This window comes from Falco punctatus (assembly GCF_963210335.1).
Source record: "Falco punctatus genome assembly, chromosome: 2".
NCBI lineage: Eukaryota > Metazoa > Chordata > Aves > Falconiformes > Falconidae > Falco > Falco punctatus.
The window spans coordinates 50,914,868-50,986,956 of NC_137581.1; the positions used below are offsets into that span (position 1 = coordinate 50,914,868).

Sequence of the window (72,089 nt, forward strand, 5' to 3'; positions counted from 1 at the left end):
CTGTAAAGTCCTTTTACTTTTCATGGGGAAAAGAGAGCAGGGGAGGGGGAATGAGATGATTAAGCTTAAAACTGAAAATATCTACAGGTTTAATGTCAACAGCAAGCAAGAAAAAAAGAGCACCGTATTTGACAATTTCACTATAGCTGCCTGACTCTTTGTAGGGAACAAGGGAGTTTGCTTTTAATAAACTGAGGAATTAAAGAACTCTGAATTTACAAAGCTGAACAGTGATTTTTGAAAGGTAAATTTTGAATTTAAACCTAAACTGTCTGACTCATATCTCTGTTTTTCTGGATCTAGGCTATACTACAAAAATATTTTTGAGTACCTGAGGCTTTATTCTTTTGAGAAAATGTAAGAATTAATACAACAAATGCAGTTCAGGATTTTGTTTCTTTGTGATGCTAAAATGTCTTATTGTGCTGGACTTACAGCTGTTCTGATGTTGGAGAAGTTCTTTCCATCAGCTAAGAAAAAACAAAAAAGAAAAAAAAAGAAAAAGAAAAAAAAAACAAGAAAAAAACCATCCTCCTAAAAGTTGTTTTTTTTTTAAGTGAAATTAATGTTTGAAAAATCAGTACCTTCAGTTTATGCTCCGTTGTGCAGCTTATTGTCTGCTTTAATTCTACAGACTTCAATGGACTTCCACCAGACTTACACATTTATAAGCAGAATTTGATTCATGTATGATGTACAGATCTGTTACCAAGACAGATATGTTAATTTTCTTTACTTCAAATACAGCGAACTTTGCTATGTGTATAAATCTGACTTTTAATACTTACTGGGGGGGGGGGGGGGGGGGGGGGGATCAGCTGAACCCAGCTATTGCTGTTTTCTCACTGAAATAAGGCTTTGTAGAGAAGTGTATCCACTAGGGGCCGCACAGAGACTGCTTACATTTTATCTGTTAAACTGGAATGAAACTTGCATGAGTGAAAACACAATCAAAAAATGATTTATTCCATGGTGAGAGAGAACAATTTAGAGTCCAAAGGAGGAGTAACTGCTGTTTTTTCTTGTTTGCTTGCTTTCTTTTTTATTATGACTGTAACTAACATTCTCATTTTTTTTTTAGTTATGAAACATTGACCCACTTTGGAAAAAAATGAGGTCTTGCACTTATCGCATTATTATAAATCATACTGCATATAAGATCTTTCTTCCTTTCACATATTCAGGTAAACTATACTAACAAGGGGGACAATGCTGCTTCAAGTAAAGCTAAAGAAAAGACATTTTCCTCATAAGTTCTGAGGAAGCAGAAAGTTTCAAGTCTTGGCACAGGCCCAAAAGAGAAGCTGTTTTTTTAGTGTTCCCTGTAATGATGTTGCAATTTCTTCTGAAGGAATGACACTTTTCTTCTGAAGAAAGGACACTAGTGATGAAACCATCCTCATTTTTTATTGTTAGCATAAATACTGAAGCTATTTCTCTTAATTCCCTCCTACAAACTGTATACATTTATTTGTAGTCTATGAACTGAATAGCTTGATTTGGTATAAGAAATTTAGTGCAGGTAAGGTTGCAGTAATGTTCAGAAAAGCGTTATGTGCATATGTATATAATTATGTATATCACAAAGGAAACAACTACTTTGAATTTTTACAGGCTTCATGAAGTACAAAATTAATTCCGAAATTCAGAGATTGACTTTAAATACAATGTTTAGTCAGAGGAGGATGAAGAACACTGTTAATTCAAAAGTGGCAGAGAAAAAATTCAAAGGAGATTTCCAGATTTAGGCTTTTAAAATGCATGCTGAAATACTCCAGAGAAGACAATGATAGTTAGAAGAGCTAAGAATATTACTTTAGTGAATAAAAAAATTGCTCTGGAAATCTTTAAATGGAATAAATTTTGTTTAAGACTGGTTGAGGTGGTCTAATCAATGTGCACTGATAAATCACAGTAACTTGGTGACTGGCTTTGTAAATACTGGCCTTTCTCTTGGTACGAAGTCATAAGTTATAAAACAAACAAACAAAGCAACCCTCTGATTTTCAGTGAGCATTGTCCCTATTTTTGTAAATAATATATAATTATGTGCATAATTGTTTTCAAAAATTACAAACTTTTACTGTATTCACCATTATAGTCCTCCTAAGTTAGTTAAATGAGTAAAAGAGATTTACAATTTCTTTAAATATAATTTATGCTTGGCTTTACTACAACATGCATTACTTTTTAATAAAAGAATGAAACAACACAACACAAGCACTTTCATGGAACATAGAACATAAATTATTTTCTTTAAAAGATTATTCCAGTATGCATATTGGTTCAATAGATAGTCTATGTGTACACTCTCTATATGTTCACATACAGCAACTTCCCAAACAAAACTTTTTCCTTAACACTTATATTTTTCATATATCTATGCAGAGACAAAAATACTTTCTTACAGACCGCATTTTGTGTGTGTCTGCACATAAATGTACACGTTTGTGTACATACACACAAGCAGGAATATTTAGAGTTAGGTATAATTGTACTTCTTGTATTCATGACAGACTCTACAGTGTTTTGTACAAAAGTGACTACAAGATATACTTGGGAACTGTTCACAATGACTTTTCCCATAAATCTTGGAAGCTTCACTGCTAGAAGATATTACTGCCATAAATTATGATTGTCAGTATGAACAGCCTAGATAAAGCCTGTGCCCCTTGTCATTATAGCAGCACTTCCTATTAACACAGTCACACATGGTTTCCCATAATATGCTACGATTACACCTGTGATGATTTGATTGGCAGCAACATTTATAATAGCCTAGTATTATTGTCTGTGGCAGTTGCTGATAAGTTTAAGAAGCAGTTTATACTTGATGAACGCCATACTAGAAATATGCACCTAATATTTGAAAAATGTACCTTCTGTCAGTATGTAGAGTTTGGGAATACTTGCTCCACAGAGAGGTGGAAACTGCTTGCCAGACTGTAATTATTAATCCTTTAGACATTAATGAACTTTCTTTCAGCTAAATTACTGTGTTTATTAATAATTCATAAAATTGGCCAACCATTTAACACAGGACATGCAGCTGTCTGATAAAGAGATACTGCCTTTTCATTTGGTCTTATAGTGTTTAATAATTTAAAAGATGAACACGATAGGATTTGCAGTACACTAATAATGTGTCACTAATAACTGAAGAATCCTAAAAACACGTGCTCCTTTTGCCTTTTGCAGTTTGTGATAAACTCTGTAACAAATAAAATTAGGTCCTTTTGAGATAAAAAATATCAAAGGGAATAAGTAGAAAAAATATGATTCTATACTTCCTCAAACTAATGACACAGTAGATTTGCAAGAATTAATGGCCACCTCTCCTATGTGATATGTGCACAGAGAACTACAGTGCTTTATGCAGTGTGTCCAAAATCTTAATTGATATGTGTTTTACAGGAAAACCCAGAAGAGGGAGGTGTTTACCCTCAAATAGAGAAGGCGAGAAGGCTGTGGTTTTTGTTTTTTTTTTTTTTTTTTTACCTTCTACAATTCATTTACATTACCAAGAAGAATAAAGGAAAACTGGCCTTTTCCCTCTTTAAAATAGACTTTGGGTAATTAAGACAGTTATTTTTGTTTTTAAATACAGTGCTATAGGTTAGCTGCTGTTTCCTCTTCCATTTACCTCTTCGTCCATTGGATCTGTGGAAAAATCCAGCTGTCCAAAGTGTTTACTTATTCTAACTAAATCTCTTCTCTTTTTTAAGGAATGTGCCACCTGTTGAACTGCTAACAGCAATAATCAAGTATGGGTAGAAGTGTTCTGTTATTTCTACCTGTGTTTGGAGAAAAACCTTTGAAAATATGTTTATTATGAAGTCAACATATGCTCTAGCCTCACATCAGTCAGAAAGATAGAAAATACTGACTACTAAAACTAGACTTTTGAAAATTATCAGATATGAATAGGTTTCAGCTACAGTTTAAAAATAATTTGCCGAGGACCACGTTATTTCTGTATAGAAGGCAAGTGAGATGACCGGGACAATTACAGGTCTTTCATCCTGATACTGATCCCAAGCATGATAATGCAGCTGATGATGTTTGATGTAAAGTTTTTATTAATGCTAAATAACACAAGTTTACCCAATGAAGTTCAAGAAAGGTAAGTGTAAGGTCCTACATTTAGGGAGGAACAACCTCATGCACCAGTACAGGCTAGAAGTGGACCTGCTGAAGGGCAGCTCTGAAGAGAAGGACCTAGGAGTCCTGATGGACAGCAAGTTGCCCATGAGCCAGCAGTGTGACCTGGTGGCCCAGAAGGCCAGTAAGATTCTGGAGTGAAGGTCCAGCAGAGGGCTATGAAGATGATGAGGGGACTGAAGCATCTCTGTTATGTGGAAAGGCTGAGAGAGCTGGGCCTGTTTAGCCTGAAGAAGACTGAGAGGGGATCTTATCCATGTCTACAAATATCTTAAGGGCGAGCATCAAGAGGATGCGACCTAGCTCTTTTCAGTGCCACCAGGTGACAGGACAAGGGGCAACAGGCACAAACTGAAACACAGGAAGTTCTATCTGAAAACAGTGAAGAACTTCTTTATTTTGAGGGTGACAGAGCGCTGGAATGGGCTGCGCAGAGAGGTTGTGGAGTCTCCTTCTCTGGAGATATTCTAAACCCACCTGTAAGTGATTCTGTGCAACCTGCTGTAGGAGAACCTGATTTCACAATGGGGTTGGAACTAGATGTTCTGCAGAGGTCTCTTCCAACCCTGACCATTCTGTGATTCTGTGATTCTATAGTGAGCTAAGTGCTACCCAAAATAAATTTGAAACTTCAAAGCATAACCCATGTCCTTCCCTTTCCAGGAAAGAATGACTTGGGGGGTGGGGGGTGGAGAGCAGAGGAAGGAAGAAAATAAACCCTTCTTTATAGACCTTATTTTTTTTCTAAACAGGATAGCTTATTATTGGAAGGGAGGGGGGAGTGCAAGCTACCTCCCCCATGTTTTAGTCACAGCACCAACACACTAGAAAATGGACGCCTTAAACTGTTTATCAAAGTGAATGGAAAGTTCTTAAAAAAATGGAAAATGGTTTAAATCACTGAAGACAGAGAGGAAATTGATAATTTGTTGTCAATATACTTGGTTATTGCTTTAAGCCCTAAGTTATTTCTTAAAACAGAGGTTGACAGTCACCATATTATTTTAAAAGAAAAAGTCAGCTAATGCTACATTACACGTGGAGTGTGATTCTGTCAGCCTGTTAACATTCCTTGATAACATCTTGTTGCTTGATCCCCACTGGAGGCTTTCCTCCTCTACAGAAGCAGACAGGTGCATTGTGGTTAGCCTACACCTAGTGATGAGGGTGAAAAGAGGTTGAATGGTTCATTTCTGGATTCTGATCAAATGCAGGGGTAAACTAATCCAGACTTTGATTTACAGTGAAGGAGGTGCTCTCTCTGTGTTCCCACTAGCTTTTACCAGCTGTTCTGTAGGTGCATACAGGCACATGAAATGGTAAGATCTGTACTGTGCAGCCTTCCTTCATTATTTCCAGCACTAGGCCAATCCACCAGTTCCCATGCGTTTCTGTGAAAATGTAATATTGTGGCTAGACACTAAAAAAGCACAGAAACTAAATTCCTCATGGTATTCAAGAATTTCCATGATTTAGAAGTTATGACTGATATTTTCAGTATCATAGCCTTCCATATAGTGCTTAAATTCTGCCCATTTGATATCTTAATAGCTTATGGAGTTAGACCCTAAGAGTCTAAATCAGTCTTAGGGCATCTGTGTCTCCCTCATGTGAGACAGTGATGCTGAAGGAGATATGATGAGATTTATGGGCTGAAGTTTTGGGTGTTCTCTAATTCTATGGAATTCCTTGCAAAACACTTCATTCAAGAAAGTTCTTTGGGCTGCATTATGTAGAGAATCAAATATTAATCATAGTGACCCTGTCTGGCTTTAGAACATCTCAATTTCTTTTAACATCCGTTTTTTTGAAAACATGCCTAACACCTTTTAGAAAGAAAATTCTGCTTTTTGTGAATCATCCAAGAAATATCTTTTTTTGTAATGCTGTTATTTTTCATATTACTATTGTTTTTATGAGATTTTTCACTATTTTCAGAAAAAAATCTTAAATGTGTTCAATTAAATTAAAAATACATCATTGAAGAATGACATTATGAAATTTAGTGACATGTCATTGGGGAAGTAAAAAGAAATACAATTAAATTCTTCTCCATACCTCTTTTCAAGAATCAAAATTTGACCCAAGCAGTATGTACTTGTTTTCTGACCCCTTTATAGATACATATCTGAAGCCAGATGCAGTTTTTTTCCCCAGTCCTAATATTTATGTCTGAAATGATGCTAGTGAATATCTTCTGATCTTGCAGTATGCAGGGTAAAGATCTTTTGTTACATTATGCTGTACTATACTATTAGAGGTTTATGAAAACTTGTGAACAAAATAGTCATGTTCATGTTATGTACTGCTTGCTACTCAGGAAACTGCATTGTTTCAAAATAAGATACAGCATTCTGGGATGCAGCTCTCACAAAATGTTCTGTCTCAGAGACCACCTACTGGTTTATCTGCTTGGCACTATAAAAATAGGTTTCATTTCTCATATGCATAGCGATACATGTAATGGGAGAATACCTCACAATAACACACATCAGGCTGGTACCAGTCATGCAGTGATGATTAATATCTTAGATAATGCAGTGTGGGAACTAGAGTGGTTTCTGTCAAAGTAACTATCAGATGGAAATGCAGCTTCTACAAGATCAGCTTCACTTCTGTGTTAGAAAATCATACACAGATTTTTGTTTGTTGAAACAAAGAAAAAAAATGTTTTGGTCTGAGTCCCTGCTAAACTACAACTTCTGGTGAGGCCTTGTAGACATTTAGTACAAATGTTTCAATCTGCCACTAATGCAGAGGCCTTTGATCTTCCAAACCTGGGATTAAAATTTCAGTTTCCCAGTCTTTTTCCAATCTGCTTCAGAGACATGAAACCAGATAACAAACAGTCTTCGGTAAATAATATATTTGTGTGGGAAAAACCCAAAACAACCCAACAAATTTGTGTATTGCAAAATTTTCTAGCACATTTAAATTCATTTTTGAATACTTAGTGAAAGACCTATACAGCTTTGAACAGACAGACATTCCTCTTAAGGGACCATTCTGGTTTGCTTGCTAGAGGAGTAAGAAAATTCTTCTGAAATGCTGTAATAGGTGTATCCAGGATCAGTAAAAAACCACATGACACTTTTGGGTTCACATTATCCTGACTACTCCCAACCTGAAATTAATGACTGATACACTTCCTGTAAATGCTTCTTCTGACCAGAAACATTTAACTTTATTTCTTATTCAGCTTTAATCGGCATTTGTTTTTTTTCTGTAAACACACACACATATGATTCTGTTCTGGATGCAAATGACAAGGAAAACAGTGGCAGAATTCTCACCTGTGCTAATTCATGATACCCCGAAAAGGTTGACCACAGATGTTTAAATAGAAATTGTAATGGGACTGAAAATTGTGGGATGTGTCAAAATTCTTAGAGTTGGGGAGCAGCTGTGATTATTAGTATCCTTTGGATCTGTAAGAAATTAACAAGCAGTATGTCCTGATTTTTTCTGGGATGGAGTTAATTTTCTTCTTAGTAGCTGATACAGTGCTGTGTTTTGGATTTGGTGCGAGAACAATGTTGATAGCACAATGATGGTTTTAGTTGTTGCTGGGTGACGTTTATACTCAAAGACTTTCCAGTTTCTCAGGCCCTGCCAGTGAGAGGGCTGGAGGGGCACGGGACATTGGGAGGGGACACAGCCAGGGCAGGTGACCTGAACCAGCCAAAGGGATATTCCATACCATGGGGTGTCATGCTTGGTATACAAACTTTGGGGGTTGGCTGGGGCCTGTGGATTGGATTATTGCTCAGGGACAGGCTGGACATCAGTCAGCAGGCAGTGAGGAGCTGCCTTGTGCATCACTTGTTTCCTTTCTACCTTTCCCTTTGGATTTTATCCTTTCCCCCACCTTTCCATTATAATCATCATCACCATCATCATCATTGCTATTCCTATTGTTGTTGTTATTGTTGTTACTGTTATTATTGTTATTGTTCTTTCATTTTCATTCTGTTTAAATTATTCTTATCTAAACCCTCGAGTTTTACATTCCTTTCCAATTCTCCTCCCCATCCCTCTGGGTGAAGGGGGAGTGAGTGAGTGGCTGAGTGGTGCTTGGTTGCCAGCCGGGAAACCCGACATAGTAACAGCTGGAAACTGAGTGTTAAGTGTAAAACACTTTTTCAAGGAGTTAAAGCTTAGTTAATGAATCAGCTAAATTCCAGACAATGAAGTAATTACTCTTATGTTCCTTGACACTGAGGGATTGCTATTAAAAAATGATTCTATGACAATAACTTCAGCAGTTAATAACTTTTTAATAACTTCTAAATATGGAAAGGACAGCTGGTGGAATTCAGACTATTTAATTCTGTATTTTCAACAGTGGCACCAGAAAAAAGGCAAACCAGTTAGTGTTATTTTTGTAGTAGTTTATTATGGATTTATAATTTTGGTTTTTTCCTTCAAAATTTTAAGTTAAGTCAGGACAAGAGTCAGTGCTAATATTTGAGTGTTATGGAACTGAAATGTTTGTGATTGATTCATATTTTTCAAACAAGGATACAGAAATGAACCATAAAGGAAATTGTCCCAGACATAATACTGAAGAATCAGTCTCATTGAGTCTGGGAGTTTAAATGGCAGATCAGATTATAATGGAACAAAACCCTCAAAGTCATATGACAGACTCAGAATTACCCCCTTAAAATTGAATTTGCCAAGCAAAGAAGTCATGAAGTCTGGACTAAAACATATGTAGGGTCTGTGATATTCAAGTCCTGTAGTAATAATGATAATTCAAAACTATTAAAGGAAAACAGAATCAGAAAGGTGTTTTCTGAGTTCAGAGTTGCAGTCACATAGAAAAATACCAAGACAAAGCAAAAAAAATACGCAGTGTATTACAAAACAAGACATCTAGTGTTTTGGAAAAGACATGAGAATTAGAATAGGTTTGTAAGCATTTGCAAGAGTGAGAAGAATTTGCACAGCACAGACAACATTTTTTTAACTCAAATGTAGTATTTATAGCAGCATTAAGTAGTGACTGAGCAAAAAGAACTGAATTATAAAGCTTGAAAGTAGAGGAGACCTTTGTTAATTTTAAGTAGAACAAGCCTATGGGCTAGGAGGGTGCACTGAAGAAAAACAAACATACAAGAAGAAATAACGTGATGAAATTCAAGGCTGACAGAGATAATTTTCCCACTAAAAACTTATGAATGGAATGACATTTTTAATTAATTAAAAATCAGAGTTTATGAAATTATGTGGTTTCAAAAGAGTTAAAAAATATGTTAGGGCACTGATCTCACTAAATATATTAATTGCTGTAAGAATTTAAGAATTCGTGGGCATTCTTGAATAACTTAAAAAAAACCACAACTGATTAAAAGTCCATAATATATGCATTTCCAAATTTGGGGAATAAAAAGATAATCTTAATGCTCAGGAAAACATGTAGCAATGGTAAGAATTATGATAATGCATCATTACATAATAAAAATATATAGAGCACACACATACACAAAGAAATTGCTTCACTTTTATAGGCTCTGAAAAACTGAAAAGTCTTGTACAATAATAGATTTCCCACTGTACACAAAGGGAGATATTTTGAAAGACGGTGTGCAAATATTTTTCTACAATTTATAAGTAAGCAAGCAAACTTCCATACTTCCCTGAGAAATGCATATCATATAAGGTGATTGTCACTTGATTAGCATTTGGTAAGCAAGATATTTCAAGGGCAGCATCAATATTTTCCATCACAAGGGATGTATTAATATTTCGAGGAAAGTGTTTTTATGTCAGTAGAAAAAGTGAGAAAAGTATTCAAAATGCTTTTTGGAAAGGGTCGTTCTCATTAGTTAAGGTAAAATACACACAAATAGTAATTTCCTAGGATAGAAATTCTTTTTATTCCAGGTGAAAGAAGATTCTCCTTCATTAGAATGAGAACTGGTAGAACAACAGTGTCTCATGCTGTCTTTCAGCAATAGTTTTCAAAATGACTGGAAGTAGATGCCTGGAAAAATCTTATCAAAGAAGTCGTATGAGTTCATGTCACCAAACATCCAGCGTGGGTTTTGAACTGTGAGAAGTGCCCATCTAATTGATAAATAGCAACTGACTTATTTCAGAAGTGTTTGCAGAATTGAAGGCAGTTTTATCTAAAAGACTATTTGTTGCTATATTTCTTTAGCATATCTATCTTAGAGGTAACTACCTATGTATTTCTGAATTAATAAAAACATCTGTTATGATTTGCATAAGTGCCCTGGTGACAGAAAACTTTGATTTATACATTGTATCACTCCTTTTAGAAAATGTTCTTGAAAGTATTAGGAACACTTTGTAGGATATTAACCAAGTCTTCTAATCAGTCTATATTATATACATTTAGTAGGCTGTTTATTTTTAAATAAGCCTACATTTCCTTATTGGGAAAGGAAAGTGTCTCTGTCAAAATATTGCCCATCTAAAAGTTTTCCAGCAGGTATGAGCATTTCTAATAAATGACTCGCCAAATGAATGCTACTTCAGTAAGTCCTAATTATACCTTTTATGAAGATGTAATTACATATTGTCCTGAATCCACAAATTTCAATTAAAATACCGTTCTTCCAACAGACTCTCAGACTCTGTTGACATGCATTGCTAGATTTGTTTGACAGGCAAGCACAGTTTATGACGTTCTTCTTTATTTTCAACTGTTCCCTTCTAGACAGAGGTTGCTACATTTAAATCTGTGGTGATAACAGCCAGTAGTCTAACATATAAAATCATGTTATCGACCACTGGTAAAAGCAAAATTTTGCCAGGAACATTTCATTGTGACCTCTCTTTTGGTGGAGGACATAATGAAATGAACATACACCATCCAATTCTGAAAAGAGAAAAAAAAATCTATATAGTCATCTTTTGAATTTGCAAGCGGGATACAAGCTCCCATATCTGACATTAAAATATTTTCTAGACCAAAGAGAGAATTTCAGTGTGTAAAGAAAGGTATAAAAATTTCTCTCAAAATATGTCTGTTTTATTTCTTTTAAAGAACATTTGGTTCTATAGAGTTTCCACTACTGTAGTCATTAACTTTGATTGTGTTCTATCTCATCAGTAAACAACTGACATACCATGTTTACCTCTGCAATTTGGTAGTCTTCTGACAATGCTGTCCGGACAATAAAATGTTAATTGTTTTCTAGGTTGTTTGCTTTGATATCTATAATCATGGTTGCTCTTTATAATTGCTCTCATAACAGAACCTTTCACATGCTAATTAAACTGTCTTTTTATAACAGTCTTATTAAAAATTATTATTCCCTCAGTAGGTTGAGACCACATGGAGGTGACATATGTGTTATTTAGGGGAAGGAAGGGAGCAACTGAATGCATGACATGTCTTTGATTCAGGAAAATAAATGCATCTTTGTGACTAAAGTGAAATTAAGTGAATCTTATTTTGGTCTCATTTTGAAGAGGTGTCTTGGAATGCATTCATGAATACAACAGAAAGATACAGTATTAAGCCTTAAGTGATGGCAGCTACGTTTCTTACTCATCTTCTTCGCACTGTATTAAACTCTAGAATGACAGGATTATAATTTTTACCCATAAAAATATCGAGGTTTAACAACATGAAAAGTTTTATTTTTCTTTTCACGCATTCATATTGCTCTCATCAGTAGCAATGGGAATTAAAAAAGCGAGCTTAGAGATGTAAGTAGTCTCCTAAATCCTTCCTTCAATTATTTAAGGCAAACCACTTACAAAATACAAGGCAAATACTTTATTTCGTTATGAAAATCTGGGTATGCTAAGGCGGGACATGACCTTTTCCATTATATATATACATATATATATCCATTACATATCTGTAAAAACCAAAATAAAGCACATGCAAAGCATGATGTTTGCAAATAATGATATCCAATAAATACATGAAAGTAAGAAACTTGCCATTTTTATTGATATTTAATCTCCAAATTAATGAGAATCTTGTATCTGTTCAAAAGTTAGTCCTCACAGTGCATCTGTAATGCCAAAGATGATTTGATGGTAAGACTGCTTGTACAGGAAGACCAGATTTTTACTGATTTAACAGATACATTTCTGCACTGTCTTTCCAGTGTTTCCATGACTGTCATCATTCTTTACTGAGCCTGCCAGTGGCAAGGAAGTGCCACTCTTCCTATGAGTACATCTCATTCTCATTCAAGATTTAAGTCAATTCTCTCAGGCTTTGATATTTTTGAGCAAAGAGGTTTGATTCCTTGCTTTCTTGAGCCTTTCATCCTTTTAACTCTTTCTGAATTCCCTTGCCCCCAACAAAATAAGAGGGGGTGTGGGGAGGGGAAGGACGGAGAAAAAGTCGCTAAACCCCAAACACACAAAACACATTAATTGTAGGCAAATTAAGACTTTTGAGTTTGGGTGATTTTGTCAAAGATGCATGATATCTTGCTTTTGGCTTTGTGGTACCTGTGATCAACTGAAACATACCTTCACATTCAACATATTATCCCAAAAATATTACAGCTACAAAGAAATAGGAATGGTCATGCTGCTGTTCTGTAACAGTGTGAATATCAAGCCAACAGTATATGGGAAACAAAACTGTTCCTGCCTACCTTCCATAAGAGGGCTGCACAAGGGGTAGTAAAGTTTTTTGATGCCACTTTCTACCCTAGCACAGATGACAGGTGATAAGAAAAAGACAATAAACTATAGTACATTTGACATTAAAAGTCAAAAGCAATTCATCGATGTGGAGAAATTTAGAGCAAAAGACTTTGAGAGTGTTAATATGTTATAACAAAACAGAAAATATGTCAGGGAGTGAGATGGAGAGTGGTAGAATGTACATCTGTGGTCTAGGCTGTAGCCCAGGTGAATAGCTTGGAGTGTCTGGCATCAACAGAAAATTAACTACTGAATGTGGCCCTGGAAATATATCTTGTTAAAACTGCATGTGTCTACTGTTTTCCTGCAATCAAAACAAAAGTTTTGGAAGTCCTAAGGAAACAGGCTTTTGTCACCTACTGAGGCTGTGCTTTTGAATTTTGAGCTTTCAAATACTTTTTTTTTTTTTTTCTCCTTTTTTTTCTTTTTTTGTGGAAGTTCATTCTATGTCTGACAGCCACATTTATGTCTCCTGGAGTTCAGCTGCGTATGTCTTGTACACCCATAGTTCTGAATGTTTTGAGTACAAAAACAGATGTAAGAAGAAAACCACTGAAGCACTGAGTCATCACTGCATCACCTTCCTGAGGAGGCTGTTTCTGTGCAGTAGTAGCGTGGTAACATGATTGTCTGTACTGTATCCATCCATCGTATAGACAACACAGATAAGGACTGTGAGGTTTGACAAGGACTGTGAATTACACTTGTCCCTCACACTGGTAATAACCAGTGAAAAACTTCAGTAATTTCCTCTGTGTGAAAATAAATCTGAGTTCAATGAGCAAAATTTAGCATATGTGAGGGAGAAGAAACATATTGTTCTCTAGTCTTTCAATTGTAATAGTCTTTCAATTGTAATCCTTTAAAATTTGTGTGTGAATTGATGGTTGATTTCAGTGCTGTTAAACTGGGCAAGTAAAATGAACCTAGGTTTTGGTCTTTTAGTGATTGGTTCTCCTAGTACTTATCTCAGCTGAATCTTACCTCACAGACCTATCTTCTTCCTGAGATGGAAGTGATTTTGTATGTGGGTGTGAATCCAGTGTTTCTTTCACACACACACACACACAAAAAAAAAAAAAAAAAAAAAAAAAGAGTGACATTGTGACATTTCCTTCTTAGGGTATTTATAAGGAAAAATACTGTCATTGTCACTTATGTGGAAGCGTGTGGAAGTATAGAGTGCCAAAGACAAAAAACTGTTTCTCTGCAGTTAAAAATGAGAGTACTTGGGCAATGCCAGGACACAGAGAAGGTTTAAAAATTTATTAAGCTAAGGTAAAAGGTAGCATCTTGTGAAACAGGTGTCTAACAGCAGACTGTATTTGTGAATTCACCATTTATACTAGTTTTAATTGAAACAGTTAAGTGCTTCTGGGTGCCATAGCCAAAGGGAACTACTTAAGATCCTTGAATTTATTTAATTTCCACATATCATGTACCTTTAAAATACATCCTTCAAAATATAAACATTCCCAGGGTCAAGTTACAGAATAAAATTATATGAATGCAGTGTCATAAAATGTTAATAGTACTATGTGACTGAACATTCACAGAAAACATTACAAGTATCCAACTGCTGAATGCACCCCTTTACCAATGCTGAGCTCCAGTGATGGATGGGGGAGTAGGTCTGTACAGACATACTGCAAAACTCTTAAGCCCATTTTTACATTTTAAAGCATTCTAAATTTGCATCCATACCATATAGACTATTGCACATTAAGTCTATCTTATTAGCAGATTATTCTCTATTGTTAACAATCATTTTATTCCTAGTTGACATGCACAGCACTACAGTAAGCCTAGCCAATCAAAATTCAACTGTCAAGAGGCAGGAGAAATGTCTCCATGCATATTAAACTCCATCAGCTTTTTTAATCACTTCAAGCAAGTATGTCTGAAGACTTTTTAGTTTAATTTGCAAAAAATGCATCTTTGCTTATGTGTGCTGTTATGTGAAATAGATTTTTATCTTTAAATGCTTTGTCTGATACCAAGGACTGTGAAAGATAACAGAAAGGTTATTATTGGCCCAGCAGGACTTTGTGTCAAGGCTGTTTGTGAGAACAGCAAGCCCTAGATTCCTCAGTGATCTGCAGTGGATTTACACAACAGTGTAGCAGGACTAAGGAACATACTTCTGCTTGTAATCAGAGACTTGAAACAGAGAAAGGACTTTGCATGTGGATAACCCTGCATTTTTAGATTCTATTGTGAACAGACAGGCAACGAAAAAGCAGCGAAAAACTAGGGATAGGCAGATGAAAGACAATTAGAAGGCAATAAAAAGCCTCTGGAAGTAATATTGAGTCATTTCTGAGGTTGAGCCAGGCAGCTTGACAGAAGGACTGAATGTGAAAGTTTATTAACTGAGTTTTAGAAACTCTCAGAGACCAATTAAAATGTGTATCCAGCATGAATAAGAGACATTTCCTTTCAAGGCAGCCGCCCTACCTTTGTTTAAGGTTCATCCAGCGTGTTTTGCTATGACTGGGGGCTTCAGCAAGAGCACATATATTCCCAGAGATCCAAAGCATAAGCTTGGATAGATAATTTTAAGTCACTTGGAATCTTGTACAGGATGCAAGGCAAGTTAAGGAACATTTCTGAAATTTTAAAGCAAGTGATGGATATCCATTACTATATAAACACCATATAACCATCTGTTATACAATTAGATGGATTTGAATGTTGGCACTGCCATTATTTAAAAGAGGTAGAATATGGTGTGAGTTAAAGAAGAGGAAAATATAAATAAGCTTTTAAGAATAACAACTGAATAATTTTTATTTAGAGGCATTGTTTTCTCTCTCTCTCTCTCTTTTTTTTTTTTTTTTTTTGCTAAGGTAGTAGCCTGTACTGAATTGTACACAAAAACCCCTGGATTTGCTCTTGTTTCTGTGGTCTAGTTGACACAGCAGGGACTGGTGAAGTTTTCCTAGTTTTATATTCTTGTGTGTTCAGAGCTCATTTTTACCCATGCATCATGCACTGAGAGCTCAGAACTGCGTTAGGGTTAGTGGTCTGTGCCAGCACTGATAATCAGGGCACAGGAGCTCAGTGTTTATTTTCAAATTTTCGCATGTTCATTTCTCTCCCTCAGCATACTCTCCACACTGACACGGGTTCACTTATTTCTGTGAGTTGAGTAAGAACACACGAATTTTGAGCATGCCAATTCATATATTGGGCTTGCTGCTTTGTGCTTCCTCACCAGTTCTTTGAAGCAACAGGAAGCGAGAATTAACTGTACAGAGTTCATTACTACAGTAAATGTATATCTGTGTATTAAATTACACCTTCTTAGTTACACCTAAAGAGTTTAGTTCTGAATTACCACAATCTTTTACAGGGTTATTAATGGCTATCAGAATATAAAAACTATTATAGATGAAACTCATTGCAGTTAATTGAATGATGATAAAAATTAGGTTTTTCCTGAGATTTGTTATGGCCTCTTGGTGATAATACTGCCTTTGCATTTCATTATTTGCATAGTATCATTTACTTTACAGGAGGTATATTCATATGCTTTGTTAATTTTCACCCGTTTTGTAGGTGTCAAATGCATTTCTGCATCAAATGCACTCTACTTCCTGGCTTCCACACCTTTGCTTAAAAAGGTGAATTAACTTTATCAGAGGAGAGTTATTCTTCACCTTTCAAGTAAATGATTACCTTAGAACTTATCTATTTTTTTTTTTAAATGGATACATACATGCATGTCTTCCTTCCCTCCTTCCCTCCTTCCTTCCTTCCCTCCTTCCCTCCTTTCTTCCCTCCTTCCTTCCCTCCTTCCTTCCCTCCTTCCCTCCTTCCTTCCTTCATTCCTTCCTTCCTTCCTTCCTCCCTCCCTCCCTCCTTCCTTCCTTTCTTCCTTCCTTCCTTCCCTCCCTCCTTCCTTCCTTCCTTCCTTCCTTCTTCTCTCCCTTTCTCTCTTCTCAATTCTTCTCTCTTTCTTGTTTCTCCCAGATGTCAAACTGCTTTTTTTCCCCTGAGCATATTTCGAAGGATTTGAGACATAAGTAGAGAGCTGTAAACAGGAGGAACCAATGGTGGAGGAAATTCTGACTACCTAAAAGCGTAGCTTTTTCCACTTCTTTCTGATTTCTTATTATTTACATTTAAGTCTTGCACTGCTTAGCAACTTTAAGCCATATATAGCAAGTCCTTTTCCTTTTCTACTTTGTAAGTCTTCAAGCTGTCTTTAATTCAAGCACTGAGACACCTGAATTGATGAACAATTGTTCTATAGTCAAGTGAATGCATCCTAACTAAGCTACAGCCACAGCAGGCACAAAGGCTGAATTGAGTAATGTAGCTACCTTCTTTATTACAGAAAGATAAGTCAAGCTATCAGAGTGAAAAGAATTAAATATGCTTGCAACAAGAAAAGTTCTTTACAAAAGCAGCAGACAGTAACATTTAAAAAGTTAACAAAAAAGAAATCCTTTTAAACAAAAGATTCTGTTACACTGTATTTTTAACAATGTAATACTCTCTTTGTATATAGCTAGAAAGAAAGGCTAAATAAGCAAAATAAGCCTCTGGGGAAAGAAAGAATTATAGCTCAGATAGTATAATAAGTACCATAGCATACTGGACTGTGTTTGGCATGATTACAGAAAAAAAAATAGATGATTGCTTTAGTTGCTTTCTGGTCTTTTCATTCTGCTGAAAGCACAAAAAATATGGTCACATCATGGATAAGAGCAATTATCAGGAACTTGCACTGTTAACTAGATGAAAGGAAAGCTCATGATAGCCATACCACTGAAGCTACATGTATTGATAAATAGAACAGCATTCCCCACTGTTATAGCCAGGCCTTTGTAGAGCAGATTGCTGCATCCCCACTGCATACCACTTGATTCTGGAAGTTCTCTAGACTCAGTACAGGAGCCGTATGATTTTAAGGCAGAATTATTTTCCCAGGACTTTTTTTTTTTTTTTTTTTTTTTTTTTTCTCTCTTTCATTTCCCCAGGTCAAAACACTTTCACAACTGGAAAGGCTCAGCTTACTGTTTCCTTCCTAGTGTGAAACTGAGTCCCAACATTTCATGTTTTGTTTTGTAGCATCAGGGAATGTAGTAGTTATGCAGGGTACAAAGCTCTTTGTGTTAAAGTTGAAGAAAGATGTGGAGTGAAGGGATCCAGTCCTTGAACACTTTTGTGCCTATTGTTTATGGGAGTCAACCCTGGACTTAACTACCCCAAGGCTTTATTAAAGATTGTAAATTAAAGGTTGTCCACAAGAGGTCCAGAGAATCACTTGACAATAAGAGTCTGGATAATCAGGCATCATCTTGTTGCATGAAATTATTTTATATAGTGTAGTAGACATGTTATTGCTAAGTAGATAAGCAGTGGTTAGTGACCAAAAATACATTGCTTCCACTTTACATAAAAGATGTTCTCAGTCAGTTGCTCTGCATACACTTGTTAGTGTTTGCAGTAGTAGTATATGCAGCAAGGTTCTGCAGTAACACAAGTGTATAACATGACTGCTGAATTACAATATTTTGATATGTCATACCAAAACCATTGTAAAACCAGCCAAAGAGAAACAGCTCACTCTAATATAATGTTTTTTCCATTTAAAAAAAAAAAAAAAGTACTTGAAAGTGTTCCTGTAAGCTCCACAGTGAGCTTTCAGATCATTTGTGAAGCTGCTTGTAACAAGAAAAAAAGTGTTGAGATTCTTCTCCTGACTTGCTCTTCTAACATAATAAATCATATACTTCTGTTTAGGGAAGCATGATTGCCACTGTAAACTCAAATTATTACACAGGCAGACCACAGGAGATCTTGTTCTGAATTTCAGCTACTATCATTCATACTCATTTCAGCTACTACATACTCATTCCATATGATCTATGTGGTTCACTGAAAACATATTGTAATTGTGGCATTTTGTTTTTTATCTTATGCAAAATGAGGTGTGTCCTGCTTTCAGCTGGGGTAGAGTTAATTTTCTTCTTAGTAGCTGGTACAGTGTGGTCTTTTGGATTTAATATGAGAATAATATTGATAACACACTGATGTTTTAGTTGTTACTAAGCAGTATTTACACTAATTCAAGGACTTTTCAGCTTCTCATACCACCCAGCCAGTGAGTAAATTGGAGGGCACAAGAAATCAGGAGGAGACACCACCAGGACAGCTGTCCCCAACTAGCCAAAGGGATATTCCATACTGTATGACATCATGCTCAGTACATAATCTAGGTGGAAAGCCAGCTGAGGGCTGCTGCTTGGGAACTGGCTGGGCATTGGTCAGTGGGTGGTGAGCAATTTCATTGTGCATCACTTGTTCTGTATAGTCTAATTTATTATCATAATTATTTTTATGGTTATTGTTATTGTTATTTCTCCTTCTGTTTCTGTCCTATTAAACTGTCTTTATCTCAACCCATGGATTTTACTTTTTTTTCCCCAGTTTTCTCCCTCATCCCAATGCAGGGAGTGGAGCAAGCAAGTGGCTGTGTGGTGTTTATCTACCTGCCGAGTTAAACCACAATAAGGTGTCAAGTACAATGAAAGAAACAGCTTTTAATTTTGATATTAAGTTAAACACTGGAATCTGCCTCATCTGGGAACACAAAGTACAAATGTACAGCTGATCTTGCCAAATTTACCTTACAGTAATTTACCATGTTTGGTGGTGGTTGTTTTTTTCCTAAGCGATAGGCAGGAATGGTAAGTAGCAGTAGAATGGTGAAGTAACACATCTGAACTTAAAAAAATAATGAGAGTTTTCATTAGCAAAGACAACACTAAACACCATAAAATAATTCATAATAAGGATATTTCATTCTATGTAGTTATGTAGTTGAAAACTATGAAAAAGTCTTTAGACCAAAATAATGCATATGAATTAAACTATATGTATTTAAAGGTCTTAATAAAATCAGCTGCAATAATATAGTGTAACAGCAGTAAGAGTAAGCTCTCAATTTAAATGTTATAGTCCATTCCAAATACTTTGAAAGGGAGAAATATGTAATTATGCTTCTTTTTCATCTGGGAATAACAATAGGATATTCTTTTTTTTTCTCTTTTTTTCTTTATATATATATATATATATATATATATATATATATATTTGAAAACAACAAGCCTAGTAGCTCAATACTCCCTACAGCAAATAAAAGAGTCACATTAAAAATGCTTTTGGGCTGCCAAGATACATTTTGTGTTTCTTAGAAGAATTCTTTAAGCATCAGGTCGCAGGTGAGGAGAAAAAAGGAAGTTATGGCAATGGTACTACTTTCAGATGTGTTTCTACTGTGAAACAAGCAATGCAAAAATATAACAGGCCTGCTCTTGCTGATGTTTGTTTGGTATGATGACAGTGTTTAAAGACAGCTTCATATGGAGCAGATCCTTCCTGGATGTCTGTTTAGACAAGATCTAAGTATGTGTAGAAGAACTGTAAAACACAGAAAACATTCTGATCAGAGACAATCTTAATGTATTTTATGTACAGCAAGGATAGGCATTACTTAAGCACAGATTGGTCAATGTGTGATTTACATACTCTAGTACTCCTTTATACACCTAATCCCTTATTTCTCTCTAGTCCCAAGTCTTGATCTGAAAAATTATTCACTCTGGGTATTCAACAGATCGCATGGTGAGGCTTAGCACTAAAACATCTCAAACATAGATACTCAGAACTGAATTTGCACTGCTGGTTGAGGTGCCTAGATATAATTATACACCAAATACAGGAACCTCAATTAGTATTCAAATCAGCCAACATGCTGAGTGCTGGCCTGTTAAGCGCCCCTGTACGAAACGTGAATCTGAGATTTGGAAGCTGAAGCAGTTTACTGGGGATTGAGAGCTTTGCTTTCTTTCTGAGAGGAAGGCACCAATGAATAAGGCTTCCTCCTCTCCTGTATGTTGTTGCAGGAGCCTTCCCATGGAAGCTGCAAGCTAGAAATTGAAGTATGACAGCAAGTTTTTTTTCTGATTTGCTTTCCTCAAGGTAACTCTGTAAATTCCACATGAATGATGCCTAATGTCTTGTTGAATAGCTGACCTAATCTTTTAGGAGTCTAATTTCAATTGCCTTTCACACTTAAATGTCTTTCTTTTGCAAACTGGTGCTTTTCCAGTTTTGAAAAGGCTGTACTTTTCTGGCAGTGAGCCCACATGAAAAAGTTCTGATAGGTTTGTTGCACACCAGACAGTATTTTTTCATACTCTCTCACAGTCTAAGACAGTTTAAAATATATCATAAGTGGTTTGGGAACTGGGGAAGGCATTGTTGTTACAGCTTTCATTTTGTTAAAGCACACTGTCTGATAGTTTCCCCTCTGGAACTGGATAGTTGTTTCTACTGTTGTGCAGTGTTCTTTCTTTTTACATGAACATATGTGCAACAGCTATTGTCTTAGCTGTGATCTGGGGACTTCCAATGCTTAAGTCATGATCCTCTACAGTCTCAGTGAAAGGACTAGGTCTATAAACTGAGGGCTAGAAAAGACTCATACCCTCTGTGACTGGGCACAAAAGGGAGGTATATAATACATGCTTACTGCTGGGTTAAGCACACACTGTAGGTGACAAATTCCCCAAACTGAAGTTTTTCTCAGAAGCATTTGGGTATTAAATTCTTTTTAATTTCCTCAAATGAACTAACAGCTGACATAATCCTTCCTAACCCATCTCATATAATAAAACAATAGCAATCTGGTGTGTTCTCTTCCCATCTGTCTCATGATGTCATTTGTGAACTTTCCTCCATTGCTAATATGCTTGAGGAAAGATTTTTCAAAATAACCCTTAGAAATCAAACTAACTTTGGTAATAATTATATTTGCTTCTTATTGTTGTATATCAGTAAAAGACTTCTCAAATACATTGTTATCTGAACATATTTTTTTGTTGTTTTTAATAAATAAAATGCTTTTTTTTAAAAGAAACAAGGGAAAGAGAAGAGGATTCCTTTGACTTCAAAGGTGGAAGAAAATGTATAGTGGGTCTGCCACTCATCTAAGCTACAGCAACAAGGTTGTCCTGAAAGAATCACACCAAGCTAGGAGAAAAAAAACCCAACCCAAACCAAACCAAAAAAAAAAAACCAACAGAAAAAACCCTTGGGGTTATTTTGTTGTTGTTGTTGGGGTGGGTGGGTGTGGGGATTTTGTCTATTTGGTTTGTTTCTTTGTTTCTTTTTAGTATCAGCAGGAGTTCTAGCCATCTCTCTCAACTTAAAATAATTGTAAGATACCATTAGTCTTCCTTATGTAAGCAGGTAGGAGGAGATTGCCAAACTAAACACATATTAAGACAGTTTGAGCAGACACTCAGCTGGCTGGCTCTGGGGATTTCTCTAGGAACAAACACAGAGGTTAGAACATTAATCAGTAAACTGCGTGAGAAACTGCAGAGAGATTGGGAAAAAAAGATGCTATGATGGTAGCAGATCCTGGAAGCAATAGTGTGTAAAAGCCGTGGGCAAAGATATGCAATCTGATTACTATGGTTTAACAAATTACTGCTTGTCATCAGAACACACGTCATTGTTAGTCACCAAGGAAGATGACAAAGGAAATCCTATCATTCAGTGAACGCTGGAACAGGGTACACACCTTGTGTGATTGCAGTCAATTCAAAGCATGCTGTCTCCCGAAGTCTCTCTCTATAAAGAAGGAATACACTCCTAGGTGCAGAAGGACAATTGGAAAACAAAGGCCCAAAAATGCTACACTGTAAATCTGACACACCTGAAAAATAGCTATAGGCAACTGAGGGATGGATTTCATTAACTAACTCCATATAATTACAAAAGAGCCAGATCATCTTAAAGACTTACCTGTCTTTTAACAAGACTAAGCCAACAGTAACTGTGAGATGATGTGTCTTACTGTAAGTCACAGTGAGATGGCATTGAAGTGAAATACTTTCTGAAGCATGTTGAGTCCAGCTAAGGATTTGAAGAAAGATAGTTATTTTGGATCAGTTTAGTGTAGTAATGGTACTTGGAACATAAATCAGAAAACAATGAAGAAAAGGGGGTTGCTTTATGTGCAAAGAAGTTCGCTCTCTGAAGGAAAAAAATAAATATCTGCCTTTAGTTTTGTCTTTGCTATAGGAAATTAAGATTTTGTGTGTTCTTTGTACATGAATATTCTTTCCAGACCCAGCTGGTCCTATGGACCACCCTAAGGCAAACAGCCTGCAAAATCGAAATTTTACCCTTTTGAGTTGTAAAAAGAAACTTCACCCTCACTTGAAGTCACTGTTGTCCTAAACACATACTACATTATGTAATCCTTTCCCTAGAAAGTTTGTGATGGAAAGTTTCGTGTATGTGTGAGAGTTAATATTTTTATTATCCTAACTATGCTGGTGTAGCTAAATCAGCGTAACTTCTTCAATTAGTACAAATTTAAATACACTGTAAGACCATTTTTATGATTTTACTATTAAAGGATATTTAATTTAGGATATCCTGTTCTTATATTAAGATCATAAATGAAAAATCTAGCTGAATAATTGCAATAGTACTAATCTATTAAAAAGAAACTCGTAGAGAAAAATGGAGAAAAGGGGAAAAAATATCCCTTATTTTGCTGGGATCTGTTAAACATAGTAACTAGATAGCTTCCCCAAGATTACAAGAAGAAACTGTATTAGAGCTAGAAGCTCAGAAATCCAGCCTATATTTTTTGTGTCCCTGTATAGTGTTTAGAAATTATCACCTTCACTTATGGATCACTTTTAGGACTGGTACTGAGAATACGAGTTTGTGGTAGATTGTGTCAAATCGAAATCTGAAGTCTTTGGGCTCCAAACTATAATAGAAGGGAGGTTTGCCAGGTTACATCTGCTGTGAATTTGGTCTGTGCAAATGCTTCAAATGAGAGGTCTGATTCTTCTCTCAAGTAGGTATGTGTCAGTAGTGATAATATTTGAACTGATGGCATTGGACGTATCTGCATTCATCTGAAAGGGAATGAATCAGGCTTTATGTTTATATTTACCACTGATTACTTTTCTTATAACCCTGAGACAATACCAAGGTGATATATGGATATTTAGTCACTGTACAGGCACATGAGAGGAATTCTGTTTTTATATTTTGTGTATGCCTACTGACTGTCAGATTGAACAAGATATGCTCCAGGGCAAAATATGGCAAAATACTGCAAGGTAACAGAACTAAAATTTCAAATAAAAAATTCCATGACCCTCAAGTTTTTGTTGATCTTTCCATATACCTTTTTTGGGTTTTTTTGATATGTTGTAAAATAATGGAGATACAAGAACAAGGTAAAAATAAATAAATATTTTGGAAACTTGCTTGAAACATGTTTGAAACTTGCAAAAATAAAGATATATATTCCTTCCACAGTTCAAAGAATAGACATCTAAACGTAGCTGAAATGAATTCTAGTCCTTCTGTGAAACAGAAAGTTCAGTGAAATCAATTTCAGCTACATTTAGATGTCTACTTCTAAGCTGGTCAACGTAGGAACCCTTTATAATCAATGCGGATAAACAGTTCTATTCATCTAGTCTGGTTTAGATGTTGACTTTAGACTGAGATGAATGGTGTTGTACAACTTGCAGAATGAGCTGCATAGGCCAAAAATGCCAATTTTCATCTCTAAAGTAAAATTTGGATGAGTGATACAGATGTTTTCTATGCTTATGCTATAGATACCTGTATGTGATTAAATGAACTCCACTCAACATGCCTACACTGCCCCATGCTTTATAGAAAAGATTGATCTGATATGTGCCTATTCCAGAAAGAAAAACAGTATGTCCATGCTATATCTCAGTATTGACCTGAGTCTTTTACTACTTGACTGTAGTGCCTCTAGCCCAGGCTGGTACCCCTGGCTACTACAGCAGACTATGTGGATGTAGAGAATTGGGTCCATGCAGTTTTTTGTATTTCCTCATTCTGTTATATGGGCAGGTTTACCATATCCGCTTTGCCTTTAAACAGATGGTCAGGAATGCCTTTATTCTTTCTCTGTTTAAACAATTCTTTTTGGACAGAGTCCTTAGGGATTACTGTAGTGGAAAGGGTAAATGATGATAGACACCCATTTCATATGAGTGTTTCTACAATAACAAGCCAAAAACGAGTGTATTTAGAAGCTCTGGGTATTTGAGCTAGTGAACTTGATGGCTGTACTAGATGATATGCTGTGCTGTCAGGTTTTAGCTTGATTTTCAGCATGTACACACCTCTGCAAACATTAAAATAGCTGATTTCAGAATGGCCACCAGACTGAAGTGAAAGTTATTGTTCCTCAGAAAGAGAAGATGTGTCAAGAGTCTTGGGTCTGTAGTAGGTTAGGGCTGGAAGATGCTGCCTCAGGCAAAATATTTTTGATTTATATGCTACCTGTCCTGTGTAACAGATGATGGCTTTGGACCCACAGTTCGGAAGTCAACAGGCATCAGGAAGTCAGGGTAAGCTGATGGCTGATATTTTTCACAGAGGAAAGGTATTACTGATGTGCTGACCTAGGAAGGCTTTGTTGTGTTGGTACTATTCATTTGTTGGGTTTCTTGGTTTGCAGTCAACAGATAAGTTTTCTTCTTCAGAGCAATACTGGTATCAGACTGCGGATATCTGCATTTTAGTTAAGTACAATCACCATTTTAACTTAATGTTCTTTTTTTTTTTTTTTTTTTTTTTTTTTTTAAGCTATTCAGTGGCACAAACTTTGCTTTTGTATCATCTTTAAGAAGATGAGTATTTGATTCTCTATGAATTAGCACTCAGCTTTATAGCTGATAAGGAATATGAGCTACATCCTGACAGCTGTGAAACTGAAACTTCAGAGCACAACTTCCTAAACATCTCATTCATTAATGCAAAAATAATGCAAAAAAAATATAAAAATTCAATCCTAGCAGCTCAGGCCGACTTCTAATGAATATTATTTTATTTACTTATATTAGTTCTTCTTTACTTTTTGAAACAATTTGCATCAGTGCTCCAAGAATCCTAGTAGAATTCTGATGCTACTGAATCATTATATATTTTGTATCAGAAGGATTTTAACTGTAACACAAGTATACTGATTCGTTAGTCCATTTACATTTAGTTCTATTTACATTTAAAGAAAAATTACACTTATTTGCCAGTATTTTTTTACCAGATAGTTTTTATGGATTTCTTTAATTCAGGGTATTCACAGTAGAATGGAAATAATCATTGGTAATCCCCAAAATGCAAGCATGTTAAGGATTGAAGTAGTGCAGTCTCACCTGTCATCATGCCTTTCGGGTGAAAGTAGTAATAATGAAGTAATAGGAAAACCCCAAATTTGGTTATACATTTAAAAAAAAACCAAAAAAACAAAACAACAAAAAAAAAACAACCAAACACCCCCACCTCTTATTAGCTTATACATAAGAACCTCTGATGAACGAAATGGAGGACTCTCTAGGTTTTCTGTATAAGACTGAACCTTGAATTAACCAAGTCAGACAGAAATTTTCCATTCAACTCATAGCATTAGAGCTAGAATTCATTTCAGTTTTCTGTTTCATAGAAAGAAGGCTGTTCAATCTTGGTTCATGGCAGCCTCTGGAATTCATCCTGGATTAATCATCCTGGAATGAGCTCTCCAAGCTCCCTTTCCTGGCTGTATGGCCAGTGGTATGTTTCTTGGATTCCACTCAAAACACATACAAGAGAAATAAAGATCTAACAATGTTTTATTGTAAACTAAGTATGTTACACCACAAAGCATAGTTTTAATTTAAATCATACTTTATCTAAGAGCTCATGTCCAACATAACCATTGGTTCTAAACAGAAGGGTGCAAAATAATATTGCAGGAGCAACGTATTTCCTCCTAACTTATATTGGGGTTTTTTTTTTGTTTGTTTGTTTTTTTTTTTTTAATTTCTTGAGCATATGGAATGAATATGTACTAAAAATACATAATATTTAATTAGCAGTAATGATACTCTTTAATATGTTTTTTCCCATTAAACAACAAAGAAACATGTTCTGCCATATAAAAGACAGAATTTAACATTTATTCCTCTGTTTAAAATGTGCAGTGTTTTTAATTTTTCAAGTCTCTACCTGTCAATGCAGAATCTTTCTCAAGCCCTTGGTTGTTATTTATGTATTAACTGTTTTTTTTAATATTTTTTTTAAACAGGATAAATTATAGGACATACAATTTTATGATTATTGCATAAATTTTCTCTTCTAGTTGGCGCCAGTGTATATGAATCCTCATAATTAATTTTGTTTGTCAGAAATAAGACTAATGATTTCATTATAATGCATAAGTCCAAAAATCATACTTGTATAAATTGCAGGGTTTCTGCTTGCTGGATTAGTTGTTTGATAAAATCAGATTTGTTATTAAACAACACTAATTCAAAATTCTCTTCTACCCTTTCCAAGTTTTTCAACAACAGAAATCATAAGGACTCGCTCATTCATTTGCTATTAGCATAAATATATATTTTTTTTCTTAGAGAATTTCTTATGCAAGGAAATTTGAGGAAAATTATTCAAATACTTCACAATATACCCAGAAACTCAAATACTTCTACCTTCTCACAGGAAAGAAATCTTAAGTTTTGCACTTCTGCATATTGCTGGAATATGCACCATTTTTTAATATTTTGGGGAATATTATTTACAATATAAATGTTAGTCCTCAATAGTTAGGACATTAACACAGCAAAATAGCATTCTATATTCAGGGGAGAAGATAAGCTTGCTCTTGCATCTAGGTTCCATTATATTTTCCTTTTGCATGGATCTGATTATTAACATTCTTGTCAAATCACATGAAATCATTTTCATAACATTTATTAATAAGCAGTGCCAGGCTCCCTGATGTTTCTCTTCTTTTGATGCATCTGAAGATGCATGCTATTCTGCAACAGAGCCATTTAGGGTGAAATTCATAAGCACAAGCTTCCTGAAAGATAAGATGACGAGCACTTTTTAAAGATATTTGCTGATTTAATAGGCAGAAACACGTTTCCTCATGTTACCCATTACCCTATGCCTTTAATCACTGTGTTTCATACATTTTCAGATCAGCTTCAAATCCTTAGACTTATCTAAAAGGCTAGAAATTCCAGGCCTTTAAAGGCTGTCACTGATAGGCATAATATATTAAATCTACCAGTTTTCCAGAATGAATTCTGAAAGCTAATACAGGATGTAACTCTTTGTATAAAACAGCAGCAAAGGTCATATTGTGCCAAAGATTTTTTTGGGGGGAGAGAGGATCAGAGATTAGATTGCTGCTATTGCTTGAGTATCAGAAATCCGTTTTTCAGAAGCTTTTCAGGGAACTCTCTTTAAATGGCTTGCTTCATTTATTTATTTATTTGTTTGTTTGTTTGTTTGTTTATTTATTTATTTATTTATGGTCTATCTACCTATTTACCAGTGCAGAGATTTTATTTTATGAGGGGCTCAAAGCCTTTTGAAATGAACAGGAATGCCTTTACAGATGCTGATGATCTTGATTGGTCCCTTTTTTGAATACGTTATTTCCAGGAGTTCTGCAAATGCATAGAACTAAAGAAACTTTTTTTATAAGATTTTATTACAAAAAATGTGTTTAAATGACAAAATGTCATTTAAGTCTAGATAATCCATAACCAGAGGAACTGACATCTAGAATAACAGACTATGTGTGAGTGCTCTTTGAATTAATTTCTTTTCCCAAATAAAGACTGAATTATTTTAGAGTATGCCCCTCCTTCTCTCTCCATCTAGCTCTTAAACTAAACTTCCACTAACTTCATTTTTCTGAATCTTTTTCCTGGCTTCCAGGAGTATTTTTTTTTCTAGGTGTTTATATGTTTTTCTAAGTGCTTATATCACCCAGTGAAACATAATTTTTTAATGATTCATTTACTGTTTTTTTCCTATTTGTATTTTCTTCTGTTATCGTCACGTGTTTGCTGTCACTGGAGGTATATTTTCTTGTTCTTTTTTATTTCTCTTCAATGAAGTACACATTGTGAGGTTATTTTTTTTTTTCCTCTGTATTTTCTTCCTTACTGACTTTGCTTGTGACACTGTTCTAAGCTGTAAAATGTCGCAGTTGTCAGTCAGTTCCTTTTCCATGACTGAGCAGACAAAAGATAGGTTTTTGCAGCTCATGCATTTGACATGGAAAGTAACAGGGGCAGGGCTTTTTTGCAGACTGAAAATGTTCATTATAGTGAGTGTTATCCTTCAGCTTCAGCAATTTTTTCATCAGTCAGCAGAAACTGCCAGTCTTTCCAAGAAAATGAAAATATTAAAAGAATGTGATACCCACTCACATTTTAAGCAAATTGACAGTAATTTTTATAACATTAAAATAAAACTTTTGGCAGAATTTTGGAAAAGTTAAAATTACTTCAGAATGTAATGACTGCAAAATTTGAGTAGGCAGACCTAAAAAACCTCATGAGACTGAATCAACCCTTTAATAGCATATATTTATGATTAACATGAAAATTGTTTATACTGCAGTCTAGAATAAATAATAATAAAAATAATAAAAAAGAAAAAATCAAGTGAAATCTCTGTTCTTAATTTATATTTGTAAGTTGAAGATTTTCTGTTAATATTCTTGATGTTTTCCTACACTGGTCTTTAGATTTTGTATTATTGTCTAGATGTGAAGAACTGTTAGCAAAGTCTGTGCTTAATCTCTTAATTTTAAATTGCAAACTTTGCAATTGCAATTGCAAATAATTACCTCATCATCTAAAGAGTACACATTCCCAGATCCATGTTTTGCTTCTGTAATAAATATGAAAGTTTATCTAAATTTGTGTTAGAAAAAATGTAAAGTTTTTTTTTTAAATGCCATTTCATTTAGGATGACCTGAAATAAAGGTTTTTTGGGGGTGGTTTTTTTTTGGTTTTGTTTTTGTGTGTGTGTGATACAGCAACTACATGGAGAATTAGGACTTATTTTAAAAATTAACAAGAATTAATCATTGTTCCACAGAGCTTGACATCAGATAGGTAGTCTGCAAATTTGTCGCTAATATAAACCAAATATATTTGAAGAAAATACAGTGTATTTTAAAAAGTGATAATTGATTACATTCATGAGTATGTTTAGTTTACACATGTCCATTGGTCACACCTGCCACTGAAGCAAAAGGCATAGAAACTTCCATTGACATCTGGCTGCAGAACAGAGGAAAAAGTTATTAGGAGATACCCCATTTTTCATGAAATCAGCACCACAGGATTGCTGTGCTGCAGCCTTAAGTTTTAAGCTAAACTCTATGCTGTTGAAAGAAAAAGGAAAGAACCTAAACTTCTCATTGTCATGCATAGCATACATTGCACAAAAAAACCTCTCAGGATATTATTTGAACTAATATTCACAATATGATGTCGTGACTGAGGAGAGGATACATCTAAAGGTTAGGAAAAATTAAGTGTGGGATTCCGCTGCAGATTCTAGACACTTCAAGAGTCTAAATGCAGATGCTTAAATATGAATGAAGTGTTCAAGTTCTCAGTAAAGTCCAGAAATGTCTGAGAGACCCTTAGCATTCAAATAATCTACAGAGCGCAGTCAGACGTATAATAGAATACACAGGAGGAGGCACTCATATTGACTGATAGCCAGAAGCCAGCTGGATATGCTAGGACATCTCACAAAGCACTAGATACCTGTGTTTGGGTAACTGAATCATTGCAATAGTTTGGATATTCAGGACAGTTATTCAGCTGAAGGGCCAACTCAATTCAATATGAAGTAGCCTGAAGTAGCCTCACAGTCAATCCTATTCAGCTGTCTGTGATGCAAGGCTTAGTTTCGTTCAAAGCAGCTGTGTGACCTTGGACCAGTTTTACTGAGGAAAATGTTGCTAAGGTGTGAAAAATTAACTGCTTTAAAACCATGAAAAATGAGGAAATTGCAGACAAAAAGGTAGCTGGTGAAATGGGGAGTTAGTAGCTCAAGGATTCAAGAGGAAAAATACTGACATCAAACTCCTATCCAACCCTCCCCTACCAACACAGGAGATCAATTAGAAGACAGCTAACTTCTCAGCCATATTGAGGGTCATCTCAGTACAAAATGCAACAAAATCTCACTTTTCCCTGTGCAACTAACTTATGAAGACAATATTGATCAGCATAGTAGTTTGTTAATCCTGTCAATATGCTGTGTGTAGTAGCCAATAAATGATTGCTCTGTACTCTCAAATCATATATAACCTATTTCTGTAGTATCTTTACGTATGCTAAAAAGTTGATCAAAAAAGTGACCCAGAGAAAGAAGATTAAAATAGGAACATGAGAAAAGTTGGGAAGTGAACTCCCACATTTTCTTAAAATGCTATCTGGAAATCAAATAAATAAATAGGTACAAATCAGAGATGGTTCTGTTTCTTCTGCAGGATTAACAAAATGGATTAACAAAATGGATTATATTCCGACAGAAGCCACACTTCAGATTATGCCTTACTTAGGAAACTTCACCTCTACCTGACATGTTCTAAGTAGGAAGAACCATCAATATATGCCTACAGGGCTAAGTACATAAAAGTGCAGTTTAACATTTTCCAGAGAGATTAGCCCTGGATGTAACAGCACATTGTACTGTGAGAGCTCAACTGTGTCTAGGTATGCAGTTAAATTTTTCTGTCCAAACAGGCACTATTATCAACAGTTTTGTAGTCAGTGTTTTCTCTGTTCAGCCAGAACCAGAACAGCGTAGACGTAATACACATTTAGCACAGCATGCAAAAGGCTGTAGCAAAGGTAGTATCAGTGTACTAGCTGGATAAATCTGTAGTCATAGTAATCTGTTTAGATTTAAAGTGGTTATGTCATGCTTCAATTGTTTTAAATCAGACTTTTACTTCAGATGTGTTTTGCAATGACCAAAGCCCTAATAACATCAAAAGTTACCATCACAAACACAAGGAAAAAAATGGAAGGTGAAGGGCAAAATCCATTCTGTAATGAAGCAGGCTACAAAGACACAATTCTTTTATACTGGTAGAATAGATGAAGTAGCTAAGGAAGATTTATACTCTCTTGTGACTTTGCACAGGTGAAAAAAATAACAGCCTGAAGCCAGTTACAGCTAGGTTTTCCAAATTCCATGATGATCAAGACATGAAGAACATATAATAACTGGTTTATGTCAAAAGTAGTCCTCCAGTCCAAGCAGAGTATTGGATTTCTAATTAATTCCAATACCTCTGGGGACCTTCAGACATGTTAGATTACTGAAGAATACCACAAGCAATAGACAGTAATCAAAATTTAATTTTTAAAAGGAAAATAATTATCATATTACCCAATACAGCAAGTATTGCCTATTACCTGCTATTACCACTGGCCTGGTGAAAAGAAACAGAATAATAAGTTCCCTTAAAGGTCATGGTAAGAGACGGTAATGCAACTGGAAAAGGACATATATAAAAAACTTATAGATGAGCTTTGAACACAGCTGCATCACCTCTTATTTCAGTTCCATATCTGGAGATAAAATAAGGCATTCTAAGTATCTGTTTGCAACTTAAATTACTACTGAAAAAGATACAGGACAAGGTTGCACTGAGTATTTGTATCAAAGTAATGCACATCTTACAAAGCAAAGATTATGCTAACAAACAGACTGACTTTAAATCAGCAAGTCAAAGATATGGATGGAAAGGGCGGGGGAGGGTTACTGAAAGCAAGGTTATCAACAGTCCAGGGATGTCCATATTCATGCCATGCATACAGCATGGAAAGTACTCTTCTCTCTACGTCTATGCTATCAAAGCAGAGAACAGCAGAGCGTGATCCCTCCTCATGAGATCACATGGCACAACTGGTTCTTACATAGATCACTGAGGGCTATCCGGCTTTAAGATGTTTGTGAAAGGTATGAGAAGACTCAAACCAGAACCAGGAGATGACCTAACAGTTAAGCGTTATGGATAAATGAGGTCCATACAGTTCTGGAGCTCATTCTGTGGCCTTCGTTTATTTAGTGCTGAATATTTGCCTCACAGTATTTGTACAGACTTCCTTAGGAATCTGAAGATTGGAATTTACCCTTTTGGAAGAGTTTGAAGTCTCTCAAATGGAGTATTAGCTGCAATGTATTGTGGCATCTGAGAGGTCCGGCAGTGTGGAGGAAGGCTATTGTAAGAAAGCAGTTGAAGGGTGAATCATTTTTTTTGAAGAAGGACAATTGGTAGTTATTGTGTATCAGATTTTTACAGAAAAAAATGTGATTAATAAACAAAATGTGAAGTTCTTTATTTTTTTATACGTAGAATATATATAACAAGTACATATGTTTATCAGGAGCTAGAATTTAGGACAGTTAAGTGTTAAAACCTTATGGTTTAAATTTCTGTACTGTGGAAACAGAATTTTTTTCTTGTGTTATGTGACACTACTATACATAAAGATCCAGAAATGGTTTACCTCATCACAAGTACTGTTTCTCAAATCCAAGGCAAGATTACTTGAAAATGGAACTGAGCAGATTCTAAAGCACTTGGGAACATAATCAGTCTTTTCAGCAGAAGTTATATAGAAATGTAATCAACAAAATAAAGACCTTCCAGGTGAACACTGAATACTTATGATGTGTCACAGCAAAAATAGTTTGTAGAAGATAAAACTACTATACTTATTAACTAACCTAATTATTATATTATGTGAAGAGGTGGTTAAGATCAGGACTTCTGGTTTCTTACGCTATGATACAGTTAATTTTTAAATTATTTAAAAGAACTGCTGAAATATACAATGTAGAAGAGAAATTTTATTTTTCTGAAGGTGTTACAATGCACTCCTTTTTAATTTTTACAATAAGGAAGGGATGTGAAAACAGGAGGGGAGGAAGAGGCAGGTCTAAGCCTTCAACAATTTTTCTTGTGTTACCCTTACATGGTAGCTTTGTTCTAACACAGAAGCAGCATAGTTACATCCTATGCAAAACTAAACAAACACTCACCCTGCTCCACTCTCAACACCCCCACCCCCCCACTCTCATCCCCAACCCTGAAAGTAATTTTTCTATCTTTCTCCTATTACAGGAAAGTCTGGGATAAAACATGACTATATCATTTAGTTCTGCACCAGAATTATATACTCTGTTTGCCCTGGGTTTTTTTATCCTTTGACCTAATTTCCCTGTTTTTAAAATATAACTGCTGTACTTTATTTATGGCTTAACAACACAAGATTTGGATTCTACCTACCTACTTTCCTGTCTGACTAGTTACTTAATACAGACAGCCTTCAATTTACTGAGAACTGGAACTGTATTTCCTTTTCTAAGTGTATTTTACTTTTAAATAACAAGTATTGTCACAGTCATAAGGAAGTGACCATGTCTTTCCAGTATGTCTTTAGAAGCAAAGATCATTTAACGTGACTCAGTTACAGCTTTTCTAAACAACGACCTGAACATCTGATATTAACCTTTTTTGAATGTATCTGTTCTTCAAGCCACAAGCAAATATCACTCAAAAAATATCTATTCAAAGTGTCTCTGAAATCACAGTACTCCCTTGCCAGCCTTATCATTACTGTGTAACTGCTGGTTTACTTTCTTTTCCTTGCTGAAAAATCTAGGAGAATTATGAAATGTAAGTCTTCCCACTTGTACTAAAGTCTTGGAAGTTCAAAGTTTTAAAAAACATTTATAAAGGCTTTCTATTATTTTTGATGCCTTATCAGAACCACATTCTGTCATGCAATGAAATAATAGTCCCCTTTGCACATTATTTGGAAAGGAAGAGAAAGACCTTTTTTTTTTTTTTCTTTCTATTTTTTCTTGGTTTTTTGGGTTTTTTTCCTTTCCATTTGGGTATTATCATTAGATAACTCCAGACTTCCAATATATCTAGTATATGATATCTAAAATTAATTGGAATCCTCTAAACTCCATTATTAAAAGGCAGTGTTGTCTAATTCTACTGATAATATACTTTGTGGACTTTCTTCCCTTCTTTCATTTATCCAAGTGCTAATTTTCATTTACCTTTTTCTGTGTAAGGACTCACAGTACTCAAGAGTGGGGCAAAAAAAAAAAAAAAAAAAAAAAAAAAAGAGGAAGACTTACCTTTCAACAATATTATTCTGTAGAAAAATTTCAGTGTTGAGGAAGAAAACATTAAAAAGTTCACTTTCATTGTTATTTTTTATTTCAGATTTTTTCATCCTTGGAGATGTAAGAGAGGTGATTTGGTTTTTGAACTTTTATTAACAACTGAAGTGATTGGATCATGTGGAACTATCTGTCAGGCTGGGTGGTTTGATCATTCTATGAGGACTGTTGGTTATTCCAGGCGACTACAAAATAAGAGATATATCATCAGACTATAGCACACCCCCAGGAATTTACCATTTATGCAGAGACTAAGATATTGGCAAGGGGATCATAGAGTTGCACAACAGGCTTAGAGATGGTAAAAAGAAAAAATTCCAGCTAAGATGGTTGTACAGATGTTGCTGAATTTTCTGGTTAGAAAGGATAGGGTGAAGGGCTATGTATAAACCTTTTCATTAACTTGAGTTGTTTAATAACAGAGCTTTTGCAGCTGAAAAGGTAACTATCCTTACTGCCTAGTTAAAATAACTTTTTTTTAATATATGATTTCATTTAAAGCCTTTTGATCATATTTGGCAAGTCCCTACACTGTCTAGGTAAATCCTACCTAAAGCCCTGGCCATCTTTACCTGATTTAATTGAAATGCCACTAGGTGTAAGAATGTAAGGTGGCCTTATTTCATTACACCAAACTCATGATCTTATCTCTGATAGCAGTCAAACATGGAAGCCTAGTGAAGACTGTAACCACAGAACAAACACGCAATGACAGTTTCCCAGCATATCATCTCAGCCTACAAGACTATGTCAGTTTAATACTTTCTAATGATCAAAGTGATGTCTTCATATTAAACAGATTTCTAAGGATTTCTCATCTGAATTCCTGTCTGGTCTTCCACTGAGACTCACTACTTTTAAAATATTTTAAAACCTCTGTCATGGCATTCTGTAGGTTAGCTAAAGATTTTTTAAAGCGTTATCTCCTTTTGTTTGTTTTGAAACTGCCTCCTCTATTTGATGTTTCATATTTAATTAACTGGGAAAATTACACTTTGCCATTCATGATGTTATAGACATCTATCACATCTCATGTCCATAGTTTCTTTGCCTTAAGGTAAAGAATGGCAAACTAGTAATTCATCATTGGTATTAGGACATAGTAGGCGTTTTTATGATGTTGTAGTGATGCTTTTTGTTTTGTTTGCAATGGTTTACATCTATCTACAGTACACCTATCTGTCACCTTTTTTTGTTTGGTTGCTTTTTTGCATAGTCACTAAGTCTTGTACGATTCTTCTGCAATACTTCACATTTGGCCCTCATTTTTAGTCTCTTCAATCATCACCAGAAAAACTTCTTACCTTCCATTCACCTTCATCCTCTTTTCTATGGCACTCGTTTATGACTGCTGAACATCAGGAGTTCCAGCAGAGATTGTTTTAGTGATTCTAGCAACTATCTCCCTCACTGTGAAAAATGAAAATTACTCTGACCTTTTGTTTCCTAACTACTAACCAATTATTTAGCTATCAATAGCTCTGTTCTCTCAGGCTGATTATCTTCCTTAAAAGCTTTAAGTGACTGCTGATACCTTTTAGAAATTCAAGATTATCAGTCAGACCTCTCCTAACCACTCATTTGTTGAATCTTTCAAGAAATTGCAAGAAATCACATCAATTAATAAAAACGTTTTCCATAAATATATTTCTTAATCCTGACTCAATTAATTCTCAGTTTTTATTCTTGCTTTGAGGGCTACAACTGTTTTGACCACACACTGGGTCTGGCTAGGACAGAGTTAATTTTCTTCACAGCTGCTCCTACGGTGCTACGTTTTGGATTTGTGACCAAAAGAGCGTTGATAACATACCCATGTTTTAGCTATTGCTGAGGTGTGCTTACACAGCATTAAGGCTTTTTCTGCTTCTCACCCCACCCCACCAGTGAGTAGGCTGTGGTTACACAAGAAGTTGGGAAGGGATACAATGAGGACATCTGACCCCAAATGACCAAAGAGGTATCCCATAATAAGACTTCATGCTCAGCAACAAAAGCTGGGGTAGGGAAGGAGAAGGAAAGGGGGATGTTAGTTTATATATATTGTAGATATTGACCTATATACACATAGAGAAGTATAAATAAAAGTGTCTTTATGTATAAACAAATAAATGTTTATAAATATTTGCACATTCCTTTATATATATGTCTATATATCTATATACTGTATTTCTTATATATAAATGCCTGGTTTTTTTTTTTAATCTGAGCACTTCCTTGTCCAAAGGAAGGAGACAACCAGTGACAGGGCTGCCTGAGAGCATGTGAAGAAACACCTACCACCCAGTCATAATGAAGTATGAAAAGATATGGGGAGCTACACCATCCAAAGAGGGAGCGTCCTAGCATGTAATGGCAGGGCCCAGACGCTTCCTTTTGTGGTGTGCTTCCGGGTACACTGGCCCTGCTGGCCAAGCCTGCCCACCAGCCAATCACAGGGCTTCCTAAGGACACGTGGTACGTTGGTGTCAAGAGGTGCCATCAGCCAATCACAGAGCAGTATGACATGTAACACTACCGCAGTGGTCTGTCATTAAATGGCAGCCAAACCAAAATGGTGGCCCCTGTGTGTGGAGGGGAAGGACTGCCTGCCTCCAGCGTACTTCTAGGGTAAACTGGTGGGGATGGCTGTTCCTGCCATGCAATCACAGCAGAGGCCAGGACTGGGAAAGAGGAGTGACTTCCAGGGAAAATGGGCCCTGAGGCTACTGGAAGGGGCAGGAGACCTGATAGAATCTGTGGGCAGGGCCCTTCTGGCTTCCTACCTTGTACATCAGGGGTATCTGTACTGCTAAGGATGATTGAAGGTAACTTTGCAGAATGTTTTGAAATATTTTCTAGATAACTTGACCTCTAGTATTGTCAGTGAATACTGTCAGTTTGTCTATAGATAAAAAGAGGAATTTGCTTTACAGCTGTATTAGTAGATTTCGAGCCCAAAAGGTAACTGGTATTTCTGCAGGTATAACAAAGTACAAATACCATCAAACCACACTACTGAGCCTACATATAGAAATCAAAGCTTTTTTTGTTTTGGGCTTTTTTTAAAGTAGGTCTGTTTTGAACAGCATAATTCATTTTACCAGTGTATGAAGATTTAATTTTTAATCCATTGCTAAAGATAACCACTCATTTCAATATTTGAAATAATGTTGGATCTGATCAATGTCCATAGGAATTGATTCAGCCGTGGTCCTGGTCTTTTGCTTTGAAATAAAGCTTTGAATAAATAGTAGTTTAAGGAAGGACCAAAGGATCACTTTTTTGCATAGAAAAAATAGAGTACAACTTTTCCACTGTGTTCTGCCAGTATTTTTCCAGAGTAGTTTAGAAAGACAGCACAGCTGCCAGAATTGTACATCAGACTGCAATACTCAGTATGAAAATAAGTTTGCATCAGTAATCATTGCCATTCTCAAGGCATTTTCTTCTAGATGTGAACATAAATCTGTTTGGCAGTGCTTTAAATCTCTTAAGCTGCAATTGCTGCATTCTGAAGCATGAAATGTTTGTCTTTTGGGAATATGTTTTGTTTGACTTTGATTCTCTGTTTTGTTGCTTTTAATAACAAATGGCACTCTTTAGGTCAATTTTAGTGTTACTTGTTAGAAAGTAACAAGAAAAGGGTTATTTCTTGGTATTTGGGCATGATGATTTTGTTCTAGCTCTGTGCATCATATAATGGCTACATGTTTTTTTCAAAGCTGTTAATATGCATTCTTTAGAGGCTAGTAAAGCCTCCTACAGATCTTTTCTAATAAAAATTAGTCTGGTGGCAGTTGGGTTCTGAAAAATAAGCACTAGTTGTACAGTTGCACAGTTAAGAAAAACTCTTCTCCCCCCTCCCTCCTTTTAGGAAACTATAATATCAATAAACAAATAAAGCTTCTAATTAGTAAAAAAAGTGTTAGAATTAATATTATATTATGTGTACAAATATGTTACTGCAAAGATAAAGAGAGAAAAGCTTCAGAGGCTGTTGCCTATTCATCTGGTTCATCTCCCTGAAATGTGAAATAAAAAAAAAATCCCTAAAGGGCTTCTTTTTTTAGGACAGAAGAAACAGTGGCATTTCTGAAGCAGGATGAACCTCTGATGTGCACTGTACACCATAAAGCGTTCGCTTTTGCAGTGGAATCCTTTCTGTTTCCACAATATAAAGTATAAGATGAGCTTCAGCATCTCTGCTTTAGGCTCTTAACTTATCCTTTATGTAGTATCTAAAGGCATGCCTATGAGTAATCCAGATGTCCTAAGTAAATAACACTGATTATGGCCAATGGAGAGAAGTAGAAGTCTCCACAGGATACTTCAAAACAGATAAATTAGATAATTCCTTTTTCCCCCTTGACTGCATAGGGAACTGGCATAGAGTAATTCAGTGACCTCAGGTGATAAAAGTGAGCAACTTGGAAAGGGCCAAGAAGTACCTGATATATATTATTAAATAAATAGCTTTATCAGTACAGGTAGCTGATTCAGAGGCATGTGGTAAATCCCTCCTGTGCACTCAGGATTCAGAATTCCTGATTACTCCCTTAACGATGGCTACAAAGCAAAAGAAGCTTACATTTCCATAAACTTCTGTTGGTTAATGAATTCATTCCAGATAATAAATTTGTGAGTTTTAGATCTACCTCAGGTTGGCAGAACTCTGTTTTGCCAAGAAAAAAAAATAACTAAGCAACAGTTTTCAAGAAGTTCTCTTGCATTCTTCCCACTAACTCTAGCTCATTGTGCAACAGAAAGACTTCAAATTTTATGGGATCAGAAATACTTGGAATTGAATGAGCAAGAAGGCATGTGAATATGGAGCAACTAATACAGAAGACATCTATGGGAGAATTTCTTCCTAGAATCTGTATCTAACGAGTAAACAGCATCTGAGAATATTCTCCAGTAACCTGTTATACTAACAAAGTGTTAGAAAGATTCCCCAGGGTGATTTTGGCCTGTACCAGCTGGCAGTCTCCACAGCAGTCTGAACACCCTTCAGGCATTAGAATTTGCTAGGGACCATTCCAAGAGGAATTCTGTGTAAATGTACCCAGGTCTGGAGTCTGATTTGCTAGGATGGATGCTCACTGCTCGTTGCCATCTGTCTCCAGTGCCCAGGTGCATTCATGAGCACACATATTTACCAGTGTTTAACCAACAGCCAAAAAGTTTTTGGTATGAAGTCTTTTCTCAGTGGTTATAATGTTCTTTATGGTAATGATAACAACAAAAAAGAACAGAAATAGTCCCTAGAAAAAGGAGAGCAAAGACATTCCTGCCCAGCCTTCTGCAGTTATCTCCTTACTGGGCTGTGTAATTAAGTTCTGTTTAGTCTCTTCTTCTGGAGCCATGAATCTTCAATTAAATGGAGACAGACATACAAGCAGGTAAAATAAGTTGGTCATCTACCTTCTCTGATCTATTTGTAGAGATGAAAAAAGAAATTTTGGTAAGAATCTAAGTCTCAGTTTTTAAGAGTACTTGATGTCATTAATCAGTTGCTCTCTAAAATAATTTACAGCTTCGCTTTTATCACATTCAAGGTTTTACTTCTAGAATATTTCTTATGCCGACCTAATTTCTGCTTGGAAATGCTTGTCCATGCTCTTTTTGTCTGTATATAAGAAGGTTTCATTCAGTTCTCAACTATGTGCATCTTGCATCACTATAAATCTAATCAACCACAGGAGAGTTACACTGTGAATTCAATCTATGACATATAGCAGGGATCCCCAATTGTTTAGAGGGTTTTAAATCCAAATTATTCAAAATTAAATTCATGGAAGGCATTAGACATCTGCAAAGATGTGTAATAACTATGCAGTACTTCAGCTTATCTATTAATCACTATTTTGGAGGGGTTTGTGTATTGTTTAACTACATTACATGCTTATATTAGGGTGATGCTGGAGACTTCACATTCAGTCTCTCATAATCTCTAACTTCTGCTGCTGCTATCCTTTTCTTTATTTGGGTGGGGTGGGTTTTTTTTGTTTGGTTTCTGTTGTTTTATTTTTTCTTTCTCCTTCTGAAAATGAACTCCAGATTTTAACTCCTCTGAGACTCACAAAAGGCAATCATATTCAAAATACAACTGTGAAAGTGAGCCTGATATTATGCAGGCCTTTCCCCTTTTCTACCCAACTTTGTAGGAAGCCCAGGCTTTTTACTTGAGTAGTACTAAAACTTTGCCTCTGGAGCTACAGTGCTCTTTGCCTATGTAAACAATACATTGAAGCTGTAATAATTTTTAGCTATAAATCAAGCCTTGATTAAAAACAACACACAACCTTTTCACTTTTTTGTTTTGTTTGTTTTTGTTTTTTTCCCCCAGCTGGTGTAGTAGACAGGCTAAGAAGTTCCAGTTTCTACCACAGAAAGTTAACTTGCTCATCCCCTGTATTTATTCAAGTTAAACTAAGTCACCTTCTCAGTTTCAATTTGATTGAGAAAACTTACATAGCTTAAACTCAAGGAAACACACTACTATGACTTTTCAAGGATCACAGGAAAAGGAAGAATTTCCTTTAATGATCTCATTAATTACTTGATATTATCCTAGTTGGGTGAATGTGTCCTGTATGATTTAAAACCCAAGTGTTTCTATTAAACACAATTTTTATTTTAGCCTTGAATTTCCATTTTTAAAAATATTTTTCTCTGTATAAGTGATTGGTTAATTAGCTTCAGTGGACAACCTAACATTTGATCGGTCTTAAATTTGCAAGATGCAACATGTGTTGAAAGTATTGTAATCTTTGGTTGAAGCAATGATCTCTTCAGTCTTGTACTTCATCAGTACCTGCGCTCAATATTGGTTGCTACTCCAAAGTTACAAAAGCTTGTAATCTGCTTCATTGTGTAATAAGACACCATGAGTGAGATTGCTTGTGGATGTCAGCTGGTGATCAGCTTATGCCTCAGCGCATGAAGATTTGATAACCCTTGTAATTTTTTTCCCCGGAGTTAGTGTGTAACCACAGATGTTATTTGCTATTATTTGTTACCACTGTTATTTATGGGCTGTGCTACCAGCAGCAAGTCTGCGGTTCTTCAATCAGAACCTTACACAGTTCATTCTACCCCATCTAGTTAGAGCTGTTCAAAAAATCTCTTCTTTTTCTTTTTTTAAGCATTACTTCTTTATTTTTTGTTGATGAATCAATCTAGAAAGATCACACTGTTGCAACAGTAGTTTTCCATGTGTATATTTTCTGGGTGTTGGGTTTTTTTCTGACCAAATACCTCTCAAAAGCTTTCAGCTCTGCATCCCAGAACATGCCAAATTGTTTTTTGGTATGTTTCCTCTTAATTCACCAGTATCTCAGTTTCTTAGGATTTGCAGTGCAATATTCATGTTGCAGTATCACAAGGGCATCTGAAGAACAGAGTGGTAACTCACCCATATTGCATTTGAGTGGGTATTGACCAAATGGTGACACCTTTGGATAGGTATTGAAAATATGAAATACACTTAAATATTAAATGAGAGACAAGTTTAGTAGCTTCCTTCTGAATAAGCAATTTTAACCATTTCAATTTTTTAAATGAAAATACCTTACCTCACAGAATTTGTGAGTCTAAAGCACCAAATGTAATGTAAAATAAATTTAGGGAAAGCAATGCAGAGTTTTCTACTTAAGTGTATAATAGTCTAGACATTTAAACCAGACTGAATATCAGTAGCTCCAGATATTTTACTTTCAATAATATACAATTCCTGCACTGAATCAATAGTTTATCATCTAGGACAACAGGAAGAAAGAATGAAAGGCAAAAATGAAACTTAAGAGTTTTAAGATGAGGTCAAGTCTCAGAGCAGATGAGCTAAAACCAGAAATCAAGTACCCTGATGAAAAGTCCAGTATCCTGTTGTTCTTATCAAACATTACAGGGAATACTAAGCATTTAATAAAATATCCATTAAAGACTTTTCTAACCTTTTCCAAAAACAAACAAAAAAATCCCTTTCATTTTTCTATTTTAAACATGTTTTCCTTTTTGTGATTTATTGGGTTTGGGGGTTCTTTTTGACATCTTGAAAATCCAAATTCTTACCTGAGATCACTTGTTTGCTTTACAGTGGGAATTGTAAAAGAAGTCTGTTCAAGAACTCTGTTTAATAGTTTGCTACAATGGTTTTCTTATTACATGTTCTGAATGAGCTTTACTTATTTCATGTAAGTTCCTGAAATAAAGTGGTGAGAAATTGGTTAAAATTATCAATAATGTTGCACAGAAACTGGCAATTCAATATTGACACAGAAATGAGATATTTCAGTCTTAGCTATTTGAGCCAATATGTTTCAGTGAATGGCCCAAATTCTGTATGCTTTTGATGATTATCTAAAAAGTGCAGAAGGAATATTAGAAGTGATAAAATACATCTCCCTAGAATTCTAAGCATCTTGAGCATTTCTGACCTTGAAAAAAATCAAGTAAAAACTGAACCAGGTGCCCATACAAAGGGCAAAACTCTTTCAAGACTGACTGTTGCTGGCAAATTTCCATGTGTGTGCTTCATGCAGTAGTACAGAGAGTTCAGCATTAATTTAAATACTTACTAGATGAAGTAAATACAAGAAATAAGGATCATAAATTTTAGTGGTTGTTAATGTGTTTTGAAAAGATATGTTTGTATCACCCTGCATAAAGAGATCTAAGGAACAGAACCAATCTACAGAAATATGTGTGTACAAAACTATTCCATGCCCTGATGCAAAATGATAGCCCAATAAATAAAAGCATGTGGGGAAAATCCTGTCCCCAAAGAAATCAAAGGGAAAACTCCCTTGGGTTCTGGATTTGTATGTACTGGGTGCTGAGTATCTGGGTGAATGTACATTTCCTTTCCAGATACATTTTCCACAAATTAGAATCCTTGTTAGCAATATGTCTGGTTAATGACATACTTCTATATTTATAGGTATATAATTAAAACCAGAAATGATTGAATTATCCAATATATTTTTCTTTTTAAAAAATCATTATTACCTCTTTCATTTAAAGTGAAGGAGACTGTTCTGTAATCTTATTTGTCTTCATTTTTTTTTTTTTTTTTTTTGTAGTGAGGTCATCTACTTTTTTCATGTTCCCCAGAACTGTTTTGAAACTTTTGCAGAATCTAATTCAGAACTCTCTTTTGCCAACAATTAGTTGGCCTCTTGTCTTTCAAATAACAAACTCACCAATAGAAAGTGAAACCCCTTTTTTAAAAGTTTTCCCTACAGAAAATTACTTGAGGATCAGTTAATTAGAAGGAAAGAAAATGAGTTCAAAAGGAAAAAAAAGAACCTGATTTTGTCATTCTAAATCCATGATTCTGTCCTGTTCCACCCTGAAAAAGAAGAAAAGGGGTGGATTGGGGTGATGGGGAATCATATATATAGAAAAAAGCCCTACAATATGTACAGGTTACTGTAGGAAAGGTGATCAACTAGAACTATGGAGCAACTTTCATGTGAGGATATTTGTAATATATTTTTAGCTTGGAGAGAAAATTTTTGAGGAGGGAAGTGACAAATTTTCATAAAGCCAGGAGTGGTATGAACAAAATTAGTTGAGAAAGGATATTTGCATTTTCTTATAACAGAGCATCAAATGAAAAAAGTAATGGGATAATTTTATGCATAAATTTGACCATGTATGTAAGTCCCCTGCTAGTACTTCATCCAACTGTGAATGCTATTATGCAAGAGAAACTGGAGTTTCTTTTAATCATAGCCTACAAGCCTGTGTGCAAGAAGAAGATAAAGAAGAATATGAGAGACCTGGCTTCTCTTAATTTGATTTCTGATCACTATCACAAAGTGAACACATGACAGCAACTCATAAGCAGCCGTATGAAGAGTTGAAAGTACTTCTTTATAGAACAAGAATTGTACAGGAGATGACTTGTGACCCTAGAGCACAGTTCATTTCATACCATACTCTGCCAGTGTAAAGTATTGTCCCTTGCTCTGTGTGGATGGTAGAGTTAATTGAGCCCAGAGAGAATATATTCAGGGTTTTTGATTGCTAACATTCCACTGTTAAAACTCAATAGATTACAAGGAAATTATTTAAGTAAGTGAGGTATCGATAAAAGCGAAATCAAGAACAATGACTCTATCTGGTATAAAAAGCTCAGCTATCAAGCATTTTAGACGTGTGCCATTGGACAAAATTTTCTGGCAAGTTTACTTTGCTGAACTTTAGCCCTGTGGTCTTTAAAAGACCAGAAAGAGTCTTCTAATTAAAAAAAAAAAAAAAAAAAAAAGCCCCCTCCCCCAAACCACCACCACCATAAAAAAACACCACGACAACCCACATCCCCAGCACAACTCTCCTGTGAAACCTGTCTTTGATCTCAGCTTTCAAGGCCTAAGCTGCCCTGCCATTTTGCACACAAGAACATAAAAACAAATAAAGTTTAAGTTTCTTATAAAAATAATTGCTATGTAGATGTATTATTAGTCTCAAAATATTTTTAATCACACTATATAAAAATGAAAAATCCATCAGTTGTTAGAAGATATCACATAGTCTAATTATATATTGGGAATTTTCAAGACATTTATGAAGCAAGAGAAAAAAAAAGTTATTTACATAACACATTAAAATTCTTTATATTTACTAGATGAATACTATGAGAACATGTTGTCTTCAAAGTTTGAAATTTTCACTTGAAACAAAAAAATAACAGTTTTGTTCATTTAAAGTAGATAATTTAAGATAATATAACTGTTGTGGTTTAATCCCAGCTGACTGCTAAGTACCACGCAGCCACTCACTTGCTCCCACTCTTCCCCAACTCCCAGTGGGATGGGGAGGTGAATAATAAAAAGGTAAAGCCCGTGGGTTGAGATAAGAACAGTCTAATAATTGAAATAAAGTTAAAAAAATAAAACCACAGCCAACCAAACAAAAAAACCCCCAAAAATAATAATTACAATGAAGAAGGGAGAAAGAGGAATAAAACCCAAGGGAAGAAGAACAAGTGACACACAATAGTTACTCATCACATGCTGACCAATGCCCAGCCAGTCCCTCAGCAGTGGTCTGTATGCCCCAGACAACTCCCCCCAGTTCATATACTGAGCATGAAGTTCTATGGTATGGAATACCCCTTGGGCCAGCTCAGGCCAGCTGTCCTGGATGTGCTCCCTCCCAGTTTCTTGTGCGGCTCCTCACTAGCAGAGTCATGGGAAACTGTAAAGTCCTTGATTTAAAGCATTACTTAGCAACAACTAAAACATCAGTGTGTCATCAACATTATTTTAATACTAAATCCAAACCACAGCATTTTACCAGCTGTTAGGAAGACAATTAAATCTATCCCAGCTGAAAACAGGGCAGTAACAATAACCAAACTATACATGACTGAAAAATTAACATTTGGATCTGTGATTTTTTTCTTCTACATCACGTACTTCACTGCACAGCATTATTTTTATGGAGCATGAGCTCACTATGAACTTAAAAAATTCTCATATGAATCTAATCAAATGGCACTTCAGGTACCACTCCAAAGCATGGCTTTAAGTTGCCTTTCCTACTGGTCCAGTAATAGCAACACTAACATTTGAAGTTCTGTAACAGTTTCCATTCTAAAACATCATTTTGATTACTGATAACTTTCTGATCCTTTCAGTTTGAGGATAAAATGTATCAGAAATCAGCTGTCCAGGGTTTTTTTCTGTTTTGTATGTTAATAAAGACCCATTTTATGGACTGCAAGACAATTGAAAGGAAATCAGTGATCCCATAGTCTATTTTTTTATTCCTGACAATCTTTAATTTAAAATTATGCAACTTTATAAGATGTAGTGAAATAAAGAGATAATAAAAACATGCTTTATGGGAGAGTGCTCTTTGATGATCTAATGGAAACATTTTTTTTTTTTCTCAGTACTAGAATTAGAGAATATCTATTTTCCCTTTTCCCTGGTTGGTGAATTTTTGACAGGTGTTTTCACCCATTTAAGACTCACAATGCTACAACTTGTCCACATAGCAGGCTTGCTAGTGTAATAGAAAATATTGCAAGAGATGAAGCAGCAGGAGCAAGGGCTTATGTAGGCCTTTCTGAGATGAGACACTCAGTTCGTTTTCCAAATACCCAACACAGCAGAAAGAATGTATTTAGCATTCCCATCTTACAGAAGGCATGTGTCTGCGGAAAGTAAAATCACAGACCTGATGAATTCAGGTTACCTGCAAAACCACTAAAAGACTGAGTTTGAGGATTTCCCTTCAAAATAGACATTATTTTTAGTTTGCTGATCATCAGAAACTGCCTTCTCACAGTGCAACCCCAGCCTGTCGCACTATTTCACTAGTCTTACATATTGTTTGGTCTTGCTCAGTTTTGCTGGCAGCAGTTAAAACTCTGCCTGTTCCTCTGGTAGCCTTAGCTGATTGAAAATTCTTTGCCATGTTCCTCTCCCCTCCCCCCCCCCCCCCCCCCTCCCCCCCCCCGACAGTTTTTGTAACATAAATGTCAAAATTATCATCCAATCAAAAAGATGTGTGGGACTGATGTGTCACAACTGTCAGAGCAGAGATATGTTATGTAGAGAAGATGCACTGCTGTTATGCTATGTAGGCTATCTGTCTAAAGTAGTAATTCAATATGTGTATTCTGCTGGCATGGATTTACCAAGATGTAAGTAGCCCTATAGATTCATGCTATTTTGCTTCTAGTTCTAAGTAGCTGAAACACAACATTAAGTTTTTTTCAGTGCAAACAAAAATTTCAGCAGGGAAAATTCATCACCAGGTAACATTTCACTTCAGCCACTGAAGTAGTTCCTGCTCCCCATCAATCTAGATAGCCTGGAACTATCTTAAAATATTCATACATATTGCCCTCATCTATCTTTTCAGAAGAATAAATATTTTTATTAACTATTTCAAATTGGCAAATAAGACAAACCTCAGTATCAGTAGATAGCTAGTTTTATTTATGGTTCTTTTGCCTCTCATGTAATTTACTTCACCATTTATTAGTGTACAATACATACTGTACAGATCCTAAATTTAAATAAAATAGCACTAATTGTTTAGTGTCTGAAATATTATAAAAAAATTAATAGTCTTGTTAATTACATTATAATTAAGAAACCATGAGATCCATTGAAATTACCCATAACAACTGTTACTAAAATTAACTTCAAACTCCAAGAACATGGTGTCACTGATTTTTAGCCGACTATGTAGTCATCATACATTTCATTAAATAATTTTTGATCTTTTTTCCAATATGTAACAACAAAAATGACAGCAGAATATTGGTTATCACTCTTTCTGAGTTTATTTTCTCTCTGACATGACTTCTCTTATTTTTTCCTAATGCCCAGTAAGATGTTTTGTTTATTTCATGGCACTTTGATCCTCAAATAAAATATTTTTCTTGTCCAGCTCAATTTGACAAGTATATGATAGCGACCTGCTAATTTTGCTGGCCTATTACCAAATAAAATGAGAAAATACTGAGCTGTGGAAAACATTATTTTTTTGTTACATCTTGTCCTTATTTGTAGGTGGTTTATGTCTTATGACCATAAGCAACATGAGAGTATCTCAAGGGAGGCATACTTCCCATGGTCTTTGACCTGGAGATCACGGATACAGAGAAGTAAGGCAGGCAAAGAAAAAGGTAGCTAGAACATCCTAAGAAATGCAGTAGAAGAACCTCTTTCTGTCTCTCTGATCCAAAATACCTTGGTGCGGTATGATTAACGTCTAACATTTGAATAGGAAATTTACTGGAATATAAATTTGGGTTCCAGTGGAACTGCTAGGCATCCTAGACATTGAATTCTGTAATTTTTTCTCTATTTTGTAAACCTTGTTTTTATTAAAATAAAAAAAAAAAATACATTCTTATTTTAGGGACTTCTTTGACAAGAACCTTAATGTTTTCCTGTGATAATGTTTGCTGTTTACATCACTTAGGAACCATGAACAGTGGAAAAGTTTCCCACCTTTTGAGCACAGCTGGTGTTGTATATATCCTAGGCAAATTTGAAAATGTTATGTCAAAGTGAAACAGATTGTTGACAAAGAGAAAAGGAGTGGGAAGGACAAAAGGAATGCAGGGACAGAAGTATCAAAGGAGGAAATCAAGAATCAGGAAAAAGGAAGATACGAAAAATTGTAGGTTCTGTACATAGCCTTGAAGAATGCCTTATGTGTATGAGTTTTTTATTTTACTGAAAACTAATCTCATGTTTGGCAATGCAAGTGATCAGAGGCCTTCTAGACTAGCCTTACTTTCTCGCTTCTCAATTATATATTGTTATATATTATTTTTATTTTCACACACAGGAAACACAACCAATGTGGAAGACCTAACACACTCATACATCAACAGGTAATTTTAAAGGCATTTTGAGGGGCATCAAAATACTCACAGTACTGTTATGGTACTTATCCAAAAGTTTTACTATCTGTTACTGGAACAGCCTTCACATGATGGGAAGTGAAACTAACTAACTTGATTTTGGAATACATTACTAAAAAAAAATCACTGTTAGCAAGGGTAGTTTCTGTATCACACAATTTGGATGGTATATGTTGCTAAATGGATGTATTTCACAGATTATTTTCTATGGTAGTATTTACAGAAGAGTTTGCTTTCTAGTTAATGTACTACTTTGAGACAGGATGTTTTAACAGCCTTAACTATCCTTTACCTATTAGATTGTTTTATACCACGTAGCCTGCACATAGCACTTGATTTTAATTCTTCTAACACTCATTTGCTTCGTGATATGAAGTGGTGTTACTAAAGGCTACCTTTACACTGAATGTAAGTTGAATGTAAGCAAATACATGGTGAACACATACAATAGAAATGGACTACACCTGAGGTGGGGTAGCCTTGGCTAAGGGCCAAATACCCACCCAGCCACTCACTTCTCAGTGGAACGGGGGGGGGGGGGGGGGGGGGGGGGGGAAATAGGATAAGACTCATAGGCTGAGCTGAAGACAGGGAGACTGCTTACCGTTATTCTAGTGGGCAAAACAGACTCAACTTTTGGAAAATTGGTTGCTGCCAATTAAAACAGTTATGGGTAGCAAGGAAGAAAGACAAACAGTAAAGCAACACCTCTTCTCCCCACTATCCCAGGCTTAACTCTGCTCCTTCACTCCAGACTCCCCCTGACCCTCATCCTGAGTGACACAGAGTGACACAGTGAGGACTGAAGGCACAGTCAGTACACAGCAGTGTCTCTCTACCACTCCCCTGTCACATGCCCTGCCCTGGCATGGGCTCTCCCCCCAGCTGCAGTCCCTCAGGAAAAAATCTGCTCTGGCATGGGTCCTCTCCATGGGCTGCAGTTCACTCAGGAATATCTACCTGTTCCTGCATGGGGTCCTCCACAGGGTGCAGTGTAAGTACCCATTCTGTCATGGTCCTCTCCACAGGCTTCATGGAAGTATCTGCTCCACCATGGTCCTCTTCCAGGAGCTGCAAGGGGATCCCTGCTCTGGTGCCTGTAGCACGTTCTCCCCTGCCTTCCTCTCTCACCTCTGTGTCTACAGGCCCATTTCTCACACTTTTTTCCTTTTCCAGGAAACATTTGACTTTTTCTAGAATGCATGTCCCCAGAGGTGGCACCACCATAGCTGTGGGGCTCAGCTGTGCCCTGTGGTGGGTTGGCTGGAGCTGGCTGGAACCAACACAGGGCAGCCCTGGCCTCTCCTCACAGAGGTCACCCCTGCAGCCCGCCCCTCAATACCAAAACCCTGACACATACACCACTGGATGTTGTATTTGGTGTATTTTAAACAATTACATTTTCTCCTATTGCACAGCATGTAAGGATTTGATTTACTTGATTATTCCAAAGACAATCTTCAATTTTGCTAACTTTAAACTATCGCCCTTTCTTTTTTCAGACATTGAATCTTTTGACTAATGATCAGTTAAATATTAGGTAATATTTGGTACACAATATTTGCTATTTGGTACAATAAGCATAGAAGAAGTGTTGCTAATAATCAGAACAAAAAGGTTTTTAAAATAAAATAAAAAAAAAAGTTTTTTGAGAATGTACCTTGATGTTTTTTTCTTTGGAAAACAGTATTTCACTTTGAAATTATTTTTAAAATCTGGGTAATCTGAAGAGTGCTGTATGTATAATATGAGGAATATAAAGAATATTGGAGATTAGGTCTGTGTAAGAGTAGAAATACTTTTTGTTAGTATTTTTGTTTTTTTAGTATTTTTGTTAGAAAGTGTACTGCTAATTCCATTTTTTTAAATAAGAATAAAATAAAAAAAATAATTTTGTCATTTGGAATTTTCTTTCCAATTAATTGAAAATATTTTAACTCAAGCTCCTGAGAAAGAGAGAGAATGACACTCATTTTTAAGCAAGGAAGGTTTTGAAGAGTAGTACACAGATTGTTTTAAAAAATGGCAAAAAAATATCTACGAATTGGCAGAAATTTTATTTATTTGTAAATTATGTTTACTGAGATTGTTATGAAAGTTTAAATTCTGCAGCAGAGATATTGATTAAAAAAACCCCACATCTGATGGAGCCTAGTGATAATATAGAGATTCTTTGTTTTTAACAAATTAGAATACTTATGTTTTGTTCTGATTTTATGATAAGGCAATTAAAAAATAATGCGTACAACAGACAATGTTTTCTCAGCCAAGTCTCTGAATTAAAACATAAATACTGAGTTAAGCCATGAACAGCAGTTGCACAATGTTAATATTTTCACGTTAAGAGTGAAAGAAAATAAATGCTACTTTCTCTAAGTGTGGACTAATCACCATTCAGCTATGGGCAAGCTAACTGTTGACTTCTCTAGCCACTGTAGGGGCCTTTTTTGAAAACGTGGAGTTTGAGATCATAGTGAAAAAGAAATGAAAAGCTGGAAGGCAAACAGTGCTGTAAATATTACACTGGCACATAAGCACACTCATTTCTTTGCTGGTCCCACTTTCCTTCAGATCAGAAGGGTTGCACTGATTACTGCCCAGATCAGCAAATACACCAATCAGCCACCCAGCTGACAGAGCTATGAGTCCTTTCCTTTGCTAAAAAAGAGCTAGTAGATTCTTGACTCTTGGAACCTGACATACTGTGTCATATATGAACTTTGTGTTTTTCTGCTTTTCTGGATCTTTCAAGGAGACTTAAGCTGCTTTACCTTTCAATAGTTTTGTTCTTTTTTTAATTCTTCTCCTTTCCTTCCACTGGGTCTTTTTTTGTTGTTGTAGTTTTGGTTTAGGGTTTTGTTTGTTTGTTTGATTAGGGGGAAAGTTTAATCTGTGAATTAGGTATACTTGTATTTCTTTCAGAGGTGTATTTTAAAATACTGTTTCCTCATACCACATTCTGATACAACCCTTGACAAAACCAGTGCCTTTAGACAGTTCTTGCACTGAACAGAATCTGCATTTAGAACAGATTAAGACCTGAGTGTTCTTTGTGGTGTTTTAAATATGTCTTATGAAATCTTCAAATTACAGCCTTCTCATTGTCAAGATTCATGGTGATAGGAGAGAGTGTTTAATGTTTCCTCATAATTTTGGTTCCTATGGGTATTCCTAAGATTATGATCGTGCAGATTTAAGTGTATAAAATGACAGCAAGCTTGGAAGTTGAAGAAATTGTATGTGCCAGAGGCATGAACTCTAGCTCCACTGTAATTGTTACTGTGATGTGCTGAAATGAAAATAAAACACATTTAATGGCATTTTTCTCAATTAGCAACATCACTGCACAATGCTGAGAATATTTAATGACTTCAGCAGAACAGCAAAACCAGCTTTGTCAAACATAAACGGAAGAGCTATAATAGGCTCAGATACAAATGCATATAACACAGCCGGGGATTGCTCAGTTTGTAACCTGCATTTCTCAACATTTCCTTAAAACACTAGAGCCAAATGAAACTTTCCCCAGGGATAACATCTGGGCAGTACTTCTAAATGGCATGCTTTCAGATGTGTCAAGCTCTCCTGTGGCTTAAATCTGCCATAGACTCAATAGCAGTTATCACTACTTCCATTGACATAATAATCACTTGGCAAAACACTGAATTACTTCTTCACTGCAATCCTATTTGTGGTGATTACTGAGATCTTATGAAAAATCTCTTCTTAATTATACCCAAAATGTCTGTGAAATATTTAGTTTACTAATGTCTTTACTAGAAATAGCAAAATGAAAACTTTCTAGAAAAGACTTAAACTAAAATACATATTCTACAGGTTCTTCTTTATTTGAACATACTGTTATCACATCAGTTTTCATCATCATTTTGAACATTACTTCCCTCACCACTAAGGTATTGAATGAACATATCTCATTTCCAAAATGTTCCATATCAATATCACATCTGATGCCAGAAGTCATAATACTAAATGAGATTTTTTTTTACTGAAATTTGTTATTGAGGTCTCATTTGTTAACTGTTACTAGTTTCTTGATTATCCGTCTGTATTTGAAGTCACTGAGAATATTTGTTCTCTAAAGGAATTTTTACTTTCAGTGCTTGGATAAAGTAGGAAACCATTCTAAAATTATTATACTTAGCTTGAAGATTAACATGGATGGAGTATGAAAGTTAAAAAAGAAAAGTATCTGTGTAGTATACATATAATGAAAAATAAGCAGTATTGCAAACCCAAGCCGGTCATTTGTACAGAAGGATAGAAGATAATGTCTCGTTTCTCATTGTTCCCTTTCAAAAGTGATCTCATCATGAACCCTTTCCTCTGTTATTATGATGATACTTAGTGCACAGCCTGTCTGAAATTGTCTTTCATATATAATGTAACTGATCAACAAATTTCTCTGTTAAGTTCTATGATAAATCTGGACAGATATTAACATAAGTTTACCCTAGTTCTTTACCAAAGCATTAAATTTGTAGAGTTCCATGAGACATCACATCAGATGAGTGGGATGAAACAGGTGACACTGTCATGTATGTTGGAAAGGTGAAGTCATTTTAGAATCATGCTCCTGGAGTTGTCAGATCTTAGTAGCCAAAAATGAAAAAGGAAGATTTGATACTCAGGTGAATAATCAAGTAACCTTTCTTTTTAAAAATTTGCCATAGCTGCCAAAGGATCGATACATCTATTATATCCAGTATGCTTAGCTTTTCAGAAAGGAAAAGAGAATCAATTTTAGACTGGCTTAACAAAATAAAATACTGGTAGACTAACAGTTACAAATTTAAATATATAAACTAATGTAAAATCATATTAAAAAGACAGTTGCCACTGTCTTAAGAGAAGAAAAAAGTGGTGGTAGATGTTTATGTAGCTACAGTTTAATTACAGGGTATGTTTTATAAGACCTAAAGATAATGACCAGCTGAATACTTGACAGTTTGAGCATACAGTTTGTCTTACCTAAGTCCATAGTGTCTAGAACAGATGTTTGCTAGCAAAGATGCAGTGCTTGAAATTTGATGGACCGTAATATATGGACAGGTAATATGTGTGTATGTGCATCTCTATAGATATAAAAATGCATTCTGTATAATCCTTGAAGTGTTTTAGAGGGTAAGTGGACAGCTCTGAATGACTACAAATTTTGTTCTCCTAATGTCTGAGGGTTTATTTATATCTAGCAGATTTTCTTCTAAATTACTTCCATCTCAAAAAATATTAATTTAAATATGAGATTGACTAACCCTAGCCTAGTCTATTTACTAAGATACAAATTAAAAGGCACTACTATAATCTTTCATTAACAAATGTAAATATCACACAGTAAAATGTAGATGGTTTCTAAGAGCTGGCTTTTACTGTATCTTTTCATATGAAATTAAAAGGTAATTACCTTTATCTGTAATTCTCCAAAATTCAGCTAAATAGCTCTACCCACTATGTATAAATAAAATAACTTTTCTAGGGTGAATTATGGAGATTTTCCTCCTCATATAATGTAATCAGTCTCATCTAATATTCTGTAGCATAATTTTATTGAAAAAAATCTTGTTTGTATTATTGTAAATGTCCAGTATACTGGAAGGGAGAAAATTGTCATGCCCTTCTATAAGAAAGAGTGAGTCAGAAAGAACATAATGCTGCATTATAGTTACATAGATATTCTCCTATAGTGAAAAATTACCAGCTTTTGCTGGTATTTTATTTATATAATTGTTATTGCTTACAAAAAAATAAAAGAATTAGTAAAATAAAAATGTAGGAAGGAAAAAAACAGCCACCTCCTTTCACTTAAATTACTTAGTCATACAGAGTTAAAGCTGTCTTTTACCTTCTGTTTCTCTCTAGTCCTCTGACTTATATTCCTGGCCACAGTGGTTCAGCCTGTAGGGATGCCCAAGGTTTCTCTCCTGGGCTATGTAGACAAAGCCAACATTTTTGTGATTTTACTTTGTGTTTCTGATGCTGAGGATTTTGCAGTTTTGTCGATCAAACTTGTCTGAGCACTGCTTTGGCGGAAAAAGTAATCACATCAGCAGATACTTTTAATAAAGTGTAAGGCCTGTAGCAATCTGGTGTGATTTGAAACTACCAAAAGTATATAAATGTATCAAAACATTAAGTCACATTCTGACAAGTCTTGCTGTGGAGAAGATGTATGAAGGTATAACTCCCAGTTTTCTGATCTACCATTCTGCCACAGAATGCCATTCCTACATCAGAGTCAACTAAATGGAATGGCTTCCTGTGTATGGTTATGTGGGGCACAAAATCAGGCATCCTTTGTGTGAATCTAATTCCACAGATGTTTTGAAGCTAAGATAGTAGACTTTTACAACAAAGTTTTAGCTGTAGGTGCATGCTCTTTTTTATAGTCTGTCACAGAGATGGTAACCTACACTGGAAAGCAGAGGAGAAAGTATAGGGTGGTAGGAAGTTTGCCATATCTTTCAGTTGTGTAACCAGGAAAGTACACAACTCACTGACAATCCTTTGGCTATAATACCACTAATAAGTGTTATGATTTGAATTAGAGAAGAGTTGATTAGAGAAATTTTCGATACTTGTTTTCTGTCTGTACCAAGATGAATAAAAGATTGGATTTGTTCCCATCCTCAAACCCCTCCTCCCCTTAAATAAATAATAAATCAGCAGATTTGGATACCATTTATTTGGAATATAGTTTCATTAGGTTTGGGTTCCTAATGTTATGAATATAGAATTTTCTATATAAAATAGAACAGCTTGAATGTGAGAGATCTGAAATCAGCAGGAGATACTCACATTGCCTAACATACACACCTGACATTGTATGGAATTCATTTTACTCAGTGTGATGAGTTGACCTTGGCTAAATGCCAGGTACCCAAGAAGCTGCTCTATAACTCCCTTATTCGGCAGGATGAGGGAGTGGAGAAAATAAGATGGAAAAAACCCCTCATGGGTCAAGGTAAAGGCAGCTGAATGAAACAAATGCAAAGGCCAGACATGGAAGCAAAGTAAATAAAAAAACTATTCTTTGCTTCCCATTAGCAGGAAATGTGTCATGGTTTAACCCCAGCCAGCAACCAAGCACCACGCAGCCGCTCGCTCACTGCCCCTCACCCAGAGGGATGGGGAGGAGAATTGGAAAGGAATGTAAAACTCGAATGCTGAGATAAGAACAATTTAATAGGTAAAGCAAATGCCACGCATGCAAGCAAAGTAAACCAAGTATTCATTCACCACTTCCCATGGGCAGGTGTTCAGCCATCCCCAGGAAGCAGGGCTCCAACACCTGTAATGGTTACTTGGGAAGACAAACACCAGAAAGCCGAATGTGTCTCCCTCCTCCCTGTCGCCCCCCCCCCCCCCCCCCCACTTCCCCCAGCTTACATTATACTCAACATGATGTCATATTTTATGGAATATCCCTTTGGCTAGTTCAGGTCACCTGTCCTGACCGTGTCCCCTCCCAATGTCCCGTGCCCCTCCAGCCCCTGTCGCTGGCAGGGACTGAGAAACTGAAAAGTCCTTGACTGAGTATAAACATCGCCCAGCAACAATCACAACCATCAGTGTGCTATCAACATTGTTCTCACACCAAATCCAAAACACAGCATTGTACCAGCTACTGAGAAGAAAATTAACTCCATCCCAGCTGAAACCAGGACAAGTACACATCGTGGTTGCTCTGGAAGACAAACGTAACAATGCATGCTCCCTTCCTCCTTCTTTTTCTTAGCTTTTATTGCTGACCATGACATCAAATGGCATGGAATATCCATTTGGTCAGTTGAGGTCAGCTTTCCTGGCTGTGTCCCCTCCCATGATCTTGCCCACCCTGAGCCTACTGGTGTGGGACCTGGGAGAAAGGTTGGAGAGATGTCCGTGATGCTGTGTGAGCACGGCTCAGCAGTAGTCAAGCACTGGTGCGTTATCACCACCTTTCCAGCTACCAATACAAGCACAGCACTGTGAGGGATGCTGGGGGGGAAATTAACTCCGCCTCAGTGAGACCAAATACACTCAATTTTAAGGAGAAAGGCAGAATTCTGTTTCCATTTCAGATACTTAAGATCACCTCAACACAGGTGTTTTCATATGATTTAGGTCTCTAAGCTCCCAATACAGCGAATGAACATTAATTAGTGGAGGCTAAAGAGCAATTCTGATGATTCTAAAGTAGGCAGATAAAGTTTAAATCATTTGCCTAAAAAAGCAGTCTCAACATTTCCAGATAACAGTTATCCTTCCAAGTTTCTGGCCACTCCAGGATGTCACAGGTATCTTGCAGGTCCTGTATCACTCAGGTGAGTATTTTTCAGATATTCTAGGGCAGCAATGATGGCTTTACTGCCAAATAGCTACACAAGTGAATGTAACCCATAGTGTTTGGTGTGACAAATTGCTTTCCAGGCTGCACAGATTGTGAGTGTGATCTGCTGTCTAAAAATTGCCTCTAGTGCTATCTGAAGTTGCTTAGATTATCTGAGAAAACAGATGGGAGATCCATGCCTCCATGAAGAAGGAGCTGGAGCCTAGCAAAGATAGTTTAGGACTCAAATGGCACTTGCCATATCTCATTAGGCAAGTGAATCAGGTCCCAGAAGTATAGTGTCTGTAATGGAAAATTTGTACACATAATTCATGTGTGAACACTACCCATGACCATTCAAGAGTCTGACGGTGTATCACAAGAACTTTTTGACTGCAGTTTAGGTGTATCTAAATAATAGTATAATTAATCAAAGTACATATATGAATCAAAGTACATACAATCAATATGTTGTTAATGTACATGGATTCAATGTGCACTTAACCATAACTGTATGTATATTGCATTGTCTTGTCCACTGGAAATATTACATGCATCTCTTTGGTAACTGTAATTTTATTAATGAAATTAGGATATTTGAGTGTTTCCAAGAGATTCTTCAGACCTAAGTCCACACCGCAGACAATGCTATTAGTGATTGATGAACCTCAACTGTGAGCAAGAACTCCATGCTGGTGAACCTTACCACAGACAGGAACTCTGTGCAGCATGCTGTGATCAGTGAAGATGGGCTTATCAAGTGCTGCAACAGCTAGGCTTCCTCACATCAGAAGGGACAGAAGATTGCTGTCAACTTTTTCTATAATTTCCACCATTTATGCAATAAATCCTATAACCTGTTTTAAACACTGGTGCCTTTCTTACTGAGATTCTGAAAGAACCAGCACTTCCTCAGTGGAAAACAGAGTTACACATGAAAAGCTAAATTAAATTGTCTTAATCTGGAATAGCATTCAATTGTAGTGGCAAGATTCTGGACATGAAACACAAGAAACATTCTTGGTGCCATTTTATGTTTAGCAAGTTATTCTGCCTGCATATTGCCACCGTGTTTGGTGGTCTGGAAGAGAACGGGTTTACTGTATGATCTTTGTTAGATCTACCCAGCTGTCCCAGATGCCCTAGAGCTCCTCAGTGGGATAGATACTCTGCATGAGCAACAGAATTAAGGTCATAATGGTTTGATAACCCAAAGCCCTTCTACAGCTTGCAAAAAGATACTGGAATTTCCACTAGAGACTAATTCATCTGCCCTTTCCTATGCAGTGAATTGCCCTTGGAGGTTATTACAAAGTGAGACCAGAGTGACTAATTGAGACTTGTATGCCTTTTAGATACCTAAAGTAGGGCAGATGGATTGCAAATATGTGTACCTAAATTAGAAGGATGGTCTGCATTGATTCTCATATAGGCAATGCAGAAATACAGATTCCTCCGAAGAGCTACTTGGAGCATGCATCTAATTAAAGTGCTCTGTATATAGAATAGCTTCTTATCCTTTGCTAATTGAAGAGAAAACCTCAGGACTTTTACTCTCTGTCCTATTTTCTTTCATTTTTGGAAGCAGAAGGAAAATAAAAATGTCAGAGGAATGTAGAATCATAAAAAAATAACTGAAATGTTGTGACTGTGTGATTGCTTGAATGTGATATGGAGGACCTAAGGGCATGTCCTGGTTTTGAATTAGAAAGGATACAACTTTAATCTCTCTGTAATTTGCAAGATGTGGTCCCTATGCCAATATACTATTTGCTACAGAAGTAGTTTCTTTTCTCTGATCCTAACAGAATTTCCACCTCAAGTATTCTTAAAAGTTTTGTTGAAGCTGATATGTTGTTATAAAAAAGTTAAAAAATTGAGAAATTAGCATTTTCAGTCAACAAATGGTATATTCAGAAATTTCTTAATTACAGTATTAAGAGTCCAGAAATTCCACTGCTTGTGACCAAAAGCCCAGTTCTGTGCAGCGCAAACTCAGCTCAGCCTTACGGGGGGTGGGGCGGGTAAAAACCAAACTATAAAACCCCACAAAAACCCAAAACACTAGGCAAATATATAAGGCCATGTAAAATAAGAATAGTGACAACAAAGAAAAATTGATTTTTTGAGACAATATCATATAGTAACTTACAAACTCAGGAGAAAAACACTGATGCAAAAAGTATAAAACCTTAATTTAAAAAGTAGAGCGTGAAAAGCCAGAAATTCAACCCATGCATCACAAACTGAGTGACAACTGCCTATGCATTGCCTAGGCTGGTAATTCTGATGGTATTCAGACTTTTCCTAATATATTATTAGTCCCACCTATCTGCAATGACTATTTGCTAACAAGTAATTGCTGTGCATGCTGTATGTTATGTATGTATGCTATGTATACATGCTTTGAAAATTACCTGTGCTTAGTCTAAAGATGCTTGAAAGAAAGAAGACCCAGTAGGAGGAGACTGTAACCTATAATTTTGTAAGGAAATTATTTTGTAACTGACTTTATTTTAAAAATTCATGCAGGACTCTCTTATATTTTAAAACAATATAATAAATAAGATACTCTCCATAAAATTGGCTCTGGTCAGTGGAATTATTATACTCCTTTTAGATTTATGGAATGAAAGTATCCTAGTTTATCTAGAAATACTATTTTCTTAAATAAATTTATGTGACAGAGAGAACTTATTAATATACATCTATGAAACAAAAACAAAGTCATAAAAGTGATTGTATTTTTTCAAGGTTGCACTAAATTCCAGTTCTTCTGGTTTGGGGAAAAAACAACTCCAGAAATATTTTTCTTGTATCAAAAACATAAGCCTGAATGATTATTTAATTCTCTTCTTCAACTGAGAATTTAGCAACATTTTACTATTGATAATTTATTTACTGTTATTCCCAAATTCAAGTCTACTTATTTGATATTATTAAATTTCTATAAAGTTGAGCTTATTGTAATGAATTATATTGTCATACAAGAGTTTTTACTATTTACTGGAGCCTGACCATTTACATAATTCAAAATACAAAACAAAAACTTTGGTATTGCACTGGGATCTATTTCTATATTTCTGTTTCTGCCAGAATGGCCATTAATATAACACTGACTTAACCGGTTGTCCTGGCTTCAGCTGGGATAGAGTTAATTTTTTTTCCTAACAGCTGGTACAATGCTGTGTTTGTGTGCGTGAAAGCAATGTTGATGACACACTGATGTTTCAGTTGTTGCTAAGTAATGCTTTAAATCAAGGACTTTTCAGTTTCCCATTCTCTGCCAGTGAGGAGCTGCACAAGAAACTGGGAGGGAGCACATATGGTATTCCATACCATAGAACTTCATACTCGGTATAGAACTGGGGAAGAGTTGTCTGGGGCATACAGATCACTGCTGAGGGACTGGCTGGGCATTGGTCAGCAGGTGGTGTGTAATTGTATTGTGCATCAGTTGTTTTTCTTGGGTTTTATTCCTCTCTCTCTCTCTGTTATCTCCCTTTTCATTACTGTTGTTGTTACCATAATTATATTTTACTTTATTTATATTATTAAACTGTTATCTCAGCCCACGAGTTTTACTTTTTTCCTCCTCACCATCCCACCAGTGTGGGAAGAGTGAGTGAGCAGCTGCATGGTACTTCATTTCCGGCATGGGTTAAACCATGACAGCAGTGAAGCTTTAGCTTCTAAACCAGGAGTTTGCCAAGGCAGCATATTTCAGTTACATGTATGCCACTAGAGAAGAGGAAATTAATTTGGCTCAGAGAAACACTGAAAACAGTGGGGCTCTCATGATAATTATTATTCCATATACCATCAATACACCTGCAATGACAAATAATAATTGATACAAAAGGATCTTACTATTTCTGTACCTCCAGAGTGTAATCTGGACAGCTGTAATTAAGCATAGATCTCCTCCCCTAAGGATTTTGAAAACAGGTAGAAAGTGTTAGAGACCTCTGTGTTTAGCGTTCAGTCTGCCTTTTCTCAGGGAAATGTATGCCTCTGCTGCTAAATATAAGAGGACTGGGCATAGCAATCCTTGTATTCTTTATTATTTCCATCACTTAACTGCTAGTTTATACCTTGGCTGTGTTTTAACTAACTTTGTCCCCAAAAAATCTGCTATAGAGGGAGCTGCCACTAAGCAGTACAGATTCTAGCCTGATGTGCCATCAGAACTCTGAGCCAGGGATTTGTCCCTGTTTATTTGTATGTACAGGCATTGTGACCTTATATATAAGTGCATTTCAAAACACTCGCACAGACCCCAGCTTATACAACAAAATACTCTGTAAGAGTAACAGCAGTTTCTGAAGATCCCCATCCCAGGGCCAGGGAGCAGCAAGTGTGGGCTGGTCTGTAAGTGCAGATGAGCTGTGAGTGACCCAAGACAGGAAGGACCATGCCCTCAGCAACTAATGCAGTCCCATGGACCCTGAGCAAGAGTCACCGAGAAAGTCTGGTGACAGCAGCCTTGATCAGCCAAAAGGCTGAATAACCAGAAAAGTCCATAGGAATAAAGCAGGTCTGATGGTCAAGCCAGGAAGTCAAGTCAGCGGGTCAAGAGCAGGACCAGGACAATACATAGACACAGGTATATCTGCTACATAGCACAGGCAAGGATAGTGCCTCAACTTAAATGCAGCTAAGAGTAAGATCCTTACCTTTCACAAATTTTTCCCCACAAAGCTTTCTTCACTGTGGTCTGCTCCAAGGCCACACAGCAGCACCAGATCAGAGCCAGCCTGAGCACAAGCAGCTCAGCCTCCAGCACAGAGCCCAGGCTTCTTACATATAGTATTGAAATCCAGGGCTTGATATTCAGATGAAACCAATGATAGCCTAGAAGTGTCAGCTTTGGCTGCTCTTGATTACTTGCCCAACAGCACCTGTGGCCACACAGCCTTGTTGCAAATAATGTAATGTGACTTCAATACAGAAATAGAATATGGGAGCTATTCATGAATACATACTTCATGGAGCATCAAGGCTCCATACTTTTCATAAAAGAGTCTGCAACTAAAATCAGAGCTATTAATCCTCAGCTTTCTTTTACAATCAACAAATACAAAAAAAGAGGCACTTTTAGGAAGCAATCTATCTAACCAATGTTAAAATAAGGTGAAACACATCTCAATACCTTATAAGAGCCTCGCTGGCTTCTCAGAATGAAGAGGAAGTAAAATCACTGATTTAAGTGTAGACATCTGTTCCACTGATCATGGAGGATTAACCCTGGCTCATGGCCTGATGCCCCCCCACCTACTCTGTCTCTTGTCATCAGGGCAGGGGAAGAAAATAAGATGAAAAAGCTTATGGGCTGAGATAAGTTTTTAGGAGATCACTTACCAGTCGCCATTACAGGCAAAACAGACTTGATTAGAGGAAAATCAGTTTAAATTATTGCAAATTAAGTGGATTTGGGTAGTGAGAAACAAAGCCAAAAGATTAAAAAAAACCTTTGCCCCCATCTTTTCCCAGGTTCAATTCCACTCTTTCATTCCTAACACCTTTTAGCTGCCCACATCCCCAGCAGTGCACTCCTCACTGCGCTGCAGTGTTCACCCTTCAATATGTTTTCCTTGAGGTGCCACCATCTTGTCTGCTGGGTTTAGTTGTGTCTTGCAGTGGGTCCCTTGTCTGCTGGAACTGGTTATGCCTGGAATGGGGCAGCCCTTATCTCTCCTCACAGAGGCCACCCCTGCAGCCCCACCTCTGCCAACACCTGGGCACCTGAACCCAATACACTCAGTGCTCTTTGTGTGTAGTCAATGAGTCCTGTCTTAGCTCCCCAGCATACCAGTCTGTGCAATGGGTTGGCTTCTACAGGAGCAGCAGGGTGAAGAATGCGGTGATGCATGATAGCTGGGGAAACTCTACACAGCAGATCTTTGCACGGAGTTTAACAGCTGTTCTCTCAAAGTTCAGATGAGTAGTATGATTTGGTGCCACTGACAAATTAGCTAGGCTTATCAACCAAAATCTTTAATCTAATGGACTGTCAAATAGAGGAAAGGTATCTTATCTTCTTAGATATCAACTTAGAACAAGAATTTCTAAACATTCCTGGGAAACTTTCAAACTGAACAGAAAATTAACTAATTAATTTTAATGTCTTCAAGGTGACAACCTAGGCAGTTAGACAGAAATTTTCTATCTTGTACACAAATGGATTGATGGGAATTAAGTAAATTTTTCTATATACACATAGTATATTCACAGAAATTTCAACAGCATTAATATTCAAACTGGTAACAAACCTTAATATTTATGAAGTAATTAGTTCAGATAATTAGTAGTTTATACTTTTTGTATATAGACCTAAAATAGACTCTTATATTGTGAAAAGCAGAGCACTGCTAAAACGTATGTGTAATAAGATTTTTTTTTTTCTATTTAGGTGCTTCACATTTGTGGAATATTGTAGTACACTTCCATATGTTGTTGTGGCACCATGCCACTTGGAAATAAGCTTTCTATACAGTGTGCCCTTCATAACCATCCTTTAAAACTAACCTCAGAGGTGAAAGGTAAAACATTGAACATTGAAATCTGACAGAGAATCTGTCAAATGTCACCTAGGATTACAGTTACACAGAACTTCCAAGAGATATCTAGAAGCCTTTTATCTGTTGATGGCATGGCTGACTAATTTTAAAAGCAAAAAGATGCTCCAAATCTGTTTGCCTATGAATAATAGTTTTATGGGTTTCCATAACCAAATTAAATTTTTTAAATGACAATGTTATCTGGGAGGGGAAAATACTACTTTTTGATGTTTGAATAGCAATAGGATGTCCAGATAAATACATATTTAATTATGTGAATTACTGAACAAGTAATACATCCTGAATTTCTATACTGCCTTTTATCCCACAGGATTCTGTTCACAGGGGCTTTCACTATTCAAAACATTACAACTATTCACCCAGATTTCTTAAGAATTGATTGCTTTGCTTCTTGTGAAACAAGAAAAATAATGCAGTTCTGAAAACTGTGCAAGGAAGGCATTGCAACTTCCTGTATGTGTCCTGAAGACAGCATGCAAAGTATGCGTTGTAATGTGCAGTAAGCATACTTCTGCAGGAAGCATATCGCAACGAAAAATTTCAGGATCTTAAAAATGGAACAAAATTTAGCAAACAAGTGCAATGAACAGAACTGAAGTTAAGCTTTCAATGTCTTGTTAATAATCAGCCTTGAGCTTGACCTTAAAATCTTAACAGTATGCTTGTTCAATTCTCCATTTTTTCATGGAAAGCTCTGCACAACGTTACAATCTGTAGTATCTGAAGAATGGTATATATATAAATACTGTAAACACAGGCTTGCAGTTCTCATTAGATTTTACTAGCTCCAAGTTCTCATTTTATCCATTTCTGGAAAAACAAAAAAATAGGGAAAATGATTTAATGTCAGTCCTGGTTCAGAAGACTCATCCTGAGTAGCAGAAAAACTGATGAAAGAGGTTAATCCTCTAAAATTTTGAGATGTTTCCTCAGTATGGCTGTTAGTGGCTTAAACCAACCAGAACCCATATTAATGTAGCTACCCAAATCTCACTTCATAATCGCAGCATTAATTGGCTTACCTTCAAATACCACTAGCTCATGCTCAAGGCTGTGGTTACCATGCTCACTCAGCATCTCCTAGCCTACTGGAAGTGTGAGCAGATTAAACCGTATCTGATCAAAGCACAGACAAAATATATTTATGTCTGCTGAAAAATCTCATATTCTTTTTACATATTGAGACTATTTTATGAAAAGCATTAAAAATGTCTGATCAATCTGATAGTTGTATTTGCATTGGCATTTGTCCAGAGAATTGGACTGATCTTCAATTGGACTCAATCTGAATTTCTGAAAGAACATTGAACTTTCTAGGCAGATTGAAATACTTTATATGCAAGAGTACCTACTGCAATAAGACAGGGTAACTTGCCTGAAGCGCATCCTGGTTTGCTGTGGTGGGTTAACTGTCCATCTGCCAGGTTCCCACCAAGCTGCCCTGTCACTCCGTGTCCTCAGCTGGAAATGGGCAGACAAAATGTGATCAAAGCCTCATGGGTCAAGATAAGGAGAAGGAGAGATCACTCAGCAGTTACTGTCATAGGCAAAACAGACTCGACCTGGAGAAATTAATTTAACATACTGCCAATCAAATCAGAGTATGATAATGAGAAATAAACCCAAATCTTAAGAAACATTCCCCCCACACCTCCCTTTTCCCTGGGCTCAACTTCACTCCCAATTTCTCTACCTCTGCACAAGCAGAATGGGGCAATAGGGAATGGGTGTTACAGTCAATTCATCACACATTGTCTCTGCCGCTCCTTCCTCCTCACACTCCTTCCCTGCTCCAGCATGGGGTACCACCATGGGATGCAATCATTCACAAACTTCTCCAGTGTCCATCCTTTACGTGGGCTGTAGTTCTTCATGAACTGCTCCAGGATGGATCCTTTTCACAGGGTGCAGTCCTTCAGGAACTGACTGCTCCAGCGGTGATCTCCTGGGGGGTCATGGATCCTGCCAGCAAACCTGCTATGTGTGGGCTCCTCTCCACAGGCTCACAAATCCTGCTCCAGCATGGGATTCCCACAGGGCCACAGCTTCCTTCAGGGCACATCCACCTGTTCTGGTGTGGGGTCCTTCATAGGCTGCAGGTGAATATCTTCTCCACCACAGGCTCCATGAGCTGCAAGGGGACAACCTGCTTCACCTCCTCCCCCTCCTTCACTGACCTTGTTGTTTGCAGACTTGTTTCTCTCTCATATTCTCACTCCTCTCTTCAGCTGCTGTTGTGCAGTTTTCCTCACCTACCTCATAAATATGTTATCACACAGGTGCTATCACCATTGCTGATTAGCTCAACCTTGGCCAGCAATGGGTGTATCCTGGAGCCAGCTGGCACTGGCTTTGTTGGATATGGGGGAACTAGAAGTAGCAGTTCCTCACAGAACCCACGCTTGTAGTCCCCTTGCTACCAAAACTTTTCCACACAAACCCAAGTAATTTGTTCAGATGTTCTTAAGGTTTCTCAAAGGATCTTAAACATATCTTCTGGCTACCTCTTTCCTGAGATTTTTCTTCTAATTCCAACACTAGACAAATTTTATTATAAAGAAAAAATCAGATGTATTCAAGATTTAATTCAGGGTTTTCTGAACAGGGTTTTGTACAACAGGAGAAATTATAAGCTGATTTACCCCATTATCATTTTACAGTAAAATCAAGGCTTATTCAGATATCCTAGCTTCAGCACAAAAAAGAAATTCTTTGAAGCTTGTTTCCATTCAGTAGCATTGAGAAAACTCTCAGATATAAATGGAAACAAAGATCAAGTCCAACACTGAATGACAGTACTATGAAGAAGGAGTACTGTTTTGCTGACATTGTGACAGGAAGAGCCTAAAATGTATTAGTTTAACAAAAAGAAAAAAAGGAGGAAGAAAGAAAGAAACAAAAGTACAGTGTTGCAAACCAGTAGTCCAGGACAACTTTGTAGCTCATGTAACAGAATCTCAAAAAGAACACAGAAACCTACACTCCAAATTAAGCATCCAAGTTCAATGTTCAGGTACCACTGACAAAACTTCTTAAAGCTGTCCTCCAGTTTGGTGGAAAACTGTTCACCTGTGTTTATACAGATGAAGTCATAAAGTTGTCTAAATTTATGCGCAAAACTATTGAAGCCTGTCAAAACTACAGAACTAATGCTTGATGCTTAAATCCCTTATGCATTCATAAAAGTAGGCAATTTCTCATTTACATTTGGAGCTTTATCTGATAGATGTGTCTAGAGACTACTACCACATAAAACACAGAGTAAGTTGAATGGTCTTGTTCCTACTGAACAGGCTAATTTTCTTCCTGACATCAAGTGGTAATTTGAGCTATGAAAGCTGTAACAAGTGTATTATGGGAAAGGAAGAAGACAAGAAGGTGCCAGTCCTTTTTGATTTAAGCTTTTTGTTTAATTGTTATGTATTAATAATTAAGAAGCATTATTAAGTCTTTCTTGTACTCAGGAGTCCAGATCTGGACACAGCAACCCTGATTTGTTTTAAAACCTTCAATATAATATCTCTCAACTCATAAGGATATTTGAGGGTGTTTCAATAAACAGCAGATACATGTATATGGACAGTTGAATGGAGCCCTTCATCTCCTTTGGCAAGCTTTTGATTTGTACAGATTTGCTCTGAAAGTACTTGTTTCCTCCACTGACTACCATAAAGGATTGAAATGACTAGCTTAGATGAAGAAACCTATTAGCAACGGTGAGTGAAAAAAGTTGGGAAGGTGAGTTATTCCGCATGGGCATCTCTGTAATGTTGAAGGTAGTTTTCCACCTTGGATTTTCAGAGAAATTACAAGTGAACAAACTTGTAGAAGATTAAATCAGGTAAAAAATAATTGATGGTATACAAGTAGGCGATACTTAGTGATTTAAAATGAAAATTACAAATATAAGTCTTCATGTATCTCTACTATAAAAGGCACAACTTGGGTAATAGGCTTTATACTTTTAATTTATCCAAAAGGCCATATCTTCCATCAAATCTAGAGCTAATTTTATCTATCATGATGTGAAATTACATTACCTTGGAAAACCATGATATAGTCAGTTATATTGCAGGACACAGAGACGGATCAAGTCTGTTAAATAGCCAGACAGATTGGTATAGGTTGAGATCACTAAGTAAGGTCCATAGTGTCTCCAGATTTATGCACCAGGGAGTAGACAAAATAATTATGAAATCTCAGACCTAAGATCTGTTATCTGTAATGCTGCCTTAAAAATCTAAGTACAACATGACTGCACTGTTGAACTCATGACTGAATTCAAGCTGACTACATCTGGCTTTGTAGATAATGCCCATAAATTAGGTAGAAGCTCTTAGGAAAGACTCTGTAAGTGACTTTTATCACATGATACCACCACATAGATGCTGCTAGTTAGGTTCATTCACACTGTAACTGTAGTAAACTATTAAAATCATGGTAAGAAATAAAGTGAGCCCAAATCTTTCTGCTCTCTTACCCCAAAACTTGACTAACACATAGGCCTGAAACAGGGGTTTTGTTTGAGTGATGCCTGAGCTTAAAGATGTTCCTGAGCCCCTGCCTAAAATATAACATGGGCATATGTTTTTGGTATAAATACTGAAGAAGGTTTGTCTTTAGAGTTTTATATGTTCAGCGAATGTGACTCCTCAGTCTGCTGAGCTCCTTTTAACTTGCACAGATGAGGTAAGGTCATCTTATTCCAAAGCTGTTGGCTGCAAATTGTACTGGAGATTGATTACTCCATTCAGATCCTTTGCACTATTCAGCAAACACAAAATAAAGAAAAGCTGCAAATATCTTCTTAGACAAGAGAGCTCCTGACAGACATAGAACAGGCAAAGTGCAATCCTGTGTTAACTTCCTCACAAGAGGAAACCACAGGTTGCTGGAAGAGAGTTAATTCTTTTTTACCCGGTTCTGTCAGTGCCCCCCTTGTTGATCTGCACTTTTTATGGGGCACCGTATTAAGGGAAGAATTTATAGGAACTTTACATGCACTTTTTCTTTTACACACTCTTACCATACCACTGGTTTTGTTGGGTTTTTTTTCCAAGATTTTTCTTCTTATTTTTTATGTAGTCTCCAATTGATTTTATTCAGATTTAATTATAACTCAGTATTATTTCTGTTCTATTTTAATTCACATATTTGAATAAATAAAATGTGTCTCTAGTGAACAGTTACAGTTTAAAAAAAAAACAAAATAAAACAGTTTAACATAGTGTACTAATTGTTTTCATTTCCAATATGATTACCAGCATTTCAGCACTAAGTGAGCATGGTCTAATAGTTATTTAAATTGATAGCTTAAACTGAAAAACACTCTCATTGAGAAACTCTATGTAAAAATTTGCTGAGATACAAACATCTTTATTTATTTTTTAATTTAATTTGTGTTACTTGACATTGGTTTTGGTCACTGCTACACATACTGAAGGATAAGCCCATGACTTTGTACTAGAATGTCCCTGGTTACAAGGTAAACTATAAACTGATTTCTTAATTTTTTGGTGCTTGACTTTGCCAGCTAAATAACAGACTTACCTACTTACCTACATGAATACTCCTGTACAGATATATTTATACATTTGTGTAGTATAAGTGTGTGTGGACTTCTATATCACTTCTTGAAATATGGACTTCCTTGTGTAACTGAAAGCTCCTAGGTTCAAACTGTAATGCTCCTAATAGGAAAAGGAACATAGGCATTTGTCTGAAAGTCAGTGAGTGAGGAAGATTAGATTCCCCTAGATCATCACTTAAAATCCAGCACACAGTTTTTAAACTGTTGTCCATCAGCCTTCTTTATGCAGGTAATTCTGCTGAAATCAGTGTACTTAATCTAATGAGGAATGACTATCCATGACAGAAATGAGAGCTGCAGAATGAACTAAGCAATAAAAATATGTTTGGGATTTTTTTACAGCTCATAGAATCATACAGTCCATGACAGATAAATTATACAATAGTGAAGTAAAATAACTTTAACAGGACACTATTATGGGAACATCTGCTACCAAAAAGTCACTGGTTTCTTCTAACTATGCCAGACACAAAAAAAATATTTTTCTTGCATGTCAACTAGGTATTTCTTTATGCAATATTCTCTTCTGTGGATATTGCCTCTTACTGTAGCAAAGTAGTACAGAAGAAATAAAAAGTAATTATTAGTGCTAAAGAAATAATTTCACAACCAAACATTTCAGTTTTTCTATTCTCAGAAAGGCAGCTGAAAAGACAGTGCTCATGTTATTATACTGTGTTAAAGTGGTTTGCAGTTCATTGCATTAAGCTCAGAAAATTTCCTCCCTGAAAAACAATATTAAAAAAAAATACATTTTTGGTAAATTTATTCATACATTTCTAGTACCATCCTCTTTTCTCCAGAGAACTCTGAAACAAAGAAATCAGCCAGACTGAGATAAGCATCAGCCTTTATATGGAATGTAATCTCCTTTTAATAAATATAAAAGATACATCCAAAATAATATTTGTATAGGATTTGCCCACTATGACATGATCATGAAGTCCATTAAGAGACTCTCTAAGCCCTTTCAAAACACCATAGATTTAAAAAGCCTGGATATAAAGTAATTTAAGTTGCACACTGAACAAATATCTTTAGGAATACTAAGCATCAATGATTATTATGGTAATTCTGGGGATTTGTAAAGAAGTGCCAGCAATGACAGCAACTACAGCGAGAGGGCATCACAAGATCATATATAGTCAGCTGTCATTAAAGCCTATTGCATGCTTGTGTTCATATGCTCATGTAAAAATAGCATCCCTTTATTGAATAATAGATGCCAAAGAAACCAATAAACCACCATTTTTGTAAAAAAAAGTTACTGATCCATTCTTTCACAAAGTAATTTACAGACAATCTGATCTATCAGCACATAAGCAGCAGAGAGCATATAATTTTATTTACTAGTACCTTATGATTGCTTTAAAACTGTAGTGTAAATTTGCTCTTGAGTTTTTTCAGAAAATGCATTCCCATTCATAAGGTCTGTAAGTCCTTAATTTTAAAATAATTAAATTAAATTAAAAAGTAATGAAAAGTTACTTTTTCCTCTAAAATAATATTAGAGATTCGTATCTAAGGCAGGAACATCTTGACTGTAGAAAAGATTATTAAATATAAAAATATTAACAATAAAGAGATATGAATATAATTCTGTTCTTTTGATTTGAGATAAGTTATTTTCTGTTTCTATCTGGAAAAGGAAAGTAAAAATATTATTTGAGTAATGTAAGAATAAACCTATCTGTCACAGTATCCCATTCCTAATAGTAGCTGGCAATGGATACTTGGATGAGAAAACAGGACTTTAAGCTTATAAACATATTTCTGCAAATAACCCCTCAACTTCCAACTGTGGAATAAGTGCTTTCTAAGTTAGAGGCGATATGTTTGTCTCTGACCACTTGGATAGATTTTCTTTCCACTGCTTCCCGAATCCATGGACTTGTTATCTACCAGGTGACAAATTCCATAGCTTTTATTACATGTTGCATGAAGCTTTTATGAGTTTCTCATTTTATGTTCCTTTTATGAACAGTTTCCCACCATGGCTAATTTATAAACTGAGAAAATTACAGGCCTGTGCCCTGATCTACTGTATTGGTACTAATGTCACCAAAGCATGTTCTATGACCAAATGACAAGATCAGGGTTCTATTCTTCTTTTGTTGTAGCAGAAGGAGCTGCAATTTCAAAGACAGTGCTAGTGTTATCTTTGTCTTTTTTTTATATACATATATCATTTGAAGAAAGCTACCAGCCTTACAATTGTTGTGGTAACACTTCATGTTAAAGATCTAGCATTTTATGTTAAAGCAAAAAAAAGCTAACAAAAAGAA

The 72,089-nt window shown here is 36.0% G+C and overlaps 1 long non-coding RNA gene across 1 annotated transcript; it reads left to right on the forward strand.

Moving 5' to 3' along the window:
* The first annotated feature begins 19,878 nt into the window (after positions 1-19,878).
* On the forward strand, positions 19,879-59,648 carry LOC308058793. Its single transcript, XR_013925972.1, has 3 exons — positions 19,879-37,731; positions 49,232-49,277; positions 58,226-59,648. It is a non-coding gene; the product is annotated as an uncharacterized lncRNA (long non-coding RNA).
* Positions 59,649-72,089: the final 12,441 nt, after the last annotated feature.